The 72,089-nt window shown below is 42.7% G+C and overlaps 1 protein-coding gene across 1 annotated transcript; it reads right to left on the bottom strand.

Annotated features, from left to right (window-relative positions):
- Nucleotides 1-32,323: 32,323 nt before the first annotated feature.
- On the bottom strand, nt 32,324-64,411 carry LOC132884850 (uncharacterized). Its single transcript, XM_060918846.1, has 12 exons — nt 64,249-64,411; nt 63,371-63,550; nt 63,222-63,293; nt 63,014-63,142; nt 47,564-47,743; nt 47,415-47,486; nt 47,206-47,334; nt 44,271-44,411; nt 44,019-44,123; nt 41,867-41,906; nt 34,650-34,692; nt 32,324-34,559 (listed from the first exon to the last, which is right to left on the bottom strand). The coding sequence occupies exons 1-12, from the start codon at nt 64,255-64,257 to the stop codon at nt 33,830-33,832; spliced, it is 1,830 nt and encodes a 609-aa protein (XP_060774829.1). The 5' UTR covers nt 64,258-64,411; the 3' UTR covers nt 32,324-33,829.
- Between the last annotated feature and the right edge of the window lie 7,678 nt (nt 64,412-72,089).

The following is a 72,089-nucleotide window of genomic DNA, read 5'->3' as shown; positions in this document are numbered from 1 at the left end:
TGTACCCTGCCTCTCGCCCATAGTCAGCTGGGATAGGCTCCAGCTTGCCCGCAACCCTGCATAGGATAAGTGGTTATGTATAATGGATGGATTCTCAACCCACAGAATCGTCCATCGATCCATCCGTTATCCATAACCACTTATCCTGTGCAGGGTTGCGGGCAAGCTGTAGCTTATCCCAGCTGACTATGGGCAAGAGGCGGGGTACACCTTGGGCAAGTCACTAGGGTCATCGCAAATTCATCATAAATGGTGATTTTTCTTGACATACTGAGGTAAAGTTTGGTGTTCCACAAGGTTCTGTCTTGGGTTCACTGCTTTTTTCTTTGTATATGTTACCTCTGGGTGATATTATTTGTAAACATTGTATTAGTTTCCACTGTTATGCTGATGGCACAGTTGCATGTTTCTGCAAAACCTGATGAGAGACATCATCTTAATAGAATTAAGGAATGTGTAAAGGACATTAGACACTGGATGCTTGTTAATTTCCTTCTGCTTAACTCTGACAAGACTGAAGTACTTGTACTCGGACCACATGCAGCTAGATGTTTTCTGATTACACAGTAACTCTGGATGGCCTTTCTGTTTCTTCACGTACAGCAGTAAAAGATCTCAGGGTGATTATTGACCCCAGTCTTTCATTCGAAACTCACATTGATAACATCACCCGGATAGCTTTCTTTTATCTCAGAAATATTGCTAAGATAAGAAATTTAATGTTACTACATGACGCGGAAAAACTAGTTCATGCTTTCATTACCTCCAGGTTGGATTATTGTAATGCCTTACTGTCTGGATGTTCCAATAAGTGCATAAACAAACTCCAGTTAGTTCAAAATGCAGCAGCAAGAGTCCTTACTAGAACTAGAAAATATGACCACATCACCCGTCTTATCCACACTGCATTGGCTCCCAATCAAATTTCGTATTGATTATGAAATACTACTACTGACCTTTAAAGCACTGAGTGGTCTCGCACCACAGTACCTCAGTGAACTTCTGGTCCTCTATGACCCACCACGCCTACTTAGATCAAAAGATGCAGGCTATCTGCTGGTACCTCGTATAGTGAAGGCTACATCGGGGGCAGAGCCTTTTCTTACAAAGCCCCACAGTTATGGAACAGCCTTTCAAGTAATGTTCAGGAATCAGACACAGTCTCAGCGTTTAAGTCTAGGCTGAAAACATATCTGTTTACTCAAGCCTTTTGTTAATAGTATTTATGAGGTAAAGGTGTAGATCTGGAGGGTCCTCAGACATAGTGTTTTGGTAAACTGGGATGTATGGATGCTGTCAGTCCCCCACTCGCTTGCTCAGTCGAATTTGTTGACGGTGTAGTAGCTGGTTACTTTATGTCCCGGGGCTCCCTCATGCCTGTGTTACCTTCTGGCTCTCCACTTTTAGTTATGCTGTCATAGTTAGTTGCTGGAGTCCCTGCTTGTACTCAATGCAATATGTATACTGTTTCTATTTATTCAGGTGACATTGGGCATACCTAACAACCTGTGTTTTTTTTTCTCCCCCCCCAAATCTGTCCCTCTGAGTTACATGTCAGTCCTGGGATCGAGATGCTGACCTCTTCTACTCCTCAGACCTGCCTGATCCATCCTGGTGCCCTGGGTCTGGTTGGAATCTCATTGCATCACTCCTGTGGAGGGCAGTCCCATGTGGACAGTTGGGTGTTGCGCCTGGAGGATGCTCTGGACTCTTGCAGTGGTGCTTTTATGGCTGGGGACTGGCAGTTGACTTGCTGACTTTAGGACTGCAGTTGACTTGCTGACTTTAGGGCTGCGGTTGTCATGGACGGTTTTGCGCTTGAGTTTCCGTCGGTGGGGGGTTTATAGCATCAATGAAGCTGACTTTATGTTAGGACTGTTAATGCTATAATCATGTTGTCTGCAGTTGCCCAAATGAGGATGGGTTCCCTTTTGAGTCTGGTTCCTCTCGAGATTTCTTCCTCATGTCATCTGAGGGAGTTTTTCCTTGCCACCGTCGCCACAGACTTGCTCTTTGGGGATAGATTAGGGATAAAATTAGCTAATATTTTAAGTAGTTCAAATTCTGTAAAGCTGCTTTGCAACAATGTTTATTGTTAAAAGCGCTATACAAATAAACTTGACTTGACACTTGACGAAACAGATATGTTTTCAGCCTTGACTTAAACGCTGAGAACTCCACACTTGAACTTAAGAAGTCATGAACGACTTAGTGTTTAGGATTTTTAAAATGTTTATTAAGTGGAAAAGGTAGAGGCTAAAGTGTGTCTGTATAAGGAAAAGAAAAATGAAAGGAGGACAAGTATTAAAATGTTGCATAAAATGCTTCCCAGTCATCCTCTCTCTCTCTCTCTCTCTCTCTCTCTCACACACACACACACACTGCATTCTACAATGGTACAGAAACCTGACAACTGAGTACCAAGAGCCTCCATCGAAACCTCCTCACTCACCAAGATAATTAAGTCCCTTGCCAGCCTCCACCAGAAGCAACTTCAGGCTCTACTTGACCAGGAACAAAAACAGCACTTTGAAGCCATCACTAAGGAGGAGACAGAAGACCAATGGTGACTCCATATGATCCTGTAACCAAACGCTCCTCCAGCTGCAATGCTCATGAAGATTTTGGTAGTAGAGGTGAAATTAAATAATTTTAAATTTGCACATTTTACAATTTAATTGAGTTACTGTCTTCTGGCATTCAATGCATTTTAAAAAAAGAACTCTAACAGTAATCAAAAATAATTGTATCAAAGTTGAATATATGACAATTATATTCAAAAAGTAGAGTCACAGTAAACCTGTAATGAGTGTAAATTATGTTTGTTACTTTCCACCCCTGTAACTCAGGCCTGTGCACCATTTTTACTAGAGCGGCAGCTACAATTATCAACACCTTAACAATCTTTTGGTCATTGCAAAAGTAGAAAAGACTTTCAGTTCATAAACTGTGCATGAATAATTACTCAAACTTCCACTGGAAAAAAAAAAGTTGATTCCCGATTACTTAGCGCATCAGATCATATGACGCTGTTCCACAAGTATTGACACCTTTGTCCACAGTTATCAACACCCAGATGATTATTTATAAATAAATAAATAAATAAGTATGTGGTATTAAGTTAACAAAACAGTTTTTATTTAAAATTTGTTTTACATAGATTTATATTTAGTACAAAATATATTTTATATAAATATATCAACGTTGGCGCTTACTGTAGGTCGTAAGTCGACGACTACCTGTATTTATGTATTAAGATATATTGAGAGATGGGGAAAAGGGAATTATTAAGCAGATATCAATCAAACCAATAAATATTGCAGATCCTGCAAATCAGAAATACACACACACACACACACACACACACACACACACACACCATAGTGGCCTTGTTTACAATGCAAACACTAAGAAAAACAAGAAAAATGCCCTATTCCAGTCTCTACTGCATGGCCACTGGAGTTTTCAGATGAAAGAACATGTAAGAGTGGGAGTTATTACTCTTTTAACGTTACTGGTGTGAGCGCTTTCTAAGAAGGATGAAAAGACAAGTCAAAGTATGAAGCAGACAACATTAGCACTGTTAGCTAGATAGCTGTGCAATCAACTGGAACTGTTAACTAAGTTATTGATCTGAAATTTGTCTTCAGAGAAAATTTGATGGCGAACAAATTTGCCATTTCTTGAAAATGTTTGTTTCGTTTGTTCGTTCCACAAACTGAATTCTTTGGCAAACAAGAATATGGAGAAATTGAGAATTTCTTTTATTTGCTAGCCAGCTTGTTCTCTAACTACTCAAGAGTGCTTAATAGCATTCAATCTAAATGTAAATTTTCTATAGTATAAGCTATGCCCAGGTTGAGCTTGCGTGAAAATAGAGTCCCAAGTGCCACAGAATTCACTTTTTAACATTTACTTTTCATCATCTTTCTCTGCATTAGGGTGTTTAAGTTCCTTCCAGACTGAAAATGAAGAGGGTTCATATCCACTGTCAAACAGATGTTTCAGTGACATAATATATTATTACAAATACATAATGGCAGCTTCTGAATATTTTATGTACAACCCCGATTCCAAAAAAGTTGGGACAAAGTACAAATTGTAAATAAAAATGGAATGCAATAATTTACAAATCTCAAAAACTGATATTGTATTCACAATAGAACATAGACAACATATCAAATGTCGAAAGTGAGACATTTTGAAATCTCATGCCAAATATTGGCTCATTTGAAATTTCATGACTGCAACACATCTCAAAAAAGTTGGGACGGGGCAATAAGAGGCTGGAAAAGTTAAAGGTACAAAAAAGGAACAGCTGGAGGACCAAATTGCAACTCATTAGGTCAATTGGCAATAGGTCATTAACATGACTGGGTATAAAAAGAGCATCTTGGAGTGGCAGCGGCTCTCAGAAGTAAAGATGGGAAGAGGATCACCAATCCCCCTAATTCTGCGCCGACAAATAGTGGAGCAATTTCAGAAAGGAGTTTGACAGTGTAAAATTGCAAAGAGTTTGAACATATCATCATCTACAGTGCATAATATCAAAAGATTCAGAGAATCTGGAAGAATCTCTGTGCATAAGGGTCAAGGCCGAAAAACCATACTGGGTGCCCGTGATCTTCGGGGCCTTAGACGGCACTGCATCACATACAGGCATGCTTCTGTATTGGAAATCACAAAATGGGCTCAGGTCAGGAATATTTCCAGAGAACATTATCTGTGAACACAATTCACCGTGCCATCCGCCGTTGCCAGCTAAAACTCTATAGTTCAAAGAAGAAGCCGTATCTAAACATGATCCAGAAGCGCAGATGTCTTCTCTGGGCCAAGGCTCATTTAAAATGGACTGTGGCAAAGTGGAAAACTGTTCTGTGGTCAGACGAATCAAAATTAGAAGTTCTTTATGGAAATCAGGGACACCGTGTCATTCGGACTAAAGAGGAGAAGGACGACCCAAATTGTTATCAGCGCTCAGTTCAGAAGCCTGCATCTCTGATGGTATGGGGTTGCATTAGTGTGTGTGGCATGGGCAGCTTACACATCTGGAAAGACACCATCAATGCTGAAAGGTATATCCAGGTTCTAGAGCAACATATGCTCCCATCCAGATGACGTCTCTTTCAGGGAAGACCTTGCATTTTCCGAAGTGACAATGCCAAACCACATACTGCATCAATTACAGTACAGCATCATGGCTGTGTAGAAGAAGGGTCCGGGTACTGAACTGGCCAGCCTTCAGTCCAGATCTTTCACCCATAGAAAATATTTGGCACATCATAAAACAGAAGATATGACAAAAAAGACCTAAGGCAGTTGAGCAACTAGAATCCTACATTAGAAAAGAATGGGTTAACTTGTCTCCTCAGTCCCCAGACGTACTGTTGTAAAGAGAAAAGGGGATGTCTCACAGTGGTAAACATGGCCTTGTCCCAACTTTTTTGAGATGTGTTGTTGTCATGAAATTTAAAATCACCTAATTTTTCTCTTTAAATGATACATTTTCTCAGTTTAAACATATGATACTGTATGTCATCTATGTTCTATTCTGAATAAAATATGGAATTTTGAAACTTCCACACCATTGCATTCCGTTTTTATTTACAATTTGTACTTTGTCCCAACTTTTTTGGAATCGGGGTTGTAGATGTGGGAAATCTGAGAATAAAATGTTTCACCATGCCTGATTTAATATCATGGAAAGGTTACCCAGGGGTGAAGACTCTGTGCTTGTAAATGTAAATTTTAGGATTATCAAGAGCTTTTATTTGAGTAAGACCTCAACTGCTGATACTGTATTCAGTTCTTACATGCAGCTAAAATTGTACTAAATATGCCTACTGATTCAGCTTTACAAAGCTGTGAATAAATAAAACTGGTAAATAAGTAAATTTGTAACAGACACTGATCAGCCATTTAAAAAAAACCTGACGGGTTAAATGAATTACATTGATTATGTTGTTACAGTGTAGGCTCCAGCTTGCCTGGAGAACAGGATAAGCAGCTACAGATAATGGATGGATGGATGGATGGATGGATGGATGTTGTTACAGTGGCACCTGTCAAGGGGTTGGATATATTAGGCACCAAGAGAACAGTCAGGTCTTGAAGTTGATGTGTTGGAAGCAGAAAAAATGGGCAAGCATAAGGATCTGAGCGACTTTGACAAGGGCCAAATTGTGATGGTTAGATGACTGGGTCTGAGCATCTCCAAAATGGCACATCTTGTGGGTTGTTTACGATATGCAGTGGTTAGTACCTACCAAAAGTGGTCCAAGGAAGGACAGCCGGTGAACTGGTGACAGGGTCATGGGTGACTAAGTCTCACTGATTCACATGGGGCACAGAGGCTAGCCCATACGTTCCAATCCCACAGAAGAGCTAACTTAGCACAAACTGCTGAAAAAGTTAATGCTGGCTCAAACAGAAAAGTGTCAGCATGAACTTTTTCAAAAGTTTGTGCAACAGTAGCTCTTCTGTGGGATTGGAACATATGGGCTAGCCTTTGTGCCCCATGTGAATCAATGAGACTTCAACACCCATGACCCTGTCACTGGTTCACCGGTTGTCCTTCCTTGGACCACTTTTGGTAGGTACTAACCACTGCATACTGGTGTAGCAGGCCAAGTTAACCCCTGCCCAGATTAAATCTGGGTATAGTTTGGCCCAGGCCAGAGTATACCCTGGGGGATAAACTGTCCTAGGCCAAACTATACCCAAGGTGTAAAATAGCCTAGGCCAGACTATACCCCTCCAGGCCAGAATATACCCCTCTGTGTAAAGAGGATTTGATTGTATTTACATAGTATATCCATTTTTTAACCCGGAGGGAACCGAATGGGTTCCTGTTTCCAAGTGATTAAAGTTTTTTTTCATTTTGTGTACACGTCATCGTTTGTAAACTGAAATCTTTGTAAATTACAGTAAGAAAAGTCTATTTTTACTAGGGCCCTAGCTAGTGAGATAACTTATCCCGTAAGCTTCAATCTGCAGTCAACAACAGAACATACACTTTATCTTGAAAACAAGCATGATCATTTTGATGTTGTTATCAGTGTTTAACTTTGAGCATTTATATTGTAGCTAGAACTTGCCAGTCTTAGAAGTTGGAGTTTCAGTTCAGTATGAGTTTTAATATATTATGAATAGTCAAATTAATTGAACATTATGTTACAATTGCATTATAATGTTTTGGATATGTGCTTTTATTTTAATGTGTAAACACTATCTCACTGTTTCCTTTGAAATTTTCCAATCGACTTTAGCTTCCTTCCAGACAGCAGCTAAAAAAAGCCAGAACTAAGCACCTCTCTGACTTAATTAGTACACACTCCAACAGACCCAATATTCTGTTTAGCACTATTAACTCTTTTCTTAACCCTCCTAACTCTCCAGTTGCTGACGTATCCACTGAGACCTGTGAAAAATTTCTTAAGTTTTTCACTGATAAAATAGAGAACATCAGATCAGTGTTTACGCCCTCCTTATCAACTGCTCTACCTGTTCACTCTCGTGCACTAGCTATTTCTACTCTTAATCAATTTCAGCCCATCTCTCTCAGTGAATTGCGGGAACTAGTTTTACATATGAAACCCACTGGATCCCCGTATGATGCCATTCCTTCCTGTATCATAAAGGATGTTTTTGATGCTGTTGGGCCATCGATTCAGATAATTCTAAATTCATGTCTCACATCTGGTACTGTCCCTACTTTTTTTAAGCATGCAGTCGTCCAACCCCTGCTTAAAAAACCCAACCTCGATGCCCAATGTTTGCAAAATTATCGCCCCATCTCCAAGCTCCCTTTTTTTTCAAAAGTTCTAGAAAAAGCTATACTGTCACAGTTGATTCCTTTTCTGACCACCCGTAACATACTTGAACCTTTTCAGTCAGGATTCAGATCCCTTCACAGCACTGAAACAGCCCTGCTTAAAGTAACTAATGATCTGCTCCTCACTTTAGATTCTGGTGATAATGCCATTTTGGTTTTACTCGACCTTAGCGCTGCGTTTGACACTGTTGACCACAACATCCTCCTCAGCTGTCTAGACCAGCAGGTGGGCATCAGGGACACTGCTCTTCACTGGTTCAGGTCCTACCTTAAACATAGGACCTTCTCTGTTTCCATTGGCCATTTCTCCTCATCAACTGCCTCTGTCTCCTATGGGGTCCCCCAGGGGTCCATCTTGGGTCCCATGCTTTTCAGTTTCTACATGCTCCCACTTGGTGACATCATTAGAAAGCACAACATTTCTTTTCACCTTTATGCAGATGACTCTCAATTGTATTTGCCCTTAAAATCTAGGGACTCCATCCAATCTCTCCTTGTCTGTCTTGAAGACATCAGAAATTGGATGGCTAACAACTTCCTCCAGCTAAATGGTGACAAGACTGAAGTCATTATTTTTGGTCCCTCCAAGGCAAGATGCACTACAGTGAACGATTTAGGTCACCTCACTCCTCATGTCACACCCTCTGCTAAAAACCTGGGTGTCTTCCTTGACTCCGATCTCTGTTTTGACAAACAGATTAGCACTGTGGTCAAAAATAGTTTTTACCAACTCAGAGTGATTTCCCACCTCAAATCCTTCCTATCTCATAACGATCTTGAAATAGTCATCCATGCTTTTATCACATCATGATTGGATTACTGCAATTCCCTTTATCTTGGCCTCCCTCAAACCTCACTTAGACGTTTACAGCTGGTCCAAAACGCAGCTGCACGTCTTTTAACTGGCACCAGGAGACGTGAGCACATCACTCCCATTCTGGCCTCCTTGCACTGGCTCCCAGTCTTTTTCAGAATACAATTTAAAGTCTTATTATTTGTTTTTAAAGCACTCAGTGGGCTGGCCCCAGCCTACATCAATGACCTTTTACAGCCCCACTCAGTCCGAAGGTCTCTAAGATCCTCTAACACAGGGCTTCTTCATGTACCTCGCTCGCGGCTGAAGCAGAGAGGTGACAGAGCTTTTTCTGTTGCTGCTCCACGTCTCTGGAATCAGCTCCCACCGGACATCAGATCTGCTCCCTCCATCTCTGCCTTTAAATCTAGGCTAAAACCCCATCTCTACTCCTTGGCCTTTCCCTAACCATCAGCTTATTGTTATTGTTGTTATTATTATAGTTTTATTTTATTTATTTATTTTTTATTTTCTTTTGATAATTTGTCTTTTAATACTGACTCTGTACAGCACTTTGGTCAGTGTATGCTGTGTTTAAATCTCATCTCACCTCATTATCTCTAGCCGCTTTATCCTTCTACAGGGTCGCAGGCAAGCTGGAGCCTATCCCAGCTGACTACGGGCGAAAGGCGGGGTACACCCTGGACAAGTCGCCAGGTCATCACAGGGCTGACACATAGACACAGACAACCATTCACACTCACATTCACACCTACGGTCAATTTAGAGTCACCAGTTACAGGGATGTGATTTGGGGCTGGTGAAATTATCTGAAAATTTTAGCCGGGGGTCTGGGGGCCGCAGGCCCCCAGCTGGTCCAGGGCAGCACCCTGGTGGGGGGACAAGGGGGGAAGCCCTCCGAAGCTCCTGGGTTTTGGGGTTTTCTGACTTAAAAATTGTACTAAAATGGCAAGCAAACACACAAGAAAAAACTTGTCATGATTAACAAATTCAAGCCAATTTAATGGTCAACATGCAACTCTGACACACACACACACACACACACACACACACACACACACACACACACACACACACACACACACTCTCGCTCACTCTCTCTCTCACTCGCACGCGCACACACTCGCTCGCGCGCACACGCACTCTCTCTCTCGCGCACTCTCTCACTCGCACGCGCTCTTTCTCTCTCTCTCTCACTCGCGCGCTCTCTCTCTCTCTCACTCTCGCGCTCTCTCTCTCTCTTGCTCTCTCTCGCGCGTGCTCTCTCTCTCTCACTCGCGCACACTCTCACTCACACACACTCTCTCTCTCTCACACACTCTCTCACACACACTCACTCACACTCTCACTCACTCACACACACACCCCAAAGAACCAGCGCGGCAGGGCCCGCTAGCCCCGCACCTTAGGACGTAATTCGCCCCGAGGCGAGCCGCGGCGCTCCGCTTAGGTTTCGTTTCTATCCCGGGCTCCAGCCCGACTTTGGACGCTCGTAGCTCGGGCAGGGGAGGTCCCAGTATCCCCAAACTTGACAGCCAGAGACCTCTGCCCTCTCCCCAAAGAATGAAATCGCTGAACAAATATCTCACAGTCTCATGTCCAACGTCTGTAGCAACCTCTTTCTCCAACCATTCCCAGCGGAACTTGTTTTTCACTATTCTGTCGATTTCTTTAACTCGATTTGCATCTTTACGCTCGATCACGGAGGCTGCCATCTTTCAACTCTGTTTGAAGCGAGCTTACGTACAGCTATCTAACAAGCGCGTTTATTGGTTGTTACAGAGCGATGGGCCAATCACGTACCTCGTTTCATCTCAATGACGTAATTGCATAAATGATGTAATTACGTCAATGAGATGAAATGAGGTACATGATTGGCCCATCGCTCTGTAACAACCAATGAATGCGCTCGCTTCAAACAAAGAGTTGAAAGATGGCAGCCTCCGTGATCGAGGCGTAAAGATGCAAATCCGAGGCTGCCATCTTTCAAACAAAGTCGGAACGAATAGGATAAGAATGTGGATTTGAGGGAAAAATCGGAAACATTTTTTTTTTCAAGTTTTGAGGTGAAAAAAGCGGAATTCCGCGAATTCGAGGAAAAATCACATCCCTGCAGTTAACCTAACCTGCATGTCTTTGGACTGTGGGGGAAACCGGAGCACCCGGAGGAAACCCACGCGGACACGGGGAGAACATGCAAACTCCACACAGAAAGGCCCTCGCCGGCCACGGGGCTCGAACCCGGACCTTCTTGCTGTGAGGCGACAGCGCTAACCACTACACCACTGTGCCGCCCCCTCACTTAACTTACCTGACAAAACTGAATTCTCAATAAAATGTTGAAAAATTAAGTAATTCTTGTGTATATCCACTGGCGGCTCGTTAATAGGGGCGATTTGGGTGACGCACTCCCAAACAGGGAGGGAGATTTTTTTTATCTACTCCTACTACCATGGCAACAATAATGTCATTGTCCAATCAGGCTAAGGTCGCACCTGGTGTAGCCACGTCCTTTTGGGGCGATTTCTGTCAGGTTCAGATTTGCCCCAAAATCTCCCATTGACACTAATGGTACGTACGTTTTTTTCGAAAATCATGCTCCCAATGCATTTTCTATTAGGTTTTATGTGCTCGCACAAGCAGCGTGCTTATGTCATACGCCTGTTGCGCCGCGCAAGTGTTGCCAGATTGTGCATTTTGGCGGGTTTTGAACATAATTTTGGGCTGGAAAACGCAACTTGGCTAGCTGGCTGTGATGTAGCTCTTTTTTGCTACCCTTGCGTTCTCTTCCACCCTGGAAGTAGCACAGCAGACGGTACAGTGATATCTGATATTTGAATTTACTAGGCAAAAGTTGTTTTTTTGTGTGTGTTACCAATGGCAGTTTAACATTGCCATGTTTTTGTTTTACCAATGGCAGTTTAACATTGCCATGCTTGGAATATTTCAGTAACCTCAAGTTCTCTCTGGCTTGGTGTAAATTAAGCATATTTTCAGTTTTTATATATTGTACAGTATATGTGTTCATTGGAGCCAGCAGCACCTTACCTTTTTTCCAACTTGTTAAGCCAAGTTGCACTGACTACAAAACCTTGTGTAACCTTTTGTGTATATAGCTAAATAACTAAAGCCTTTTGTGTTCATTGACATGCTTGTAATACTTTAAATTTCCTTTGAAGGCATGGCTTTCTGGAGGAATTCTTGGGGAAAAAACTGCAGAATTTATTTAGAATTATTATTTGTTGTTAAAATGGTGCAATTCCATATAAAAAAAAACCCCACATAATTAAGCTGCACATGTTTGTTTAATGGTTCTGCTTTTCTTCATCTTTTTCAAAACTTAAACACTTGTTTTGAATTTATATCCTGCCACTTTAATTGCATTCTTTAGAATTGAAGAAATTAGAATATGTTTATAATTAAGAATTTGTGTCTACTTCTTATAGAATACTGGAATAATATGAGAAAATAAATGAGTAATGTAATATTAATTGATTGTGATGCCAGAGGTTTTGCTTTGAAGGCTTCACAATGAATCTTCCTTAGTTTTAGCCTGGCAAGCCAGACTAAATGTGAATATTTGTCACTCGTAGGCAAAAATATTTTTGGCCGCTAGGTGGGTGGGTCTAGTTTACTAGGCTACCTTAGTTTGCCACCTTTAACTTGTTTAGTGTTGCCACCTAGTGGAGAGAAGAGATATTGTCTATATTGATATCTGAATTTACCAGGCAAAAACAAGTTCGGCCAATTGATTTGCTACCTAGGTCAATTTACTTCAGTCCTGTGGACATTTACGGTCCGTGTAGACATAACAGGGGAAAACTGCCCCCCCTGAAAAAAAATTCAGAAGCCGCCACTGTGTATATCACTCAACACTACTGATATCATGGGGATATAATTTGGCCTGAGGGGTATGAATTGGCCTAGGCTATAATATACCTGGGGTATAATCTAGCCTAGGCTGCTTTAACTCCAGGTACAGTCCGGACTGGGGGTATACTACGGCCTGTTACACTGGGAACACCCCACAAGATGTGCCATTTTGGAAATGCTCAGACCAAGTCATCTCACCATCACAGTTTGGCCCTTGTCAAAGTCACTCAGATCCTTCCCCTTTCCCATTTTTCCTGCTTCCAACACATCAACTTTGAGAACTGACTGTTCTTTTGCTGCCTAATATATGCCATTGTAACAACATAATCAATGTAATTCACTTTACCTGTGAGTGTTTTTAATGTTATGGCTGATCGGTGTATGTTATATATGATGTATTATTATAATGTATTTAAACTTACGTTCCTCTGAGATCCACCAGTCCATGAATTCTTCATTGTCCTAAATTGTTGTTCCTTTTTCTATTAGGACTCCTAATAGAAAAAGGAAAAACAATCCTTAAACACTATAGATGTGTTACAGTTGACATTGATGTAATAGGAAATAACATTTGTGCATTATCATGGAAGTATACATTATTGACACTTTTTTCGAAGAAAGAAATTGTACCTGGATTGACCTTTGCCAAGTAAGTTGAGTGGTATGACATTATCCTATATATCATCATTATTAGAGACAGCTATTAATTAACTAATAGTGTTATCAACTTAACTTTTTCCCTCCCTGTTCTGCCCCTCCTCCCCCCTCTGCCCCCTGCCACAGATTCTTCTCGCACACCCCCCTTCAGCATCTGACATGTCATCCTCACAGTTCCCCCCCCCAACACACACACACACACACACACACACACACACACACACACACATACATCTCATTGTTCATTAACACACTGAACTCAGGAACCGCACATCTCACTTTACCTCGCCCATTTGCACTATTCCGCACTACCTCACCTTAACAGCTGCTAGTTTGTTTAGTCTGCTTATTTCATGTTTCATATTTACCTGCTGTACCTCAAGTGCCCTTGACTGTTTGGTTATTTGTACCAATTTTTGTGTGTGTGTGTGTGTGTGTGTGTGTGTGTGTGTGTGTTTAGTCTAGTTAATATCTAGAGTGTTTATACTGTTTATATTGTCTGTTTGAGTGTTTAGTCTGTCTTGTTGTTATCTAGTGTTTATACTGTTTATTTATACTGTTTATATTGTTTGAGTGTTTAGTCTAGTTCATATCTAGAGTGTTTTATACTGTTTATATTGTCTGAGTGTTTAGTCTGTCTTGTTCTTATCTAGTGTTTATACTGTTTATATTGTTTGAGTGTTTAGTCTGTCTAGTTCCTATCTAAAGTGTTTATACTGTTTATATTGGTTTTTTTTTAATTATTCTATTTTTATTTATTGCATTGCCAGTTTGCACCATGGGTCAGAGAGGACTGATATTTCATCTGTGCTGTATCTCGAGCATGTATATTTGACAATAAAGTTGACTTGACTTAAGGTCCATGAATTCTTTTTTTCCTCACAAAAAGGACATGGGAGGTTCCTAAGCACCTTAATAAAAAGAAAAGAAATGCTCCTTAAGAGAAGTAATGCTACTTTTTTTTTTTGCATTTTTGGAAGGATTCTCCAGTGTGAGCACTTTTTTTTCTTGGCTTCTTGCAGTAACTTGAAAAGCTGCATTTTCCTCCCAGGAGCCTTCAAGAAACAAATGACCACTTCTAATTGACTTTGGTGAAAAAGTGTATCAAATTAATGAATGTAAATGTATATATTGAGAAGAAAAACATGTCAGTCTGTATTACCTGCACAGTGAGCTCTTCTTCTTCACTTTGTTGATCGGAATCAAGAACAGAACTGGAAGACACCATGCCAGGTAGGAGTTGGCCACCTGATTTGATAATCCTCTTGATTATGGCTTGGTCTGATGATGGCTTCTTATCCAGATCCATGGGCTGTCACAGTAATAAGCATAGAATCAACCATGACACGCAGTTTTGAGGAACACAGAGAAAATATTGCTGCCATTTAACTTTTAGTTCAGATTTTTGTCCTTATATTTTGGACTTGTTTCAGTACTTATTTCTAGGTAGAAACTTATTGAAAGTGTGTCAAATGAATATATTTATGTACAGACATGCGCAAGAAAACCACACAAGCCAATGTGACCACTACCTGTACATTGAACTCCACTTATTTTGGTGAAATTATAACTTGGCTGAACACTGACATAGTAATGAGTGTGAGCTTGGTATAGTTGTATCAGGCACAGCAGCAGCATTACTGAGGTTTTTTTAAACACTGCTGGGTTGAAAAACAGTCCACATACCAAAGATTTACACCCAAAACCAGTGCAAATCAGTGTGGTCAAAAAAATTGAGTGACTTTGACAAGGGCCAAATTGTGATGGCTAGATGGATTGGGTCAGAGCATCTCCAAAATAGCGGGTCTTGTGGGGTGTTCCCAGTATGAAGTGGTTAGTACCTACCAAAAGTGGTCCAAGGAAGAAACTAGTGAACTGGCAACAGGGTCATGAGTGCCAAAAACTCACTGATGCATGTGGGGAACGAAGACTAGCCCATGTGGGCCGATCCCACAGAATAGCTACTGCAGCACAAATTGCTGAAAACGTTAATGCTGACTATGATGGAAAGATGTCAGAAAACACAGTGCATCAAAGATTGCTGCATATGGGGCTATGTAGCTGGAGAACAGTCAGAGTGCCCGTTACTGACCCCTGTCCACCACTGAACGTGCCTACAATGGGCATATGAGCATTGTAATTGGACCATGGAGCAGTGGAAGAAGGTGGCCTAGTAATTTTTTTTTTTACATCATGTGGATGACCAGGTGCATGTACAGTGGTGCTTGAAAGTTTGTGAACCCTTTAGAATTGTCTATATTTCTGCATAAATATGATCTAAAACATCATCAGATTTTCACACAAGTCCTAAAAGTAGATAAAGAGAACCCAGTTAAACAAATGAGACAAAAATATTATACTTGGTCATTTATTTATTGAGGAAAATGATCCAATATTACATCTCTATGAGTGGAAAAAGTATGTGAACCTCTAGGATTAGCAGTTAATTTGAAGGTGAAATTAGAGTCAGGTGTTTTCAATCAATGGGATGACAATCAGGTGTGAGTGGGCACCCTGTTTTACAACCCCGATTCCAAGAAAATGGGACAAAGTACAAAGTACAACAACACATCTCAAAAAAGTTGGGACAAGGCCATGTTTCCACTGTGAGACATCCCCTTTTCTCTTTACAACAGTCTGTAAATGTCTGGGGACTGAGGAGACAAGTTGCTCAAGTTTAGGGATAGGAATGTTAACCCATTCTTGTCTAATGTAGGATTCTAGCTGCTCAACTGTCTTAGGTCTTTTTTGTCATATCTTCCGTGTTGTGATGTGCCAAATGTTTTCTATGGGTGAAAGATCTGGACTGAAGGCTGGCCAGTTCAGTACCCGGACCCTTCTTCTACGCAGCCATGATGCTGTACTGTAATTGATGCAGTATGTGGTTTGGCATTGTCACTTAGGAAAATGCAAGGTCTTCCCTGAAAGAGACGTCATCTGGATGGGAGCATATGTTGCTCTAGAACCTGGATATACCTTTCAGCATTGATGGTGTCTTTCCAGATGTGTAAGCTGCCCATGCCACACGCACTAATGCAACCCCATACCATCAGAGATGCAGGCTTCTGAACTGAGCGCTGATGATAACTCGGGTCGTCCTTCTCCTCTTTAGTCCGAATGACACGGCATCCCTGATTTCCATAAAGAACTTCAAATTTTGATTTATCTGACCACAAAACAGTTTTCCACTTTGCCACAGTCCATTTTAAATGAGCCTTGGCCCAGAGAAGACGTCTGCGCTTCTGGATCATGTTTAGATACGGCTTCATCTTTGAACTATAGAGTTTTAGCTGGCAACGGCGGATGGCACGGTGAATTGTGTTCACAGATAATGTTCTCTGGAAATATTCCTGAGCCAGTGACGTGCGGTCAGGGGCGGCAGGTGAGGCAGGGCCTCACCGGTCATCATCCAGCCATCATGAGATGTAATGAATGTAAATAATGATAATAAAGATTTGTCCAATCATCTGTGCTATATATGCCATTTCTGTATGATTCAAATAATTTAAATCATTTTTGCGATCAAAATCGCCGTATTTGCCTATTTCCTATTCAATTGCAGCGAATATGCAGCGACGTGAGGCAGCACCAAGCCGTGCCTCATGTCAGATTGCGCAATCTTTTGTTAACTGGGTTGAGCGCGTGCCTTTTGCTTACTCTGTGTATGCTACCAACGTAATGCTGTATTAAAATGTTTTTTATACATTGTAGACATGTGTATAATATGTCCTCACTTTCCTTATAATATGTAATGTTTTCTACGTATGTGTATCACTTATTTAGTGTTAACAATTTGACATAAAGCCGCACTGAAAAGACATGAGGTGAGGCAGGCAGTAGCTCTGCCACAGTGCAGAGGGCGTACGTGAGCTCAGCTATTCTTGTTTGGTGGTTGCTTCTTCTCTACGTCATCACATAAAGTTTAATTTGGACTGTTGCTGGCTTGTTCCGATTGACTGCAACAAATTAATGGAGGATGTAATAGCTCAACTGAAAGGTTTCTCAAAGATGGACTTTCAAGGAAAACGGGACGTGATAAAGAATGGACGGCCGATGCCGGAGCTAAAGGAATTACTTCAAAGGACTGGGCAGAAGATAACCTGATCGTTTCAAAGTGAGTGGTACAACCGAAAAGATTGGCTGTGTGGCTGTGCTACAAGAAACCACCTTTTCTGTTATCCCTGTCTCTTGTTCTCAACCAGTGACAATGTCTGGACTAACATGGGATTTTGTAACTTAAAAAACCTACCAAGAAGCCTCCTGAAACATGAATGCTCAGCTACTCACATTCAAAGCCAAATTGCTTTAAAAACTTTTGGTTCTGTCTGTGGCATCCGCCGTGGTGCTGTGTGGTTTGTTCTGTGTATGGTACCCGCTGTGTGGCCTGTGTGGTCCGCCGTGGTGTTTTTTGGAGGTAGGCTACTGAACCGCCATTCATTTTTCATTCTTCCTTGGCCGAATATGTACCTTCAAATGTACCTTATGTAAAGAATGCTGCTATGAGATATGAAACTAATCGGTATTTGGCAAATATTTTGGTGCATATTTGAAAATCTGATTTTGAAAAAGTCAGTGCCTCACTAGCCACAAACCTCACCACATGTCACTGTCCTGAGCCCATTTTGTGATTTCCAATACAGAAGCGTGCCTGTATGTGATGCAGTGCTGTCTAAGGGCCCGAAGATCATGGGCACCCAGTATGGTTTTCTGGCCTTGACCTTTACGCACAGAGATTCTTCCAGATTCTCTGAATCTTTTGATGATATTATGCACCGTAGATGATGATATGTTCAAACTCTTTGCAATTTTACACTGTCAAACTCCTTTCTGATATTGCTCCACTATTTGTCGGCGCAGAATTAGGGGGATTGGTGATCCTCTTCCCATCTTTACTTCTGAGAGCCGCTGCCACTCCAAGATGCTCTTTTTATACCCAGTCATGTTAATGACCTATTGCCAATTGACCTAATGAGTTGCAATTTGGTCCTCCAGCTGTTCCTTTTTTGTACCTTTAACTTTTCCAGCCTCTTATTGCCCCTGTCCCAACTTTTTTGAGACGTATTGCTGTCATGAAATTTCAAATGAGCCAATATTTGGCATGAAATTTCAAAATGTCTCACTTTCGACATTTGATATGTTGTCTATGTTCTATTGTGAATACAATATCAGTTTTTGAGATTTGTAAATTATTGCATTCCATTTTTATTTACAATTTGTACTTTGTCCCAACTTTTTTGAAATCGGGGTTGTACTTGAAGAACAGGGATCTATCAAAGTCTGAGCTTCACAACACATGTTTGTGGAAGTGTATCATGGCACAAACAAAGGAGATTTCTGAGGACCTCAGAAAAAGCGTTGTTGATGCTCATCAGGCTGGAAAAGGTTACAAAACCATCTCTAAAGAGTTTGGACTCCACCAATCCACAGTCAGACAGATTGTGTACAAATGGAGGAAATTCAAGACCATTGTTACCCTCCCCAGGAGTGGTCGCCCAACAAAGATCACTCCAAGAGCAAGGCATGTAATAGTCGGTGAGGTCACAAAGGACCCCAGGGTAACTTCTAAGCAACTGAAGACCTTGCTCACATTGGCTAATGTTAATGTTCATAAGTCCACCATCAAGAGAACACTGAACAACAATGGTGTGCATGGCAGGGTTGCAAGGAGAAAGCCACTACTCTCTAAAAAGAACATTGCTGCTCGTCTGCAGTTTGCTAAAGATCACGTGGACAAGCCAGAAGGCTATTAGAAAAATGTTTTGTGGACAGATGAGACCAAAATAGAATTTTTTGGCTTAAATGAGAAGCATTATGTTTGGAGAAAGGAAAACGCTGCATTCCAGCATAAGAACCTTATCCCATCTGTGAAACATGGTGGTGGTACACGGGCGATTGCTCTAATGGCCCTTTTCCACTACCCTTTTTCAGCTCACTTCAGCTCGCTTCAGCTCACTTCAGCCCGACACGGCTCGCGTTTCGACTACCAAAAACCAGCACGACTCAGCTCGTTTCAGCCCTGCTTAGCCCCTAAAACTCGCACCGTTTTGGAGTGGGGCTGAAGCGAGCCAAGCCGAGCTGAGTGAGGCTGGGGGCGTGAGCAGACACTCCCCTGTGCACTGATTGGTGAGGAGGAGTGTCCTCACATGCCCACACACGCCCCGCGAGCGCGCTGGGATCTGTAAACACCGCAAACCCGGAAGAAGAATAATTACGAATTACGAGAATTTCTGAAGCCTTATGCGCCTCGCCTCATCTATACGCTCTTGCCAGTATCTGTTGGCGTTGTCGGTGACAACAAGCCACAGCACCAAGACCAGCAACACTAACGACTCCATGTCCTCCATGTTTATTGTTTACTCTCCGGGTCGTGAGACTACCGCTTAAAAGCTCACTGAATCAGTGACATACAGAGCATCATGGACGAGTTCGCGGAGCGCAAGGCTCGTCGTATGCCCTTCAAATAATGCGCGCAGTAGGCTATTGATGTTTTATTATGAGCCATGTACAGTATGTCACCTGTTTTTTTGTTTCTGAGTTACATGTTCGTTTGAAGGACTTAATGTACAAAATAACATAGTTGCACCCCGTAGTGTTGAAATTGGTAAACACAGTGCATTCAGTGAGGTTTGCACTGCCCTCCTTTTATTTCTGACTCTTCCTGTCACCGTTGCAACCTCTGAGCGCTCATTCGTATGCCCTTCAAATAATGTGCGCAGTATAGGCTATTGATGTTTTATTATGAGCCATGTACAGTATCCTAATGTTTTTTGTTTCTGAGTTACATGTTCGTTTGAAGGACTTGATGTACTAAATAACATAGTTGCACTCCGTAGTGTTGAAATTGGTAAACACAGTGCATTCAGTGAGGTTTGCACCGCCCTCCTTTTATTTCTGACTCTTCCTGTCACCGTTGCAACCTCTGAGCGCTCATTCGTATGCCCTTCAAATAATGTGTGCAGTATAGGCTATTGATGTTTTATTATGAGCCATGTACAGTATCCTAATGTTTTTTGTTTCTGAGTTACATGTTCGTTTGAAGGACTTGATGTACTAAATAACATAGTTGCACCCGGTAGTGTTGAAATTGGTAAACACCGCAGTTGCGGACATTTTGTAGCCTAAAATGATGTTATGATAAGCTTTAATAAAGGGCCCGGTCATTTGCCCCGCCCCCGGCCCGGCTCTGACTTGTTCCGCCACTGTCACTGATGTCACTGTTTGCGCTGCTTAACGACATCACGTGACGTCCACCCACTTTCGCTAACTCCACCCAATGTGTCCACCCACTTCCAGCCAGCACGGTTCAGCGCGGTTGTAGTCGAAATGCAACTCCAACAGCCCCGCTCAGCTCGACTCGGCACGGCACGGCTCAGCCGCGTTTGTAGTGGAAAAGCGGCATAAGACAACGAGGGAGGCTCAGCCTCCTCTAAAAATGCCCTTATAACTTTAATGTGTGTGTGAGTTTCTCCCCCTCGTGACAGCGCGATGCAGCGCAGCCTCAGTGGGCTTCAATGGCATTTGGGAGCTATGCGCTTTTCAATCTCAAAATGCAAGATGATTATTGGACAAATACTGCGAAAATGCCCACCTACGGACTCCCAGCCTCAGTGGACTTCAACGGCATTTGGGAGCTCTGCGCTTTTCAATCTCAAAATGCAAGACGATTATTGGACAAATACTGCGAAAACGCCCGCCTACGGACTCCGAGCCTCACATGGGAGGGACATGGCAGTTTCCGCGAGGAGACTGGTGATTGGTGAAAGCGGCCGGATATTTTCTTTGATTGACAGCTCGTTTCAACTATAGACAGGCAGCGGTGAATTTCAGTTCAGTCCCATGCGGATTCGCAAGTGCTGTGGTGTATTGTAAGAGATCAGCTTACATTTCGATTTCATTCATTACATACGGTTTCTACCAGCTTTTTTAGTTTGTATATATTTTCATTGTAAATAAAGTGTAAATATAGTGTTGTCAAGTTTGCTATCTTAGTTCCAGAAATTTCGTTTATTTGAGTGACTGAACTTGAACTTGAGGGGGCTAGTCAGCTAGCAAGAAAGCTGCGCACGGATGCCAAGCATTGCTGATTTAATTTTGGCGAAGCCATTTGCCAGTCTTCCTTTCGAGGAAAAAATTAAAGAGGAGGGTAGACCAACGCCTCAAACTGACTTGGTGAAAAAGGTAGGGAATAATACTCGTTCCTTTCAGCTCTCCTGGTACGAGAAAGTGAATTGGCTAACAGCAAGTGACCCACATCAACAACAGTAAATAGGCTACTTTAGTAATATGTCATGGATGGACCAAAAATATAGAATCTATTTAAAATGTTTATGCTGAGTATATTATATTGGAATATATATTTTTCTGGATATGAATTAAACACAGCTACAATTTGGAAAACATTTTTAAACAAAAACACAGCCGAGAACATTTCACACTACAGACCTGGATTAAAAGTGAAGGGTTATCAAAATTGTCAATAAAACATTTCTCAGTCAAAATAAGTAAAATATAGGGAAAGTGTCATTGAATGAAATGTGTGGCACCCAGCTCTACTGCTGAGGTTCCTGACAAAGAGCTGCTTTCAATAATGATCAATTTTTAAACAACATGCCACAATTTTAAAATATAAAATGTTAAAATATACCCCCCCCCCCCCACCCACCCATCATGTATATTGGACAGTAGGCTAATGGGCCAAAAGAACCTGTTATTTCACAGTTTGTGACCCTGCCAACAATCAGCCAGATCAGAGGCAAGAGTATGGGCAAAATTGATGTTTTTTCTTTTAAAATCTGGAAATATCGTAACCGACCAGCCTCCCCTGTTTGAAAGACTACCAGCCACCACTGTGGTGGTAGTATCATGGTTTGGGCCTGTTTTGCTGCATCTGCACCAGGACGGCTTGCCATCATTGATGGAACAAAGAATTCTGAATTATACCAGCAAATTCTAAAGGAAAATGTCAGGATATCTGTCCATGAACTGAATCTCAAGAGAAGGTGGGTCATGCAGCAAGACAACGACCCTAAGCACACAAGTCGTTCTACCAAAGAATGGTTAAAGAAGAATAAAGTTAATGTTCTGGAATGGCCAAGTCAAAGTCCTGACCTTTCACAAACTTTCAAGCACCACTGTATGTTGCTTACCTGGGTCAGAGATGGCACCAGGATGCACTAAGGGAAGAAGGCAAGCTGGTGGAGGCAGTGTGATGCTCTGGGGGCAATGTTCTGCTGGGAATTTCATGTGGATGCTACTTTGACATACAGTGGTGCTTGAAAGTATGTGAACCCATTAGAATTTTCTATATTTCTGTATAAATATGACCTAAAACATCATCAGATTTTCACACAAGTCCTAAAAGTAGATAAAGAGAACCCAGTTAAACAAATGAGACAAAAATATTATACTTGGTCATTTATTTATTGAGGAAAATGATCCAATATTACATATTTGTGAGTGGCAAAAGTATGTGTGTTATATGCCTAATATTAATATATGGAGCAGACACACGACTTGGGTTTCCGGTTTTCAACCATAACTTTACTGAACTGATAAAATTTGCAACACCGCCACCTTGAGGCGTCTACATGAACTGCATCATGGTAATGACTTATTTCTACATATCATGACATCTCCCTTTTTTGTTTTATATATATATATATATATATATATATATATATATATATACACACACATATATGGGCGGCACGGTGGTGTAGTGGTTAGCGCTGTCGCCTCACAGCAAGAAGGTCCGGGTTTGAGCCCCGTGGCTGACGAGGGCCTTTCTGTGTGGAGTTTGCATGTTCTCCCCGTGTCCGCGTGGGTTTCCTCCGGGTGCTCCGGTTTCCCCCACAGTCCAAAGACATATATATATATATATATATATATATATATATATATATAAATTCTTAATGGTTATTTGTTATTTGTAAGCAATTAACATTAAAATTTGTGAACAAATTTTTTTCTTTTCTTTGTTGCTCTTTTTTTCCCTTTTCTTGTCTTTTGCTTTTTTTTTTTTTTTTAGTTTCAGTCTCATCTCCATGCTATTCCTCAAGAAGGCGTCTTGGCTTGGAGATGATGCGTCCAGTCCTTGTTCTTGCTGGGGAACTTGGAGGCCCTGTAGGACTGGCTTTTCTTGGTGTTCCGCTTTGTATATCCATGTCACATTTTCCCGGTGTGTTGTCACTCACATTTTGCTGTTTCACATTTTGATTGTCCATGTTTTTGGGTGTGTTGTTTGGATTGTCAATGTCAATGGGTGTGTTGTTTTTTCCTCTTGATTGCACCAGAAACTTTCTGTTCCTTCTGTACACCTGGCCATCAGGTGTCTGAACGACATATGACCTTGGTTGTTCTGAAAGTCCTGTTACCTGGGCTGGATTCCATGTGCCCTGTTGCCAAATCCAGACATTATCTCCAATCTGAAGTTTCTGAAGTGCTCTAGTTCCTCGATTGAAGTATTCTTTCTGTTTCCGTTGTTTTTTTTCAAGTGTTTGCTGCACTGTGTTGGGGACAGTTTGTGGTTTCAACATTTGTGGTGTTGTTGGAAGTCTGGTTCTCACACGTCTACCCATCAACAGCTGGGCTGGCGACACTCCAATGTCCTCCATAGATGTGCTTCTCAGATTCAGCAACGACAGATATGGATCTTTCCCATCGGCTTTAGCCTTTTTCAGCATTTGTTTTACAGTCTGTACTCCCCTTTCAGCCATTCCGTTTGATTGTGAGTGGTGAGGGCTTGTCGTCTTATGAGAAAACTCCCACTCTTTTGCAAAGGTTTGGAATTCACGAGAGCTGAACTGTGGCCTGTTATCTGAAATCACTGTTTCAGGAATTCCATGTCTTGCGAACTGTGACTTGAGATGAGTGATAACTGTTGCACTTCTTGTGTCTGACTTCAGCCACTCTACCTCAATAAACTTGGAATAGTAATCAACTAAGAGGAGATACTCCTGCTGGTCAAAGGTGAATAGGTCAACACCTATCTTCTGCCAGGGCCTTTCGGGAACACTATGTGGATGTAATGGCTCTTTGGACTGTTCTCTCTGATGGGTCATGCACACATCGCAGCTGTTCACCATGTCTGTGATACTTTGTGACATCCCTGGCCAGAAGAGTAGTTCTCTCGCTCGGTGTCTGCAGCTTTCAATGCCTAAGTGACTTTCATGAATGCGCCGTAGCATTTCAGCTCTCATTGCTGCAGGAACGATGAGTCGCTCTCCTTTGAACAGGATTCCCTCCACTGCTGAAATTTCTTCTCTGTAGTTCCAATACGGTTGTATTTCTTTTGTGGCTTGTTGTTTTGTTTCTGGCCATCCGTTCAGAACTGTCTCTGTCAGTGTTCTCAGTGTTGTGTCTTTCTTTGTTTCATTTTTGAATTCTTCTAATTTCTCATTTGACACAGGTAAGTTGGAAATCACCATGTGTACCTGAGCTTCTATGTCTTTATCAGGTGAACCGGTCTCAGGTAAGTATGCTCTGGATAATGTGTCAGCTATGTACATTTCTGCACCTGGCTTGTACTGTACCTTGACTTGGTATTTCTGCAGTCTCATGAAGAGTCTCTGTATTCTTGCTGGAGCACTGCTCAACGGCTTCTTCATTATCGCTTCAAGCGGTTTGTGGTCTGATTCCACATTCACTTCTCTGCCATACACGTACTGGTGGAAACGTTCTGCTCCGAACACAATTGCCAACATCTCTTTCTCAATTTGCACGTAGCGCTGTTCTGTTTCTGTTAATGCACGTGGTGCATAAGCAACTGGCTTGTCTTCTTGTAATAAAACTGCACCCAGTCCACTTTTTGACGCATCGACTGACAATGTTACTGGAAGCTTGACGTCGTAGTACCTGAGCAGAGGAGCTTCAGTGAGCATTGTTTTCAATTTGTTGAATGCGTTCTGATGCTCACCTTCCCACTGCCATGCAACATCATCTCTGGTAAGCTCACGTAATGGCTCTGTGTGTTGTGACATGTTTGGGATAAACTTTGCAAGGTAAGTGACCATGCCTAGAAAGCGCTCCACATCTTTTTTGCATTCTAGTGTTGCCATTTTCTTCACTGCCTCAATTTTGCTCTGATCTGGTTTTAAACCATCCTTTGAGAAGATGTGACCCAGGTATTTAATTTCATCCAGGCCCACTTTGCATTTTTCTTTGTTCAATTTTAAGTTTTTGGCTCTTGCTCTCTCGAGCACTTGTCTGAGTCTGTGGTCATGTTGTTCTTTTGTCTCCCCCCAGACTAACAGATCATCTATGTAGGTCTCAACACCTTCAATGCCTTCAAACAGCTGTCTCACTGTCCTGTGAAAGACTTCTGGAGCCGAATTAATTCCAAAAGCCAGACGGAGGAATCTGTAACGGCCAAAAGGAGTGTTGAACATACATAGGCGAGAGCTGGCGTCATCCAGTTTAAGTTGCCAGAATCCTGAACTTGCGTCAAGTACAGTGAAATGTTTGGCTTTCGACAGTCTGCTGGTTATTTCTTCAACAGTTGGTAACTGGTAGTGCTCTCTCATTACTGCTCTGTTGAGATCACGTAGATCTAGGCAGATTCGCAGTTGTCCATTGGACTTTTCCACAATCACGATTGGATTTACCCACTGTGTCGGCTCTTCGATTTTCATAATCACTTTCATTTTTTCCATTCTGTTCAATTCTGCTTTGAGTTTTTCTCTTAAGGTGACTGGAACTTTCCTAGATGGGTGAATTTTTGGTGTCACACTATCATCAATGCGGATTGTGTGTTCTCCTTCCGGACAGCCTATGCCCTCAAACACATCAGCATACTCTTTTAGGATGTCCATTTCTCCACTTTTATTTAGTGTCATCACTCTCTTGATGAGGCCCATCTCTTCGCATGCCTGAATTCCCAGTATTGGCTTGGCTTCTGATTTGACAACAATGAACTCCAACACAAAGCTTTTCTTTTTGTATTTCACCATCCAGTTGCACTTTCCTTTCACTGCTATTTTGTTTCCAGTGTATGTTGACAGCTTCACATTTGTAGGTTTAATCATATTCCTTTTGCCTAGTCTTTGTAGCAAACTGTAAGGAATTACATTGGCTTGAGCACCAGTATTGAGTTTGAATTTGACTGCTTTGCGGTCCAGTTGCAGCTCTACAGTCTATTCATCTGCTTGTGAGTGTGTCTTTGCATGCACAGCTCCAACGAACAGACTGGCTTGTTGATCCGCGTCGTCATCATCAACTGCATGCACGCTTTTCTATCGGCACATTTTGGCAAAGTGGTTAATTTTATCACAATTCTTACATTGTTTTCCAAAAGCAGGGCATTGACGTGATCCATGCTCAGTTCCACATCGTTTGCAATTAAACGTGCTTGCTTTGTCTTTGTCATTCGGTTTCGTTTTGCTTTTGTTGTCTTTTTTGCGTGTCTGCTTTTGTTTCACTGCATCTACGTGTTTGCCTCCCTGTGCTTGTGCACCGTAATCCTCGTCTTGCATTTTCTTAATTTGAGCTTTAGTAGTTTCCGCAGCGAGACAAAGCTGAATTGTTTCTTTGAGTGCGACATCACCTTCTCGTAGCAACTTCTCTCTCATTGCATCAGATGTGATTCCACACACTATGTGATCTCTGATTAGGGATTCTTGCAATAGTCCAAACTCACATGATTTAGCCCTTAGCTTTAACTCAGTGACGTACTGGCTAATCGACATATACTCTTGCACACACGTGAAAAACTTGTACCGTTCATAGGTTTTTTTCTTTGGGTTACAGTAGTCTTTGAATTTCTCCATTATTTTTGTCAGCTTAAGTTCATCACCGAACTCCTCAAACATGAAGGTATTGTACACTTCAACTGCTTCCTTGCCAGCTACATGGAGAAATAGAGATGACTGTACCTCAGATGGCTTGCTAGCACCTCCAGTCGCAGCTAAATACAGCTCAAACCTTTGCCGAAATCTCCAATTTTCTGACAGGTTTCCATGCTGCAAATCAAGTCCATCTGGTGGCTTGAGTCCTTCCATGCTTGCGACACTCTTGTTTTCTGATTAATTTACTTCTGACACCATGTTATACGCCTAATATTAATATATGGAGCAGACACATGACTCGGGTTTCCGGTTTTCAACCATAACTTTACTGAACTGATCAAACTTGCAACACCGCCGCCTTGAGGCGTCTACATGAACTGCATCATGGTAGTGACTTATTTCTACATATCATGACATGTGAACCTTTGCTTTCAGTATCTGGTGTGACCCCCTTGTGCAGCAATAACTGCAACTAAACATTTCTGGTAACTGTTGATCAGTCCTACACACTGGCTTGGAGGAATTTTAGCCCATTCCTCCATACAGAACAGCTTCAACTCTGGGATGTTGGTGGGTTTCCTCACATGAACTGCTCGCTTCAGGTCCTTCCACAACATTTCAATTGGATTAAGGTCAGGACTTTGACTTGGCCATTCCAAAACATTAACTTCATTATTCTTTAACCATTCTTTGGTAGAATGATTTGTATGCTTATGGTCGTTGTCTTGCTTCATGACCCACCTTCTTTTGAGATTCAGTTCATGGACAGATGTCCTGACATTTTCCTTTAGAATTCACTGGTATAATTCAGAATTCATTGTTCCATCAATGATGGCAAGCCGTCCTGGCCCAGATGCAGCAAAACAGGCCCAAACCATGATACTACCACCACCATGTTTCATAGATGGGATAAGGTTCTTATGCTGGAATGCAGTGTTTTCCTTTCTCCAAACATAACACTTCTCATTTAAACCAAAAAGTTCTATTTTGGTCTCATCCGTCCACAAAACATTTTTTAGAGAGCAGTGGCTTTCTCCTTGCAACCCTGCCATGCACACCATTGTTGTTCAGTGTTCTCCTGATGGTGGACTCATGAACATTAACATTAGCCAATGTGAGAGAGGCCTTCGGTTGCTTAGAAGTTACCCTGGGGTCCTTTGGAACCTCGCCGACTATTACATGCCTTGCTCTTGGAGTGGTCTTTGTTGGTCGACCACTCCTGGGGAGGGTAACAATGGTCTTGAATTTCCTCCATTTGTACACGATCTGTCTGACTGTGGATTGGTGGAGTCCAAACTCTTTAGAGATGGTTTTGTAACTTTTTCCAGCCTGATGAGCATCAACAATGCTTTTTCTGAGGTCCTCAGAAATCTCCTTTGTTCGTGCCATGATACACTTCCACAAACATGTGTTGTGAAGATCAGACTTTGATAGATCCATATTCCTGAAATAAAACAGGGTGCCCACTCACAACTGATTGTCATCCCATTGATTGAAAACACCTGACTCTAATTTCACCTTCAAATTAACTGCTAATCCTAGAGGTTCACATACTTTTGCCACTCACAGATATGTAATATTGGATCATTTTCCTCAATAAATAAATGACCATGTACAATATTTTTGTTTCATTTGTTTAACTGGGTTCTCTTTATCTACTTTTAGAACTTGTGTGAAAATCTGATGATGTTTTAGGTCATATTTATGCAGAAATATAGAAAATTCTTAAGGGTTCACAAACTTTCAAGCTCCACTGTATACATCCTAACTCAACATTGTTGCAGACTAACTACACCCCATTCATGGCAATATTTTCTTTAATGGCAGTGGCCTCTTTCCACAAGATAATACACCCTGCCACACTGCAAAAATTTTTCAGGAATGGTTTGAGGAGCATGACAAAAAGTTCAACATGTTAACTTGGCCTCTAAATTCCCCAGATATCAATCCAATCGAGCATTTGTGAAATGTGCTGGACAAACTAGTCTAATCCATGGAGGCCCTACCTCGCAACTTACAGAACTTAAAGGATCTGCTGCCAGTTTACAACAGCACACCTTCAGAGGTCTTGTGCAGTGTATGCCTCGACAGACCAGAGCTGTTTTGACAGCACAATGGGGACCTCTACAATATTAGGCATACAGTTTTAATGTAATGGCTGATTTGTGTACGAATTATTTGGCTGTTACTGTGTACGCTTCGTTATTTCCTCATGCACTAATAATAAAAGCATGTATTAATTCATCATTATGAAAGTGTATTTGCCTTTTTCATGCCTACCTTGGTTCAAATTTTTATGCAGTTTTAGTGTTTTATGCAAGAAAATAATTTTTGTGTCACACTCTACCCTACATGTCAACTCACAATGATTACTGAGCTGACACTACAAAAATGCTCAGTAGATAAACTAGGCAGTAAATAAAAATAAAATGAAAAACGAGTTCAAACCAGTATGCCATTCAGTATTATTAACATTGCTTACAAGATAGTTGAGCAATATGTCATTAGTACTTCAGACAAAAGTTTGAATGTGTTGATTATTAAACAAAATTGTCATTCTTCCCTTTGAAATTTTATAGTTGTAATGTTGTTAACAATGTGAACAAAGACCTACACCAGATGCCGTCAAGTCCGAATGGTAGTTACAAACTGAGAGTGTTGTGAGAAACTGCAAATGAATATGATACGTTGCTAGTCTGAAAACAAAACAGTTCTTTACACCTGTTGCAATGTGGAATCCCCAGTTAGCGCTCCTTTAAATAGCTAGTACTTAACAAAAGTATGCATTCATCAAACAAGTTCATCTAGTCGGGTCTGATAAGTAAGGACTTAAACATAACAGGGTGTGCTCCTCTCATCATCTCTAGCCGCTTTATCCTGTTCTACAGGGTCGCAGGCAAGCTGGAGCCTATCCCAGCTGACTACAGGCGAAAGGTGAGGTACACCCTGGACAAATGCCGGCCATGGGGCTCGAACCCGGAGCTTCTTGCTGTGAGGCAACAGCACTAAGCACTACACCACCGTGCCGCCAGGTGTGCTCTTATAGAAAGTAATTAATGAAGTGGAGATGTATTTTATTCCTCTTAAACCACAACAATCTTTTTTATTTATTCAAGTATATCATGTTGTATGGTGGTGTAGTGCTTAGCGCTGTCGCCTCACAGCAAGAAGGTCCGGGTTCGAGCCCCGTGGCCGGCGAGGGCCTTTCTGTGTGGAGTTTGCATGGTGTCTGCGTGGGTTTCCTCTGGGTACTCCGGTTTCCCCCACAGTCCAAAGACATGCAGGTTAGGTTAACTGGTGACTCTAAATTGACCGTAGGTGTGAGTGTGAATGGTTGTCTGTGTCTATGTGTCAGCCCTTTGATGACCTGGCAACTTGTCCAGGGTGTACCCCGCCTTTTGCCCGTAGTCAGCTGGGATAGGCTCCAGCTTGCCTGTGACCCTGTAGAACAGGATAAAGCGGCTAGAGATAATGAGATGAGGTAGGTGGAAATGGGATTCATGACAGTTCTCCTCACCAGCAGAGGCCACCCTTTTGCCTCTTACTTCTGAGTCGCTTCCTTGATTAGTCTACGCTGAGAAAATTAATGTTAAACATTTGTTTAAATAAATAATTTATTATTATATTCATGAGATTGTTATTTATTCCTCCTCAGAGGAAGAACACATGGAACATGTTGGACAAGGCATTGGAAAAACTCCTCAAGGATAGTTTGTATGTCAATGTAGAGAAATTTGAATTCCACCAAGTCATGATTTTATGGTTCTAAATGAAGGCATTTCACGATCTCAAGTCCAGGTTCACAAGTGTCAACATCCTGATCCTTCCCTTCCATTTATAGTAGCAGTAGATGCTCCTGAATGTGGCAAAGATGCCATATTATTGCAACATCATGGAAACCAATCCCAACTCCACCCTCATGCATGGAGGATGTAGGAAGAATGCAATGAAGCAATGAATCTAGAATTATGGAGACATTGGTTGAACTGTTGAGAACACCCTTTCCAAGTCCTCACTGATCACTGAAATTTTAAATGTCAATTCAGCTGAGAGATTTAACTCTTGCAAAGACAGATAGTCTTATTCTTCAGCTGCTTCATGTTTACCCTCACCTATAGACCAGGAACGAAGATCAAAGCCATTGCAGTCTCTAGACTCTATTAGGTTGAAGTGTTACCCACTTTCGATCAACCCATTCTGCCTTCCAGTTGCACTGTGGCCCCTTGCTTAGACTTAGTTCCTCCTGCTCCCAGTGGAGCATTGGACAGCAGCAGAAGTCCTCCATTTATCTCGGTCGCTTGCCAGGATCTTTGCCTCTGCTCAGCTGATTCCCATCCCCTCCAGGTCCCTAAGTACTGTGTTTCTCCAGGTGGTCACTGGTCTTCCTCTCTACCTCTTTCCACCCACTGACACCTACTCAACTGATGTCTTTGGATGTCGTCTCTCATCAAGTCTGAGGACATGCCCAAGCATCCACCCATAGAACTGTCACTCACTCAGTGTTTTTTTTTGTTTTTCACACCAGTCTGTGAAAACTCTACAGACTGTTGTGTGTGAGAACCCCAGGAGATCAGCAGTTTCTGAAATACTCAAACCAGTCCATCTGGCTCAAACCAACACCCATGCCACAGTGAAAGTCACTCTTTGAGATCACAGTTTTTCCCATTCTGATGTTTGAACATTGTGAACATTAACTGGAGCTCTTGATTTGTATCTGCATGATTTTATGCATTGTGGATTGGCTGATTAGAGAACTGCATAAAACAGCAGATGTATGGGTGTCCCTAATATATTCACCTTTTTTGGACAGTGTTTTCAACTGTGTGCTGATTTGTTATTAAAATTTCTAAATGTGGATCCTCACTTTGCCTCTGAGCCTCCATTTTTGCATTGAACTTAATGCTGTGGATTGTCCACAAAACAGGTCCTGTTATTGCTTACATTATATCAACTATTTTCATCTTCATTCTTTTCATTTCATTTACGTTTTTTTTTTAAATTTCACAATGTAAAGCATTTTGAATTGCATTTTAAATGCAAGGAAGGTGCTTTATAAATAAAGTTTATTATTATAGATAATAATATTAGGCATATCAGGTGAAAATTCAAATTCAATCCAAATTGCTTGAAACTGCTCTCACTGAATTCAGAATTGATTGCTAAACATCATACTTTTTACAGAATTAAAATAAGTTTATCTGTTCTTGAAATATTACAAATCAAAGACTGAAGAAATGGCTTAATTTTTAGAAAACTAACATAATATTATGTATTAGGAAAATGGTCCAAAATGGGCCTCATTAGCGAATGAGATCAAATGTTTTTTCTTAATAACTTTTTTATTTTTCAAGATATTTACATGGAAATTGGCAAGTACATAGATGGTTGTAAACTGAATACAAAGTTTGAAAAAAATTAGTAAAAACAAATTATGCAAATTGGTATTTAATTAGTGTTAATTATGCTAATTAGGTAAAATGTTAAATCGGGACACTCTCTTCTTCAAAATTTCACCAAATGGCTTTAGTTGTGCACTGTCAAGCTGATCTTAGCTCTCATTTATACTGTACATCACAAAAAAGGAGAAATCAATGTTCATTATAAAATAAACATAAATAAGCTTTGACTGTCATTCAAATCTACCATTCTCTATAAAAAAAGTAATAAAAGAATATTTCTAATAACCTCTTTGTGCTCTGTAGGCCTTTGTATTTCTACGTAGGACCTAATCATGTTTATATGAAAGAATATAAATAATTATTTCGACTAATAGTCACAGCTTTCAAGGCTAACCTCGAAAAAACTGTGTGAGCCACATCCAATAGACAATTCCATTTAATTGAATTGAAATTGACACTCATGTTTCTGACTTCCAGTTTTTTAAAACATCATTCCAACCACTAAGATCTCAATATTTTTTCATCAAAACAACTATAATTATATTCTAAAATAGTTATTTATTTACATGAATCAGTTTGATTTGAAAAAATAAGTAGGTAAAGCTTTGAAAACTCACTTCAAAGTCTCCCGTGAAGTATAACATCAAAACTAGCTGACGGAAAATTTTGCTGAATACTTCATCAGAAACAGTAAGAGCGAGAGAACATCCGTATAAGTTATCTGATTGATATTCACGAGTAATCCAGTTGGAAACCAATCAGAAGAGAGAGAGTCTGACCACTTTCCTGTGACTCAAAAAGCATTGGCAGTTTCCTGACATCCCGCTAGCAGAGAGTGCACTGTATTGTACCAACTTCAACCTGCCGTTACTCCCAAAGTACTGAACAGATCTTAATAAGATAAATTTCTTTGGAAAGCAGAAATTAAAAGCTTTTTAAAGATAGCATTCACGATAGAAAACATTCAAGAGTTAAGCAGTGACAGATTTGGAAACTCAGATGAGCGTCTGCATGGATAATTTTCAGAGCATGGCCAGCGAGCATCTGATATGCCTAATAATATAATTGCAGACTTGATTGTTACAAAGTACTGACATGGGAGACTTCTTCCAAAAATACTCAACAAGTGCAATTTGAGAGAAAACAACCATATCAATAAATTGCACACTTTTTAATCCATTTATATGGCACGTCTGCAACATAACATAACATAACATAACATAACATAACATAACATAACATAACATAACATAACATAACATAACATAACACACCCCTGTTGAACATCTTCTAACCAATCAGAATCAGCCATTCAACAGACCTGTAGTATAAAATGTGATGTATCATCAGTCGATGGGCATCATTTAACTTCAGTGTTATTATTCTAGATAGGTGAAGAAAGTTTAAGTGAAAGGGTCTATTATTTTCTATTATATACATTTATATTATAAAACCTGACATACAAAACTGATTATTTTAATCCAACATCATCATCTACTGAGAGAAACAGTTTTTTAATCTGTGTCAGTTGATCAACACATTCTTTGAGTTTGTCAGCCACCTCATGGACTTTCTGTGCAAGCTGGCTTTTAGAGTTCTTCTTAACTTGATTGTCTTCCTCACTGCAATAGATATCCAAAGCCTGCAGGATGCCAAAACATTCATTACTGACATCTATGAAGTTTATGTTTTCCATTTCTTGAGCAACTCTGGCTATTTTCTCCAAATGAGTACCCATTTCCTTCAGCTTCGAGTCATCCTTCTTTCTGAGGTGTTCCATTCCAATATTAATGAACCTCAGGCACGCTAGAATATCTTCTATCTGTGTGTTGTAGTTGTTTATGATTTTCTCCACCTTGTCCTTGAACTGAGTCCCTTTCTTTTTTTTGGTGAAGGACGCTGATGCCCCTGTGACCCCTCCGGCAGCAGCAATTCCAATACCGACACCAGTTGCCACCAATGAGGCTCCCAAGGTCATTGGGGCGAGAGCAAGTCCTGCTGCAATAGCAACACCACCAACCACGCCTGTGGTGCCTCCTGTGAGCTTGGCAATCCGAGCCTTCTTACCAGACTTGACAATACTCTCTGCAGTGCAGTGGAGCTCCGTGATGCAGTTCAGCAGGTCTGTGTAACGTTGGACTAAAAGCAGCTCATACAAACGCATCGCCGTTTTTACCCTTTGTGCCACTGAGATCAGTGGTCTGCAGGGGAGAGAAGACAAACAGCATCAGGTCACTATTCTATGCTCTGCTATAATGCACTTATTTTTTAAATTAAATAATCATGCATACTTTTTTTCCTCTTCTTGATCGTCCACTGGTAGATTCTTTGACCCTAAAGAAAAACAAACTGGTCTGACTTTTACTCCATTTACACCTAATCTTTACAAAGTCAAAGTAAAAAAAAATGAAAGAGTCCAACCAGTATGCAGTGGATGAGGAATATATGACTTGACCCTTTCTGTTGATATAATTTCATTTTATTTTATTTATAGCACCACCTAGTGGTACAATGAATTAGCACTATGACCATGCACCAGGGAGAAATAATAATAATAATCTCATCTCATCTCATTATCTCTAGCCGCTTTATCCTTCTACAGGGTCGCAGGCAAGCTGGAGCCTATCCCAGCTGACTACAGGCGAAAGGCGGGGTACATCCTGGACAAGTCGCCAGGTCATCACAGGGCTGACACATAGACACAGACAACCATTCACACTCACATTCACACCTACGGTCAATTTAGAGTCACCAGTTAACCTAACCTGCATGTCTTTGGACTGTGGGGGAAACCGGAGCACCCGGAGGAAACCCACGCGGACACGGGGAGAACATGCAAACTCCGCACAGAAAGGCCCTCGCCGGCCACGGGGATCGAACCCGGACCTTCTTGCTGTGAGGCGACAGCGCTAACCACTACACCACCGTGCCGCCATAATAATAATAATTATTATTATCATTAGGGCGGCACGGTGGTGTAGTGGTTAGCGCTGTCGCCTCACAGCAAGAAGGTTCTGGGCTCGAGCCCCGTGGCCGGCGAGGGCCTTTCTGTGCGGAGTTTGCATGTTCTCCCCGTGTCCGCGTGGGTTTCCTCCGGGTGCTTCGGTTTCCCCCACAGTCCAAAGGCATGCAGGTTAGGTTAACTGGTGACTCTAAAATGACCGTAGGTGTGAATGGTTGTCTGTGTCTATGTGTCAGCCCTGTGATGACCTGGCGACTTGTCCAGGGTGTACCCTGCCTTTCGTCCGTAGTCAGCTGGGATAGGCTCCAGCTTGCCTGCGACCCTGTAGAACAGGATAAAGCAGCTAGAGATAATGAGATGAGATTATTATTATTACTACGACTACTACTACTACCTGGGGCATGGTCATAGTGCTAATTCATTGTACCACTAGGTGGTGCTATAAATAATAATAATAATTATTATTATTACTTTCACTCTTGGTGCTTGGGCCCCTAATAACCAACAAATACCTAGTGCTCTTGAAGTACTAAGATTTATATTATTTATATTATACAAGGGAGTAACTTTGATTTTGACACTGGTGGGGACACAAAAGTGATCCAAGGCAGAGCTTCCGAAAGGTGTTTTTTTTTTCCATTAGCAATCATAATTTCATGTCATGCAGATCTTATAGGTTAACGAGGGCAGCCGTGGCCTAATGGTTAGGGAGTTGGTCTTTGGATCCCAGGGTTGTAAATATTGTTGTTGTTTTTTTTTAATTCAATATCTGTATTGTCTGACATGGGGGGGGGGGGGGGGGGGGGGGTCTCAAAATTCACTGACTGCCTTATTGAGACACTCATAAATAGGTGCTACTGGTGGCATTTTCTATTCTGTAATTAAGCTCAAATTTAGTTAAAATGATATTTGGATATATAATTTAGTGATTGCCTATTATAACATGATTATGATTACATTAGTATTGCATTTGTAGTATACCCCCATTTTTTTGTCTTTTTGTTGCACCTCCATTTTCCATATTATGTCTTTTTGTTGCCTGTTTCTGTGTTCGTAACGTGTGTTATGATTTTCACTGCAGATGTGCTTGTGATTTCTTTTATGATCATGCTGCAGTTACCAATATTCGTCTGTAGGTGGCAGTAAAGGACCATGGATTTGTTGTATCTAGCCTAGCCAAGTAGTAGTAGTAGAAAGAGGTCTCTGTAAAATGGTGAACGCAGCAGACTCAGCAGCTGTCACACTGTTGATTCTGAAATGCAAGTCGCACATCTGCATGGCCATGCAGTAGCCTACATCTGACTACTTACATTCTGTAAAACCATTAGGTCTATAAATTTAACATTCATTCATCGAGGATATTATCTAACACCAAGTTACATTGCTCCAGCATTCCTTTTCTCTGCAGCAGCCTAGCTCTGATGCGTCCTGTCACGTTGCTAAACCTGCCTAAGGAGCCGCAGCAATACTTTTATGAAGGGTTTCCATACATCAAAAGGATTTTGTTGAGTTTTTAAAGCTCGACGGAAACCCTGCACTTACATTCTTGACTTTGAAGAAGAATGAACGAATGTCTCTTTTCTTGGGAGGGGGGCCGTCATCCACGATACTCAAGTCAGCATGCGAGTCGTAGGGCAAGCATGCATGGACATCGAAGTCCAGCTCAATCTGTAGGCTGACGGAGAGTGGGGGGTGCGTGGGATAGGTCAGGTGTGTACGTGTGAGATACGGGGGGTTGATGGGCGGGTAGTCACGGCTGCTATGGGAAGTGTGCTGCTTTTACAGCAGATGGAGTGACAGCTGGGATAGCCAACCATGTAAGTTAGCGAGAAACAGGTAGCTAATCAGAGAATGATATCTACGTTAGCATAGACATATAAACATAGACGCCGCCTTCTGCATAGAATCATACGTCATCCTCGCCGCCATATTGGATGTGGCAAAGTGGAGATTCTTCAACCGTCTCTGGTATAGCGTCTAGACAGTAGCCGAGAATAAAGATGCCTCATTCATGTGCTGCGTTTAACTGTACCAACAGGTTTACCATCCAAACGAGATCACATGGGATTACCTTTCACAGGTGAGACTGGAAAAATACTTTTCATTGTATTTGGTCATTATAACGTAATTTTACGAACAGATTTTTCTGACTTTGTGGCTAATATGAAGTCTCGCGTATAATAGCCGCTCGGTGAAACCTGTCTCCAAACAACGAAGTATTTCCTTCATAACTACGCTGATTGTTGTTAGTTGCTTAGCTAACTTTTCACATACTATGTAGGTTTCCCAAAAATAAAGACATGAAAAAGCAGTGTGAGACAGCTGTGCGACAGGAAGGGTTTTCTGCTACTCTGTCATCCATGCTCTGCAGTGAACACTTCAGAACGGAGGATTTTGACAGAACAGGTCAGACAGTCAGGATCAGAGATGGAGCTGTTCCTTCAGTCTTCAGTTTCCCAGCTCATCTCTACCGGGTACGTGTATAGTTATAAGTAGTGAGAATTAGATAATACAGTGCCACACTATGATGAACGTTTTTGAACGTATGATGAATGTTTTTAACCTTTCTGAATGTGAAGGAATCAGTGATGTATTTTGTTTTGGTATGACGTTAGAACCTGGCCGAACTCAGTTTGGCGGTCATTCAGCTCACTTTATTCAACGAGAGTAGGTCTGTGTGGTGACTCAATAAATAAAACAGTAAATTTTTATTTTCATTCACTATTTCCAGTTTTTCCACTATTTCCATCATTTATCATATTCAGTCTTGTAGGTTGGTTATTGTGGCCTCAGGTTTTGGTAGCTTGCTACGGTATGCTGACTGATTAGCTTACCTGAGCTATCTATCGTGTATCTGTCGCTAGTTTGCAGTGTACAGGGTATTTCGCACACTATTTATAACCATCACATTAAAAGTTATATATGTTGTTTTGATGCCTGTTTGTTTCCCAGATATATACGTGTGTGTCTTAATGGGTGAATAAAAGGCATCGAGTTAAATATTATTGTAGAAAGGGGCTTTATGAAGTTCAGTCCATTTACTTGCATTGGTTTACGGGGAAGATTTGCCACATCCAATATGGCGGACACTCTGACGTATCCCAGCAATGGGCCACCAGCTTAATGCGGCGTCTATGTTTATATGTCTATGTACGTTAGAAGGGGGATTATTAGCAGTGTCATACATTTAACCCTTTGTGTGCCATATAATCATTGCTCAGGTTAGGACATCGGTTTTATTGATCGTGATTACACAGTAGCGGCTGAATATTGGTAGGGACACGTCCCTAGCGTCCCTACCCAAAATTACGCCCTAGATATTATATATTGATATAATAATCTAAGAATATTTATTCACACTATGTTAAAATGGTTTAGTTCTTACTTTGGTAGTCTGGCTGAGTCCAAATTTTTACATACACCAAGGCTGACGACAATCAAACTCAATTTTCCACAATTCATTTCATTTTAACATACACTCACTGGACACTTTATTAGGAACACTATACAACATTCCTTTGAGATTCTGATCTGTGTTGACATGATTGCATCATGCGTATCATGCAATTCCTGCAGACATTTCAGTTGCAATTTTAAGCTTCAAATCTCCTGTTCTCCCACATCCCAAAGGCATTTTATTGGCTTGTTAGGACTTGGGACTGTCTTGGCCTCTAGAGGCCGCTGTTATTTCTTTGTCTTGTTATGTTTGTTTTGACATCTAGAGGCCGCTATTATTTCTTTGTCTTGTTATGTTTGTTTTGACTGCTAGAGGCCGCTATTGTTTCTGTGTTTTGTGTTTGTTTTGACAGCCTTTGTTTTCATGTGCCTTTTGCCCCACCTGTTCTTTATTTTCTGCCCCGCCTAGTTTCTTAATTACCATGGGTATATATACTTCCTTAGTTCGGTCTCTAGTCACTGAGTCTTTGTGCTGTTCATGGCTAGTAACCTCTGTTCCATGTACCTTGCCTATGTCTTTGTGTTTTTTGGTATTTTGCTTTCTTGTGGACTTTTTGGACTTTGTATTTGCCATTTTTGGATCTTCTGAGCGTTTGGATGTTTGCCTCTTCTTTTCTGGTTTTTGGATTTTTTGACTTTGAACTTTTGGATGTTTTATTTTCCCTTGTATCTTCTGAGCGTTTGGATTTTACTTTTGTTATTTTTTGCTTTGGATTTTTGAACTTCTGAGTGTTGACAATAAACTGTTTTGTACTCTACTTTCGCCTCACTCCTCTGCACTTGAGTCATTCCCCTGGTGGCCTAGTGGGGGTTTGCTGGATTACTACACCAGCCACCTGGGTTAGATTCCTGGCAAAACCCTAACATGGCTTCAGATCTGTTGACTGGGAAGAACACTGAGCTCACTGTCATGTTTATCAAACCAGTTTGAGACGACTTTTGCTTTGTGACATGGTGCATTATGCTAGAAGTTGCCACTAGAAGATGGGATGAAGGGCTGCACATCGTCAGCAACAAGACTTAAATTGGTTGTGACATTCAAGCGATGATTCTTTGGTATTAATGAGCCCAAAGTGTGCAAAAAAAAAAAAAACATTCCCCACACCATTACACCACCCCCACCAGCCTGGACTGGTGACACAAGGCAGGTTGGGTCCATGGATTCATCCTGTTGATGCCAAATTCTGATTCTACCATCTGTGAGCCTCTGCCAAAATCAAGATTCATTAGACAAGGCTACATTTTTCCAGTCTTCAGCTGTCCGGTTTTGATGAGCCTGTGCTCACTGCATCCTCAGCTTTCTGTTCTTGGCTGACAGAAGTGGAACCTGACATAGTCTTCTGCTGTTGTTGCTCATTCACTTCAATGTTTGATGTACTGTGCATTCTGAGATGCTCACCACAATTGTACAGAGTGGTTATCTGAGTTACTGTAGCCTTTCTGTCAGCTCAAATTAGTCTGACCAATCTCTATTGACTTCTCCATCAACAAGGCGTTTCTGTCCACAGAACTACTGCTCACTGGATATTTTTACTTTTTGCACCATTCTGAGTAAACCCTAGAGACTTGTGTGTGAAAATCCCAGGAGGTCAGTGGTTATAGAAATACTCAAACCAGTCTGTCTGGCAACAACAATTATGCCATGGTCAAAATCACTAGGATCACATTTTTTTCTCCAATCTGATAGAACATTACCTAATGCTGCTAGTCCAAATGTGCATGATGTTATGCCTTAAGGCCTCTGCATGCTCTTGTGACAAGGCTTTCGCAGATAGCTTTTCGCAGACAGTTGTAATTTATCGTTGAGCAGGGAGTAATAGGTGTGCGCGATGTTATTCACTGCCACAACGCAAGGGGGCGCGAAGTCGCGAAATCGCTAGGAGTAGTTGGTGGGTGTGGTTAGTGGAGTGTTTATCCTCCGGTTACTTATAATGACTAGAACTGGAGTCGTGTAGATGTACGTACTTCCTCACTTCCTCGATCAACCACTCTTCGTGCTGCTCCATCTTCGCTCGTGTTTTTAAAAATGGCGGTCATGAAAACAAAACAAACCGGGAAAGTAGGGAAGTGGAAGTGCGTGTACAGCAGATGTAGAGTGGACCAATCGGAGCCCTCTTGTCTGCGACGCTGTCTGCGGTGGTCACAATTTTTGGGAGGTGCGCGCAGAGCGTCTGTGAAAGGGGGGCTTCGCAGACTCCATCTGCGACGCCATCTGCGAGGACTGGGTTGTCATCATAAATTGGCCTTTACACTGCTGCAACATGATTGGCTGATTAGATTGCTACATGAATAAATAGGTGTACAGGTCTTCCTAATTGAGGCAGACATGGCCTAAAAGCTAGAGAAGCAGCCTTAGGCCCAAAGGGTCACTGGTTCGATTCCCTGGCTGAAGTGCCCTTGAGCAAGGGACCTAACCCCCAACTGCTCCCTTGGTGTTGTAGCATAGCTGCCTACTGCTCTGGGTATGTACGGTATGTGTGCTCATTGCTCACTTGTGTGTGTGAGCATGTGTTCACTGCTTCAGATGGGTTAAATTCAGAGGAGGAATTTCACTGTGCTTGAGTGTACATGTGGCAAAATAATATTAATAATAAGTGATAATAATTAAGTCAATTCAGGCATCTAATCTGTTACCACAGGATGCAACTTCAAGATAATAGCTTGGAGACAGATTAGATTTTCAGTAGGTCAAAAGTTTACAAACACTTTGTTGATGCTTGGTGGTATTGGCTTTTAATTGCTTGAACCTGAATCAAATATTTGATGGACAAGTCTGGTGGAATTTTTGCCCATTCCTCCAGATAAACCGAACCCTTGGTTCTCCGTACATAGTCCTGATCCTGAGCTAAATCTAGATGCAGCCATCTTTTCAATTCAACCAGTGGAAAATAATAACAACTCAGGAAAATGGCTGTCAAACTTTAAGAGCTGATTTGCATATATTCAGTAATGTTTTCAATCTGCTTCACCAGAGTATAAATTTAAAAAAAACAGTTCTTACCAATAAATATAAAAACCCAGATATTATTGCTGAGTATGAGCTGTTAGTGTGGAGTATGAAGCTTTATTGAGGACCGGTGACTCACTCACCTCCTATGCTTCTCCACCACACTAACAAAATGTCCAGCTCCTGAAGAAAAGAAAGATGTTGCTTAGTAACACTTATAGAATCAAAACAAGTACAACACTTGATCAGATTTTAATTCTTCCTCCAACAAATATGGTACGAAACAAAACTGAAAAGTACGAATATTTTATCTCATCTCATCTCATTATCTCTAGCCGCTTTATCCTGTTCTACAGGGTCGCAGGCAAGCTGGAGCCTATCCCAGCTGACTACGGGCGAAAGGCGGGGTACACCCTGGACAAGTCGCCAGGTCATCACAGGGCTGACACATAGACACAGACAACCATTCACATTCACACCTACGGTCAATTTAGAGTCACCAGTTAACCTAACCTGCATGTCTTTGGACTGTGGGGGAAACCAGAGCACCTGGAGGAAACCCACGCGGACACGGGGAGGACATGCAAACTCCGCACAGAAAGGCCCTCGCCGGCCACGGGGCTCGAACCCGGACCTTCTTGCTGTGAGGCGACAGCGCTAACCACTACACTACCGTGCCGCCCATTATTATTATTATTATTATTTTTAAAATTGAGTCTCTGTTACTGATCTAAAAAAAAGTACATGAATACAGAATGGGGCGGCATGATGGTGTAGTGGTTAGCGCTGTCGCCTCACAGCAAGAAGGTCCTGGGTTCGAGCCCCGTGGCTGGCGAGGGCCTTTCTGTGTGGAGTTTGCATGTTCTCCCCGTGTCCGCGTGGGTTTCCTCTGGGTCCTCCGGTTTCCCCCACAGTCCAAAGACATGCAGGTTAGGTTAACTGGTGACTCTAAATTGACCGTAGGTGTGAATGTGAGTGTGAATGGTTGTCTGTGTCTATGTGTCAGCCCTGTGATGACCTGGCGACTTGTCCAGGGTGTACACTGCCTTTCGCCCGTAGTCAGCTGGGATAGGCTCCAGCTTGCCTGCGACCCTGTAGAACAGGATAAAGCAGCTAGAGATAATGAGATGAGATGAGAATACAGAATGTTCAAAGTCGATTCAAGCTCAAAACATATCTCATCCCTTCAGGCTTGTAGTACTTGAGTCCGACTTGTGCCCTAATTTTAAGGACTCGTGACTTGACTTGGACTTGAGCACTGATGACTTGGACTTGGACTCGTGCATTAACTGCATTCGGACTCGTAAACTGGAGACGAGGACTCTGAATTTTTCATTATTTTTTGTAACTGCCATAATAATTTGGCGAAAGATATTTATATCTACATTAATTTGTATACTAATTTCGTGCAAGAGAATGCACATTCACCTGTTCATACGTCATGTTCAGGAACAAACTAACGTTAATGGCGCTAAAATGCCTGGAGAGAAGCCCCTAGGATTGTCCACTTTGTTTCTACAGACTTCTCGTGTAGTGGGAAAAAATGCACTGCTGTGTGTTCCATATGTAGAAGAACTATCGAGGAGACGACGGGGACAACCTCGAACTTCAGTCGTCATTTGGTAAGATTCCACCCAGAGAAGGAAGTGACACGCTATGTTCATTGCTCTGTTGATAGCGGGGCTTGCTTGCTGACTGATGAACTCGCTAGTGTTAACCCTCTTATGTTATTTACCCTGTTGATAGTGGGCGGGGCTTGCTGAGCAATGAACAAGCTTTTTATCTGTAGCCTATTAACTAAAATGGGGCAGTCAAGCAGTAACATTAGTCCAACACAGTAGCAGAGACGCTTTCACATAAAGGCAGCAACAGCCACCATCAAATGGTGCAGTTGGAGTCTTGTTCTCGGACTCGACCTGGATCAATAGTGGACTTGACTCAAAAATTTTCTTTAATGACTTGGACTCGGACTTGAAAACTGGAGACTTGAGACTGGATTCGGACTTGAAGTTTAGTGACTCGACTCCAACACTGCATCCATTCACATCCCATGTTGCTAGTTGAAAGTTGTAACATCAAGCACCAGTGTGAAACAAAATCACTTTGATTTCATGTCTTACGTATCGCCATAAATTACTCACTAAAAACTAACTATTGTTTCCATTCAGCCCTTTTAGCTGCTGATCTGGATCTTTCATAGGAATATTATGTAGCTGGTCCTTGAAATACCAAATGCATCTTTAGATCATCTTTTTCTTGAGTCTGATATCAAGTCTATATAATGATCTATTTTACCTTTGTATTGCTGTCTCTGTCCACACCAGACCATTCATTCAATGAGCAGAAAGTAGCACGATGGCCTTTTCTTGCTCGGCTTAAACGTCTCACTCCATCTTCATCCTGTGGGTTTCATGCAAATCTCATTCCATACAGAATTCTATCCTTAGTATGTAAATATTTTCACTGCTGCTTTGAAGGTAGAAGAAACATGCAAATCAAGTAGCTTTGCATGCCTTTAAAAAAAAATCTGGAATTCATGTTCATTACCAGAACATCATCGATGCTTTCGTACAAATGTTCAGCAGGTGAGTAAGAGAGGGACTGGCAGAGCAAGGTTTTTTTTGGTTGTGTCACTAAAGGGCGAAGTGGAACAACAGGAGGAGGGGCATTTCCTGGTGTGGTATGATTCTACAAATGGGTAAGAACAGACAAAATATAATAGTATAAATATTTTTTGCAGTGTTAACGGTATATTTACACTGCTCAGTTTAAAACCGAACCTTGAATAAAAACCTGCCTAAGACTTTTGCACAGTACTATCTATCTATCTATCTATCTATCTATCTATCTATCTATCTATCTATCTATCTATCTATCTATCTATCTATCTATCTATCTATCTATAAAATGTATTGCAAGTCGGATTTTGATTTACAGAAATCTGGAGTGTGCACAGGTATTCACCCCCTTTTATATGAAACCCCTAAATAAGAGCTGGTCCAACCAATTCACTTCGTAAGTCACATAATTAGTTGATTAAGATCCACCTGTGTGCACTCAAAGTGTCACATGATCTGTCACATGATGTCTGTATAAATCAACCTGTTCTGGAAGGACCCTGACTCTGCAACACTACTAAGCAAGCAACACAAAAACCAAGGAGAGAAACCCAGCTAGACTGCTGTTCATTGACTACAGCTCAGCGTTTAACACCATAATCCCCTCCAGGCTGGTCCAAAAACTGTGTGATCTCAGCCTGCACCCCTCATTGTGCCGGTGGATCCCCAGCTTCCTTACAGGCAGACCACAGGTGGTATGTGTAGGCCGCCACACTTCATCTCCCCTCACCCTCAACACTGGTTCCCCCAGGGATGCATTCTGAGCCCTTTGCTGTACTCCCTGTACACTCATGACTGTATGGCCACTTCAGACTCCAACACCATCATTAAGTTTGCTGATGATACAGTTGTAGTGGGCCTCATCTCCAATAACGATGAGTTTGCCTACCGGACCGAGATTAAATATCTCGTGGACTGGAGTGAGGAGAACAACCTCACACTCAACACCAGTAAAATGAAGGAGCTGATAGTGGACTTCAGTAGGAAGCAGCAGAGCGGCCTCCAACCCATCTGCATCAACGGGGCCCAGGTAGATAGAGTGGACAATTTCAAATACCTGGGTGTCCACATCTCACAGGACCTCTCTTGGTCCTGTCATACCAACAGTCTGGTTAAGAAAGGCCGCCAGCGCCTCTACTTCTTAAGGAGACTGAAGGACTTCAAACTCCCACTCAAGGTACAAAGGAACTTTTACTCCTGCACTATTGAGAGTGTCCTGAGTGAGAGCATCACTAACTGGATGGGAAGCACCACCAGGAGAGATCAGCTGGCTCTCAGGAGGGTGGTTCGCTCTGCTGAGAGAATCATCAGGACCACCCTCCCTAACCTACAAGACATTTATTCCAACCGCTGCAGGGACAGAGCCAGGAAGATCGCCAGCGACCCCAGCCACCCAAATAATAGACTGTTCTCCCTGCTGCCTTCAGGGAGATGCTACTGACAGCTGAAGGCCAACACTGAGAGAATGAGGAGGAGCTTCTTCCCTCAGGCCATCAGACTGTTGAACTGTTCACATTGATAACAAGGTACACTACTATGCACTACTGCACTTTGGACTCTAAGGACTCGTAACCTCACAATCATCACATATCTGCCACGCTTCCACTCATTATTATAGTTTTTTTTGTTTTCTTTTGTTTTTCTTTTCTTCCTCCCTTCCCCTTTATTGCTATAGTTTTTAATTTATCTTATCTATATACTTTTACACTCGCAATGACCTAAGGTACATAAGAATTTCACTGAAATTACTTGTAATTATATGTGACCAATAAAACTTGAACTTGAAGGAGCACTCCAAACAGGTCAGAGACAAAGTTGTGGAGAAGTATAGATCAAGGTTGGGTTATAAAAAATATCCCAAATTTTGAATATCCCACTGAGCACCATTAAATCCATTATAACAAAATGGAAAGAATATGGCACCACTACAAACCTGACAAGAGAAGGCCGTCCACCAAAACTCACAGACCAGGCAAGGAGGGCATTAATCAGAGATGCCTTAAAGACACCAAAGATAACACTGAAGGACCTACAAAGATCCACAGCGGAGATGGGAGTATCTGTCCATAGGACCACTTTAAGCCGTACACTCCACAGAGTGGGGCTTTATGGAAAAGTGGCCAGAAAAAAAGCCATTGCTGAAGAAAACACATTTGGAGTTTGCCCAACAGCATGTGGCAGACTCCCCAAATATATGGAGAAAGATTCTCTGGTCAGATGAGACTAAAACTGATCTTTTTGGCCATTGTGGGAAACGCCATGTGTGGCATAAACCCAACACCCTGAGAACACCATTCCTGCAGTGAAGCATGTTAGTGGCAGCATCATGCTGTGGGGAAATTTTTCATCTGCAGGAATAGGAAAGCTTGTCAGGACTGAAGGAAAGATGGATGGCACTAAATACAGGGCAATTCTGGAGGAAAACCTGTTTGAGTCAGCCAGAGGTTTGAGACTGGGATGAAGGCTCACGTTCCAGCAGGACAATGACCCTAAACATACTGCTAAAGCTACACTGGAGTGGTTTAAAGGGAAACATTTAAATGTCTTGGAATGGTCTAATCAAAGCATTCCATTCCAGATTTCTGTTTTTTTTTCATCTTAATTATTGCTTGTGTCACAATAAAACAGCAATTTTCACCTTCAAAATGGTAGGCATGCTGTGTAAATTAAATGGTGCTAACCCTCCAAAAATCCATTTTAATTCCAGCTTGTAATGCGACAAAACCTGACAAACACCAAGGGGAATGAATACTTTTGCAAGATCCTGTATGTACCTAGATGCCATTCCTCATAGGAATCAAGCAGTTGGACATTACATAACACAATAAGCCATCATCTAATTATCAACCACCATTCCAGCTTACTGTGACACGTCTCTCACTGGGAAGAACATCAACATATATTCGACTGTCCACTGTTGTCTCATCATTCACGTCATGGAAAGAGGTTTCTGGAAATCTGATGTCTGACATCTCAACATATCCATTTAAATCCTACAAAAAAGGTCAAAAGATTAAAATGTAAAATATGGCAGAAAGAATGCACATGAGAGTGCTGTTAGTGAAAGACCCACCTGTGTCTCTGTAGTCTGAGAGAGGGAAAGTCTCTTCAGTACTGGAGGTGGTGGCCTGGCAGGAGCTACACCCTACTGACAAAAGTGCATTCAAGTTATAAAAACTTTGTCCAAAATTGAAACTTGTTCTGCACTGTGAAACTCAGTACCTTAGCAGGAGGCTTGTCAGACAACACCTCGATAGATGGAGCAGTGTTTTGGCTCTTCGGTGATAGATTACATGTTTCAGCTTGTACTTCTTCTGTGTGAGTGAGCCGTCGTAAAGTTTGCAACTTTGAGGGGTCAGGAGGTGGTGGACGGGTTGGATTTTTTGGCTTGGGACTTGCTTCCTGAAAATACACATTTAAGCAGATTATTACTATATATAGTATTATATACAGTACCAGTCAAAAGTTTGGACTCCCTTACTCATTGTTTGTTTGTTTGTTTGTTTGTTTGTTTGTTTGTTTGTTTTTTGTATTTTGAATATTTTCTAGATTGTAGAACAATACTGAAGACATCAAAACTATGAAATAACATATGGAACATATATGGAGTTATGTGTAAACAAAAAAGTGTTAAAATATATTTCATATTTTAGATTCTTCAAAGTATCCAGTGTTTACCTTAATAATGCTTTGCACATGATTGGCATTATCTTAACCCGCTTCATGAGGTAGTCACCTGGAATGCTTTTCAATTAACATGTAGGTGTAATAGGCTTATTAAATCAGTCTCATGTAAAAAGGGATCAGTCTCATAAATTCATTAATCATTAATTCAAGTGTCTAATAGTTTATAGCTAAACTATTAAAATCAATGGAATAACTTAGTGGAGATGTTGCTATAGTTTAGTGAGTATTGTAGCTCTAATGTAATACATTTACTCTAGATCTATAACATTCATATAACAACCAAATAGGCAAAGGCAATTAGAATACTTGTTTGGCAGAGGTTGGCACTCAGTGAATGTTGTAGCAATAGACAGGACACAGTTTATTCCAAAGATACCATTAATTGAAATAGCTGACATGAATTAGCAAGCTAATACTGATCAGATATAGCAACAATAGCAGCCAAGGAATAATTCAATATAAATGGTGATACAATGTATACAAATAAGAATCAGTAGTATATATAATGATAACTATGGCACTAATGGTGATCAGAAGTAATAAGCTATATGCAAGTGTTACAGTGTAGGGGCAAGTGGATGTTAAAATGTGAAGGGGGAGTCACGTGTTTATGTGTGTCTGTGTGTGTATGAGTATGTGTGTGAAAGTGTGTTTGTGTGAGTATGTGAATGGAATGTGCGAGCCTTGTGCTAGGCCTCGCCTAAAAAGGGATGGGCAACAAGGAGAGCGCACGAGAGAGAGAGAGAGAGAGAGAGAGAGAGAGAGAGAGAAAGGATCTGTAGTTTAAAAACTAGTCTCGGCTAGGCCTTAAACCCAACTTCTACTCAACCCTTAGCTACTCCTGAAATCCCAATGTTGAGGGGTGTAGTGCAACGGAGGGAGTTAAAAAGAGAGAGAGAGAGAGAGAGAGAGAGAGCATGCATGATCTAACTAAATACAGATAGTAAACTGTGGCAGCGGGGGCGTGGTCAAGCGTTGGTCTGTGAATGAAGGGCGGAGTCAGGAAAGGTAAGTGGCAGAATCACTGCACCTGACTTAAATTAACCTGTGTTTGTGTGTCTTCCCCAGTGACCGCGCCCTATAAAAGGAGAGAGAGCTGAGAAAGGGAGCTCTCCCCAACCTGGACACTTGTGTGTGTGTGTGTGTGTGTGTGTGTGTGTGTGTGTGTGTGTGTGGGCGAGTAAAGTAAGCTGCTGAAAAGCACAAATAAAAGTTTTTGTAACACCCAGTTCTGGCCTGCCGTGCTTCTGTGCTCCACCTGCCTTCAACGATTCTTACAATGGTACCGAAACCCGGGACAGAGTACAGAAGAGAACAGCCTCATGGAGTCCTCCCCCTTCAAGGACCTGGTCAATGCCCTCGCCACGGCCCAACAGAGCCAGCACCAGGCGCTGGTCGCCCTCCAGAAGGAGCAGGAACAACGGTTTGAAACCCTGGTGCTGGCGCAGTAGGAAGATCGCCAGGCATTCCGGCACCTGTTCGCATCAGTGGGGTCCACCATCACCACCACTGCAGACCCTCCCCACCTCACCCTAACAAAGATGGGTCCGCAGGATGACCCCGAAGCCTTCCTCACTCTTTTTGAGCAGGCAGCGGAGGTGTGGGGTTGGTCGGTGGAACAGCATGTGGTGCGCCTCCTCCCCCTGCTAATGGTGAGGTGCAGCTGGCGGCGCTACAGCTCCCTGCTGACAGCCGGCTGGTCTATGCTGACCTCCGCAGGGCTGTCCTCCAACACGTGGGGCGCACCCCAGAGCAGCAACGGCAGCGCTTCTGCGCGCTGCACCTGGAGGACATCAGCTGGCCATTCACATTTGGCCAGCAACTCTGGGATGCCTGCTGGCGGTGGCTGAGGGCCGACAATCGTGACACCAAGGGAATCATCGACCTGGTGGCGCTGGAGCAATTCATCGCCCAACTTCCGGAAGGAACAACGGAGTGGGTCCAGTGCCATCGCCCGGCATCGCTGGATCAGGCCATCGTGCTGGCGGAGGACCATATGGCGGCTGTTCTAATGGCAGGACAGCGTGTCTCCTCTTCTCCCCTCTTTTCTCTCTCTCTCCCCTTCTGTTCCTCGTCCTCGCCCCATTCCCCCACCGCAGAGGCGGGGGCTGGCTCCACCCCAGCCGGCCCGCTGCACCCGTGATGCCCTACCGTTTCCTACTTCCGTGTCTGTGTCTTCCCCCCTCAGGTGAGTCAGCTCCAAAACACTGGTGCAGAGAGAGAGCCTGGGCCGGTATGCTGGTGCTGCAGGGAGCCAGGGCACCTCCAGCATCAGTGCTCGGCAATGGAGGTGGGTGCGGTGGTCCAGATCCCTGACGTGCCAGGGATCACCCTCGATTGGCCCACAGCATATCGCATACTGGTGAGTATCCAAGGGGATACTTATCAGGCTTTGGTGGTCTCCGGCTGTAATCAGACCTCAATCCACCAAAGCCTGGTGCAAGACAAGGCATTGGGGAGAGCACAATTGGTAAAGGTGTTGTGTGTGCACGGGGATGTTCACAACTACCCTTTAGTGTCGGTCCACATTCTATTTCAAGGGGAGAAATCTAGAGTAAAGGCAGCGGTTAATCCTCGCCTTACCCACTTGATAATTTGGGGGACTGATTGGCCGGGATTTAGGGAATTAATGGCACATTTAGTGAAGAGTGGGGCCTGCCATAATTTAGCGGGGGGAGGTCCCGGTGTGGCATTGGTGGGAGCAGCTGTCACAGAGCTGTCTACGTCATCACTGCGTCAGAGTGAGGAGCAGCAGGCTCCTCCTCCCTCTCTCGGGGAATCCCTCGCAGATTTCCCGTTGGAGCAGTCGTGAGACGAAACTCTGCGGCATGCGTTTGACCAAGTGAGAGTAATCGATGGTCAAACACTCCAGCCAAACGCCACCCCGTCCTTCCCCTATTTTTCCATTATTAAGGATAGGCTATAGCGAGTGACGCAGGACACTCAGACTAAGGAACCGATAACACAGCTTTTAATCCCAAAGAGCCGCTCGGAATTTATATTCCCGGTGGTTCACTTTAATCCCATGGCCAGACACTTGGGGCAGGATAAGACACTAGCCCGAATAATGGCCCGGTTCTATTGGCCAGGGATTCGTGGTGATGTCCGTAGATGGTGTACAGTGTGGTGCGAATGCCAGTTAGTAAATCCCGCGGCTATTCCAAAAGCGCCTTTGCGCCCTCTGCCATTAATCGAGACCCCGTTCGAAAGAATTGGGGTGGATCTCGTCGGGCCATTAGATCAGTCAACACGAGGATATCACTTTATTTTAGTTCTGGTGGACTATGCAACGCGATATCCGGAAGCAGTGCCTCTTTGCAATATCTCAGCACGTAGTATTGCAGAAACGCTCTTCCACGTCATCTCCCGAGTCAGAATCCCCAAAGAGATTCTGACTGATCAAGGCACTACATTTATGTCACACACACTGCGCGAACTGTATGGGTTACTGGGAATTAAGCGTATCCCCACCAGCGTTTCTCACCCACAAACGGATGGCTTAGTCGAATGGTTCAACCGCACCCTCAAGAACATAATTCAGAAAATTGTAAGCTAGGACGCACGCAACTGGGATAAATGGCTCGAGCCCCTGTTATCCCCAGTGTGAGAGGTCCCACAAGCCTCCACAGGGTTCTCCCCATTTTAATTATTATACGGGCATAAGCCACGTGGCATTCTAGATGTGCTGTGTGAAAATTGGGAGGAGGGACCTTCAACAAGTAAAAGTGAAATTCAATACATTATCGACCTTTGCGCCAAACTCGACACACTCACGCACCTAACCCAGGAGAATTTGCGGCAGGCCCAAGAACGTCAAGTCCGTCTGTATGACAGGGGCACGTGCCTTAGGGAATTCACACCGGGAGATAAAGTACTCGTGTTGTTGCCCACATCAAGCTCAAAATTGATTGCCAGGTGGCAAGGACCCTTTGAGGTCACACACCCACCTCATAGAACACCACATTGAGACGCCCCTGGGGGTAGTAGTGCGCAGCCGCCCTTACAGACTTCCCGAACACAAAAAAAGGTGGTTCAGGAAGAACTTGAGGCCATGCTTGAAATGGGCATAGTTGAGGATTCCTACAGTGACTGGAGCAGCCCAGTGATCTTGGTTCCCAAGGCCGACGGGTCGGTCCAGTTCTGTGTGGACTATAGAAAAGTCAACACGGTGTCTAAATTCGATGCGTACCCAATGCCTCGTATTGACGAGTTGCTCGATTGACTAGGCATGGCTCGTTTTTATTTGACACTGGATTTGACAAAGGGATATTGGCAGATCCCATTGACTCTGCTATCCTGAGAGAAAACGGCCTTATCCACATCATTTGGCTTACACCAGTTCGTCACACTTCCTTTTGGGCTGTTTGGGGCACCCGCTACGTTCAAGCGGCTTATGGATAGGGTCATAAGCCTGTGGTCATGGATAGGGTCATAAGCCTATGGTAATTTCATAGGGTCATTATGAAATGTGAGGGGGACATGTCCCCTTCACCTTCAATCATGGGCATTGCCACCATTGAAGGTGAAGGGGACGTGTCCCCCTCACATTTCATAATTCTTCGTTTGGACCCCCCCACATTTAACATAAAATATTAGTTCACCCATCACCATTTCTATTGCTTCGTGAAAGAATCTGTTCCACTTGATTGATAAGAGAATACACATCCCACTGAAAATCCACTCCGGGTTTTCCGGGCGTTCCCTACAACAACTCATCGCGTGAGAGTGAATCTCAGCACGAGCAGAGACATGTTGGTGCAGCTGCTCGAAAACGGAGGAGGTGACATCAGCCACATTGCCACCTCACAATGTCTAGCTTTTGCTAACACCTTATTCTTTTGTTATATGCCCTCAAAATGAACCCTAGGCCACATTAAATTAATGTTCAACTAAACAATGAAATAAGCTTAGCCTACTGGGGTATTCTTGGTTGATGATGAATTGTTTGCAGTATTTGCTCCCTCCCCAGACACAATGGACATAAGGACATTCTTTACAAAGAAGTGGAAAGTCAGTCAAAATTTCCCCACAGGACAGGGTTTTTTGTTCCAATGGAAATGTTAGTGCAGTTAGCTGGCTAGTCAATGTTAGGAGATGTATCAGCTAGCTTAATGTTAGCTATCATTTAATTCAAACCCAGTAGGCCTGCCTTACTGTAATGAGGTCAAGTCTGCTCTGACGATATTTATTGATTCCCTGCTGTGATCTGAAGAACTTGTTTTGTCTGGTCTTTGCCAGTTTTCTGGAAAGTAACATGGGAAATCAGTGTATGGGGAAGGAATAGTAGAAAGGAAAGCAATGGAGAGAGATGGATGTTATTCCAGGTGGATTGTAAAGGAAAGGGGGATAAAAGTTATGAAGTGGTAGAAATTGTGGTGGCACCAATGTAAGAAGGAGTTATATCTATAAATCTATTTGTTATACTAATCTGTAAATGTTACTGTAGTACCACCATTGCATGTAGGTTGACAAAACTGCACTTGTTCATTGTGTGAAGTTATCTTTTATGTCACTGTTGCTTGACACAGTGTAATTTTGTGTTATGAAGACTGCATGATGCCATGTCATTTTTGTTGAGTATCACTAAATCGGAAAAAAGTAAAATGCACCCACTAAAGTCACTGTTGGTGGTTAACAAAATTGCACCTGTTCATTGTGTGAAGTTATTTTTTGTGTCACCGTTGCTTGACACAGTGTGATTTTGTGTTATGAAGTTTGCATGATGCCATGTTATGCCTGTTCATTGTGTGAAATTCTGAATATTCTTATTTTTAAACATACAGTTGAGTGTCACTATTGCTTGGCCCAGTGGCATGTTGTGTTACATCTAAAACTAAATAAGAAAGAAAATACAAACTAAAAAGTAAAATGCACCCATAAAGTCATTGTTGGTGATAAATTGTGTCACATTCATCTCATTATCTTAGGCAGAGCAGTAGGTTTAAAAACAGGCAAATGAATATATGGACTAGTTGAATGAGGACGTATTGTTGAGTCTCTAAAATAGTCATTGAATTAAGTGACTTTTGTAGATAAAATTAGGTGTTTAACAACCTGTTAAAAGTACACCAGAATGCAGGAAATGGCATCTCATTAATTAAAAATTAATGTCCCCCCCCCCCACACACACACACATTAAAAATGCTTCTGACACCCCTGGTGTGTTCAATGCTGCACAGTGAAAGGGAGAAGATGGTTCATAAATTATTACAATGGCTACGGCATGGCAATCCATCTCTACAAATAGGTGTGCCTCGCCAAAAGGCAATTCATTTAATTCCTTATTAATGTGTTTTAAACCATCAAGCAGTCAATAATAAATGATAAGAAACAGTAAATAGCCCTATTCCTCAACTGTCGTAATCCATATTATGTCAAGACCCACTCAACTAAGTAAAGACAAATGACATCCATCACTACTTAAAGACATGAAGTGTTGTTTGAGAAATAAAAGTTTAGTTAGAAGGCGTGTCCAAACTTTTGACTGATGCTTTAGCTGTGGTACAACAGTTTTGTACGAGAAATAGTGCTTGAAGCGCAAATTACACACCGTAAACATTGTACTGTGAGTCATCTTGGAGACATCTCCAAACTGTTCCCACAAAGTTGGAAACATGCAATTGGATGGAATATTTTTGTATGCTGTCACAATAAGATTTCCTTTCACTGAACTAAGAGGCCCAAACCTGTTCAGGCATGACAATGTCTTTGTGCACAAAACAAGCTCCATTAAAACATGGTTCGCCAAGGCTGATGTGGAAGATCTTGAGTGGTCCGTACAAAGACCTGACCTCAACCCCACTGAATAGCTTTGGAATAAACTGTAACACTGATTACAACTTCACTAATGTTCTTGTGGTTGAATGAGTACAAATCCTTATAGCCACACTCCAAAATCTAGAGGAGAGCCTTTCCAGAAAAGTGGTGGTTATTCAAACAGTCAAGTGAACTGAACAAGAAGACATGGTCCTCATGATCCCCTGCCACAAGCATTTTATGAAGACCACTTAACACTTACACCCTTATAAGCCCATTGCTTTAATATTGACTTATGATGTCATAAGTGTTATGATACCTTTTTTTCAGTAGTATGAGCACGAAAAGTTTCATTGCTGTAGCTTATGTAGCTTCTGAGACAACTTGTCCAGATTGAAACGGACAGATGGATGGATGGACGGACTCCACTCTTATATCCCCCTGCACACTTCGTGGTGGGGGAATAACCAGATTGAGTCCACTTGTACAAAGTCTAATAACATAAATCAAGGGCCATAATTCTGAAAATAATAATTTCTCGTAAATGATTTTCAAACTCGGGCGGCACGGCGGTGTAGTGGTTAGCACTGTCACCTCACAACAAGAAGGTTCTGGGTTCGAGCCCAGTGGCTGACGGGGGCCTTTCTATGTGGAGTTTGCATGTTCTCCCCGTGTCTGCGTGGGTTTCCTCCGGGTGCACCGATTTCCCCCACAGTCCAAAGACATGCAGCTTAGGTTAATTGGTGGCTCTAAATTGACCGCAGGTGTGAATGTGAGTGTGAATGGTTGTATGTCTCTATGTGTCGGCCCTGTGATGACCTAGTGACTTGTCCAGGGTGTACCCTGCCTCTTGCCCATAGTCAGCTGGGATAGGCTCCAGTTTGCCTGCGACCCTGCACAGGATAAGCGGTTATGGATAACGGATGGATGGATTTTCAAACTTGACTTAGATCATAATAGTAATATGAGCACGCAAAGTTTCATTGATGTAGTCTTTGAGAAAACTTGTCCAGATTGAAACAGACAGACTCCATTCCTATAGCCCCCTGTGCACTTAGATACGTAGATAGATAGATTCTTTGTCATTGCACATTACTGTCCAACGAAACACTGTTTGAGGGCTCAGATCACAGCAGCGTATAAAAATAAATAAATAAATAATATACATAACCTTTTAAAAAGCAGCATATTGGCATATAAGCAGCAGTATAAATTGCAGTATGTAATTATTCAACACAGCAAATTCCCCAGTGTTGAATTAACATCCAGAGTGTTTATATTGGTCCAATTGGACCAATATAAACACTCTGGATGTTAATTCAACACTGAGGAATTTGCTGTGAATGTAGCCAAACACAGTAAGGTGCAGAGTGTGAGTCCAAGTCTGGATCAGGCCTCCAGCAGAGCTTTATGACCCTAAGCCTGCCAGAGGGAAGGGTCATTGTGGTTTTGGGGCACTCTGATGTTTTTGGTTTTGGTGGAAGTCTCAACATGGAACCTGATATAGTCCATTACTATGGAAGCATATTGTTCATTTCATGGCGGGGGATAATAAGGAATGGGTATGAGTGGTCAGGTGTCCACATACTTTTGGACGTATAGTGTATAAGCAGCCATTCCATCAACAGCCTGTGTTTTTTTCTTGCTCTTGATGTTTATAAGCCAAAAACCACACCGACTTTTCAAGTTCAAGTCAACTTTATTGTCAATAATGCCATATGTGCAGGACATACAGAGAATTGAAATTGCGTTTCCCTCTTATCCGCGGTGCAAACAGTAATAAACATGAAATATAAAATATAGGTACAAGATATAAACTTTAAAAAAAAGGGGGGGGGGGGGGGTATTTACACACACAAGCTAAAGCTATCGAAGAAAAGACAGTGACAATCCAGAAAGTGCAAATGTGGCAGTGTGAACAGAATTAACGGTATAAATTTAAATGTGACGAATGACAATATAAACAGAATAAACAATGTAAACGGGAACAGCAGTCTGACAGTATAGTAGGGCAATATAGCACGATATAAACAGAATTATCAGTATAAATATAAATAAATAAATATGGCAGTATGAGCAGAATTTTCAGTGTAAGTATAAATATGGCAGATATGACAGTATAAACAGTGTAGCAGTGAAGTCTATCAAAGATAAAAGCTGTATAAAGTGTAAACAGTGTTGTAAATAGTTTTTATATAGTGCAATTAACTAAAAAATACCCCATAAATAAATAAATATGGCAGTATGAGCGGAATTTTCAGTGTAAGTATAAATATGGCAGATATGTAAAAAGTGTCAACAGTGTTGTAAACAGTTTTTATATAGTGCAATTAACTAAAAAAAAAACAGTGTAGACAGTATTGTAAACAGTTTTTACATTGTGCAATTGAATTTTGTTACAGTTCGTTAAAGTGGCTGGTGACATTTGGTTTATGTATTAAGGGAAGGGGGTACTGGCCTGGGAGGGAGTTCAGCATCCTGACCGCTTGGTGGATGAAGCTGTCTCTCAGTCTACAGGTTCTCGCCCGGAGGCTTCTCATTCTCCTCGCAGGAGGCTGAAGAAGTGGTGGTTGGGATGGGTAGAGTCGCCCGCAATGCTGAGTGCTCTGTGAGCCAGGCGTGTGTTGTAAATATCCTGAAGGGAGGGTAGGGGGACACCGATGATCATCTCAGCTGCTCTCACTATGCACTGCAGGGTCTTCCGGCAGGATGCAGTACAGCTGCCATACCACACAGTGATGCAGCTGGTCAGGATGCTCTCGATGGGTCCGTGGTAGAAGGTCTGCATGATAGGGACTGGTGCTCTAGCTCTTTTCAGTCTGTGGAGGAAGTAGAGGCGTTGCTGAGCTTTCCTGGCCAGCGATGCAGTATTGCTGCTCCAGGAGAGATCCTCGGTGAGGTACACACCCAGGAACTTGGTGCTGCTCACTCTCTCCACAGTGGCACCATTGATGGTCAGTGGAGGATGCTGGGTGGAGGCTCTCTGGAAGTCGACAACCATCTCCTTTGTCTTCTCCACATTAAGACAGAGATTGTTGTCTCTGCACCATGCGGCCAGTTGGCTCACCTCTTCCCTGTAGTATGACTCATCATTGTTGTTAATGAGTCCCACCACAGTCGTGTCATCTGCAAACTTGATGAAGAGGTTGCTGTTGTGTGTTGGTGTGCAGTCGTGGGTCAGCAGGGTGAAGAGAAGGGGGCTGAGCACACATCCTTGGGGGGCCCCTGTGTTCAGTATGATGGTGCTAGACGTGTTGCTGCCGACTCGGACTGCCTGTGGTATTCCGGTCAGGAAGTCCAGCAACCAGTTGCAGAGGGAGGTGTTTAGTCCTAGACAGTCCAGTTTCTGTATCAGCTGCTGGGGGATGATTGTGTTAAATGCTGAACTAAAGTCTAAGAACAGCATCCGCATGTAAGAGTCCTTAGTGTCCAGGTGACTGAGAGCTGAGTGGAGAGCGGTGGAGATTGCATCATCAGTGGACCGATTGGCCCGATATGCAAATTGGTACGGGTCCATGGAGGGAGGGAGGATGGATGGATTTGATGTGCTGCATGACTAACCGCTCGAAGCACTTCATAATGATGGGGGTCAGTGCCACAGGGTGGTAGTCATTGAAGCAGGATGGAGAGGCCTTCTTTGGAACAGAGATGATGGTGGTGCTCTTGAAGCAGGTGGGGACAACAGCTTGGCTCAGGGAGGTGTTGAAGATGTCTGTGAGCACTTCTGTGAGCTACTCTGCACAGTCCTTTAGCACACGACCTGAAATGTTGTCAGGTCCAACAGCTTTGCGGGTGTTGATCCTGGAGAGGGATCTCCTCACACTGGCTGGAGACAGGGACAGCACCTAATCATCCGGAAGGGGTGGTGTCTTCTGTGCAGGCATGCTGTTGTCGGCTTCAAACCATCCAAAGAAGTTGTTTAGACTGTTCAGCAGAGTGATGTCCTTGTCACAGGTCTGTGGTTGAGGTTTATATTCCGTGATGGTCTGTATCCCCTGCCACAGGCTCCCTGTGTCTCTGCTGTCAGTGAAATGATGGGCTCTCCTGCTGCTGTACTGCTTCTTTGCTAGTTTGATGCCACGGGACAAGTTGGCTCTTGCTGATCTCAGACCAGCCTCATCACCTGCTCTGAAAGCAGCATTCTGGGCTTTCAGTAACTGATAGACTCCCCCCCCCCCCATCAGCCATGGTTTCTGGTTGGCCCGTACTGTGATGGTCTTATGCCGCTTTTCCACTACTAATGCGGCTGAGTTGCGCTGAGCCGTGCCGTGCTGAGTTGGGCTGAGCGGGGCTGTTGGAGTTGCATTTCGACTACAACCGCGCTGAACCGTGCTGGCTGGAAGTGGGTGGACACATTGGGTGGAGTTAGCGAAAGTGGGTGGATGTCACGTGATGTCGTTAGGCGGCGCAAACAGTGACATCAGTGATCTTTTAAGTGGTAGTCTCACGACCCGGATAGTAAACAATAAACATGGAGGACATGGAGTCATTAGTGTTGCTGGTCTTGGTGCTGTGGCTTGTTGTCACCGACAACGCCAACAGATACTGGCAAGAGCGTATAGATGAGGCGAGGCGCATAAGGCTTCAGAAATTCTCGTAATTCGTAATTCTTCTTCTTCCGGGTTTACGGTGTTTACAGATCCCAGCGTGCTTGCACGGCGTGCGAGGACACTCCTCCTCACCAATCAGTGCACAGGGGAGTGCCTCCTCACGCCCCTAGCCCCACTCAGCTCAGTTTGGCTCGCTTCAGCCCTACTCCAAAACCGTGCAAGTTTTGGGTGCTAAGCAGGGCTGAAGCGAGCTGAGTCGTGCTGCTCTAAGGTAGTCGAAACGCAAGCCGTGTCGGGCTGAAGTGAGCTGAAGCGAGCTGAAGTGAGCTGAAAAAGGGTAGTGGAAAAGGGCCATTAGTGTCCGTGACATCATCAGTGCATTTACTAATGTAGGCTGTAACAGTGTCTGCATACTCCTGGATGTTGATCTGGTGGCTGTAAGTGGCTGCCTGCTTAAACATGTTCCAGTCTGTGATGTTAAAGCAGTCCTGAAGTGCTGAGGAAGCACCCTCTGGCCACACCCATACCTGCTTCTGAACTGGTCTGGTGACTTTGACCTTTGGCCTGTATGCTGGCATTAGCATAACAGTGATGTGATCTGAAGCACCGAGATGGGGGAGGGGTGAAGCCATGCTCTTCTCATGCCCCTTTTCCACCAAATCAGTTCCAGGGCTGGTTCAGAGCCAGTGCTTAGTTTGTAACCAGGTTTTCTGTTTCCACTGACAAAGAACTGGCTCTGTGGCCAGAAAAACTGGTTCCAGGTGAGCACCAACTCTTTGCTGGGCCAGAGGAAAGAACCGCTTACGTCAGCCGGGGGGCAGAGTTGTTAAGACCAACAACAATAGCAAGACCGTGAAAGGTCGCCATTTTTAAGTGACGAGAAGTAGCAGCTGTACAAGCACGAAGTCATCCATTATTGTTGTTGTTGTTGCTGCTTCTTCTTTGTGTTGTTGTTGCTTCAATGTTCGTGCCAAAGTTTATGCAAACGCAGCGACGTAACTGACGTATACAGCAACGTAACTGATGTATACAGCGACATAATGACGTGGCTCCCCTTAGCACCCCGAGCTATGGAAAAGCAAACTGGTTCTCAGCTGGCTCGCAAGTTGAACGAGTTGTGAACCAGCACCAGCACTGGCCCCAAACCAGCCCTGGAACTGATTTGGTGGAAAAGGGGTATCAGTGTTGTGTAAACCTGGTCCAGTGTGTTGTTTCCCCGTGTTGCAAAGTCAATGTGTTGATGTAACTGAGGAAACACTGTTTTGAGATTTGCATGGTTGAAATCTCCAGCTATGATGAGAAGTCCCTCTGGATTGGCTGTCTGTTGGCCGCTGATGGCGCAGTACAGTTCACTCAGTGCCTTGTCCCTATCGTTGTTGTTGCAGCTGGGAGGAATGTAAACTGCAACAAGGAGGATGGCAGAAAACTCCCTCAGTAGATAGAAGGGCCGGCACTTGATGATCATAAACTCCACAAGAGGTGAACAGTGTCTGCAAACTACCACAGTGTCCTGACACCAAGCATCCCTGATGTAAACACAGACCCCGCCACCGCGGGTCTTACCTCCTTCAATGAGGGCTCTGTCTGCTCGATAGCATGACGGAGTCCGGTATGCTGTCGTTGAGCCACGTTTCCGTGAACACAAAAACACAGCACTCTCTCACAGCCTGCTGGGTCGCTCTCAAAAGGTGAATATAGTCCAGTTTGTTATCCAAGGAGCGTACATTGGCGAGTACAATGGACGGTATAGCCGGCTTGTGTGGATTAGCCATTAGCCTGGCCCGGATACCCCCATGCTTTCCCCGCTTCTGCCTCCTCTCGCACCACTTACGGCGCTTCCTCTGCGGGTGTGCAGCAGTAGTGGGGGTCGATGTCAAAGTGGGCCGCCGGAGTAGGCCGAGGTCATGTAGCTTCTTAGCGTGTGCTGGGTTTAACTTGCAGAAAAAAGTGTTGCCAATGTCAAAAAGAGTCCCACGGCTGTATGTGCACCTCGGGACAGACAAACGCGATGAAAACATACAATCACTCGAGCACACCGACAAAGACAAACATGTAAACACCACATTATCTGGACAGAGAGGGGCTGCTGCCTCCGCACACGCCACCATCTTGGTATCTGTGGCTCTGACTGTTACAAAGTGCTATCACTAGAAACTTCTTCCAAAAATGTTCAATAAATGTCTCCTTAAAGAAAACATCACCATATCAACAGTTACACACATTTGAGAAAAAAATATTTTATGTGGAGCACTTCTATACACATCCCTGTGTAAGTGGACCTCAAAGCCAAAATAACGTATTCGCACATCAGGATAACGTATTCGCACATTCACACCTCAGGGCAATTTAGTCAACAATCACTCTGTTGGCATGGAACCTTGAAAACCGGAGGAAATTCCATACAAACAGTAATCTGAGCTGAACTCGGGACCCTGGAGCTGTGAAATAACAATGTTTAAAGTGCATATCACGGTTAAATTCAGAAGCAAGATCAATGTAATTCTCCTATTTTATATTAAACTTTGGTCAAATATCTGTCACATTTTGCATTTTGTGCATTTTTTTTACCTTGCGCAATACCAGAAAAATTCAGTTGAAATCAAGCCATTTGAGGTGAATTCATCCGCCTCTGAAAAAACTTGGCATTTGGATTTACCAGCAAACATTGATTTTCATGACATCACGTGCGGGATGCCTCCTTCTGAATCCTACATCAGCGCTGGTTTGTTAATGAGAAAACGACCTGGTGGTTTTCTGCAAATTTCTTCAACGTTATCACGTAATTATTAAAATGATTAACCGATGTATTGTAGGAGGGTGTAGCAACACCAATCTTGATGGGATTAGTACTCATCGTTTTCCAAAAGACTGGACAATGAGAGAAATGGGAGCGCTTCATGCGAGGCACCCGGGAAAATTGGCTACATGCTACAGACTACAGCATTATTTGCGGTGCTCACTTCACAAGGCCCGACGACTTTGAGAACTATTTGGAGTGGGAAATGGGCTTCGCGAGGCAACTTGATCTGAAAATAGACACAGTTCCATCTGTCAGAATGTCCAAAGCAACACCGTCTCCATCTGTGTCAGCGTCACCAAAGGAGGCAGTCATGTTCGTCTCCCCTGACAGAAGGCGAAGTGCCGCATCCACTGAGGCCCTCGAATCCGAGGACCAAACAGTGCTGAGAAAAAGACCAAGAAAATCGGCAATTCACAAGTTGACTGTTGCCAGGGTAAGAAATAATTCTGACATCTCATTATATTCTTCATCCAAAGGTGAAGTAACATTGCACTCAGTTGACAATTCCATATTTCAATGCAAAATTGCTAGCTGCTAAACTTGGTCTACACAGGCTATGCACTGAAACCGTGCAAGCTCTCGCAGCCTGCTGGTGGTTCCACAGGTAACGTCATGAATCTGGCTCCAGACTCCCTTGGGATTTTTCCAGATGCGTTTTGTCATTTTATTTTTTTCTGCTGCAGACAGATGGCCTTGTGCAAAATTACCCTTCTGGATGAGTGTGTAAAGGGACATACTTTCATATAGGAAAAAAAAAACAAAATTGGTCCAGGATATGCACTTTAACCAGTGAGCCACCCATCAACCATTTTCACGATACCAAAAAAGAAGGTAATAAAAAAGCCATCATCTCGTCATCAACAATCATCCTCAGCTTACTGTGACACTTCTCTCAGTGGGAAGAACTTCGATGTATGTTGGACTGTCCACTGTTGTCTCATCATTCCTGTCATGGCAAGAGGTTTCTGTATCTCTGATGTCTGATGTCTTGGCGTGTCCATTTAAATCCTACAAAAAGTTCAAAAATTTAAAATGCAAAATATGGCGGAGAGAACACACATGAGAACGCTATGAGTGAAAGACTCACTTGTGTCTTTGTGGGCTGAGAGAGGTAAGGTCTCTTCAGTACTGGAGGTGGTGGCCTGGCAGGAGCTACACCCTACTGACAAAAGTGCATTCAAGTTCTGAAAACTTTGTCCAAAATTGAAAATTGTTCTGCACTGTGAAACTCAGTACCTTTGCAGGAGGCTTGTCAGACAACACCTCTATGTATGTATCAATGTTTTGGCTCTCCGGTGATAGATTACATGTTTCAGCTTGTACTTCTTCTGTGTGGGTGAGCCGTCGTAAAGTTTGTAACCTTGAGGGGTCAGGAGGTGGTGGGCGGGTTGGATTTTTAGGCTTGGGACTTGCTTCCTGAAAATACACATTTAAGTAGATTGTTATCATATTCTACACACACACACACACACACACACACACACACACACACACACACACACACCGATCAGCCATAAAATTAAAAACCACTGACAGGTAAAGTGAATAATATTGATTATCTCATTACAGTGGCACCTGTCAAGGGGTGGGATACATTAGGCAGCAAGAGAACAATCAGTTCTTGAAGTTGATGTTTTGGAAGCAGGAAAAATGGGCAAGCGTAAGGATCTGAGCGACTTTGACAAGGGCCAAATTGTGATGGTTAGATGACTGGGTCTGAGCATCTCCAAAATGGCACATCTTGTGGGGTGTTCCCGGTATGGAGTGGTTAGTACCTACCAAAAGTGGTCCATGGAAGGACAACCGGTGAACCAGTGACAGGGTCATGGGTGTCGAAGGCTCATTGATTCGTATGGGGCATGAAGGCTAGCCCATATGGTCCAATCCCACAGAAGAATTACTGTAGCACAAACTGCTGAAAAAATTAACGCCGACACCTTTCTGTTTTAGCCAGCGTTATCTTTTTCAACAGAGAGAGCTGTGGTACAACACTTTTATACAGGAAATAGTGCCTGAAGTGCAAGTTATACACCCTAAACATGAGTCATCTCTTCAATACAGAATAATGAAAATAATAATAATAATAATAATGAAAAAAACCCCAAAATACTCACTTGCGACATTCCTTCCTTCCGAATGTCACTTTACCCCCCGTTAATACCGTTCTTCCTATTATGTTATCACATATCAGAGAGAGCAGTGCAGTTTTGTATTTCGTACCTCTCTTCATCTAAGCATATTGCTCACTGCCACGCTTCCCCAAAGACACACACACAACTTTTCACATTACATTGCCAAACCTGTTTGTCAGCCTACATAACACATACTGTGCATGGCAATCATGCTTAGGCTGGCAAATCACGCAACTATCCGAACCAGACCTGTGTTCATATACGAATTGTAACACACCCTTATTGGCCTTCCTTCATTTCTCTCAACTTATTACAAACAATTTCCTGTTGTTTAATAGTTCATGAGACTCTAGAGAGCCCTTTACAAGCCCAAGGGAGTAAATCAACATGACACATGACTTCAGAAGTAGAACTTAACCACAGAGTATTGCAATCTGATGTTGTTGTTGTTGTTGTTGTTGTTGTTTTAATTTTGTGGTCAATTGCAAATAATTGCAGTCATAACAGTAAATGAACAAGGGCACAATAAAAACAGTATTACGAGGCACAGTTCCTGTTCCTGTTTTCAAATCGTTTGCCAGGAATTTCTTGCCTGCACTGGCATTTAAATTATACCCTTTTTTTTCTGGTTTCATCAATAATTTGGCACTATCATTTCATTTTGTTGTATTTTTAACTTTCCCTACAGAGCCCCTAAAGTCCCATAATGTGATATGTGCGAACAAGATAATTTACGATAAATTCATATGCATCTTTAATGACTTCAGATGTGCACCATATAGTGGACAGAACTATGGAGACCCTACAGTCCTGTAAGGTTTTGTTTTATCTTGTGCACACAAGTTATTATCTTATTATAATATAGCTATTATTTTATCTTGTTCAGTGAGTTGAGTGCAAGATGTTTAGTCATTCTTCTACAGTTGTTAATAGTAGCTTTATTTGTGATGAGTGCTCTGACAAAGAAGACTGCAGCATTAACAAGAGTGAAAGCTGCACATTTTCTGTAGGGGAAAGTCTGCATACCGGTACCTTTGGCGGAGTTAGCAATCCTCCAAATCTGCCATTCAAGCCCTCACAGTGGGGCAAATGAGTGAAGGCTTAATGGCATAATCACAAAGTCAAAATTCGCATTAAGCCTCGCCGATGGCAGCACATGTCTAACAGGTTTGCTCTTTTCAGTGAAGCACCTGCTAAGAAACCTGAAAGAGCTCTGGTTATAGGAGATTATCTTAAGGCATGTGATTTTAGCAGGGCTTTGAACCAGAATTTTTTTCCTATTGGTTCGTTCTGAACAGAAACGGAATTTTAACGTTTCCGGTTTTGGGTTCCACCATTAAATAGACGTTCCCGAACCGGTTAGAACAAAAAAATTTCATTCCCGGAACGGTTAATTACGTTCCCTGTCAGCTGTTTAACAAATGGCTATAAAATTATGTCTCTGTCTCATCCAGCATAAGCCAAATGTAGGCTAATTCTATTACAACCTTCATTAAATGAGACAAGAAATAATTCAAAACAATTATTATTTCAAATGTTGGCGATTTGGATTCTCAGTATGTCTTCCCATCTACACAAACAGAAAAAGTGCCAAAAATGAAAGAGAATTCGTTTAGTGTGTTACCAAAGGCTAGTCAGGCCCTATGCATTGATAGGCTAACAGAGGTTAACGTCATTTAATGTTCGCAAGCCTCTCATTAACGTGGACAAATATATTGATATCGTGTTTGAAATTGATGTTTTTGAATAACGATAGACTGCAATATTTACCTCTTATTTAAGATGTGGAGACGTGATAGTAGTCCACCCTCCCGCTCTCTCCATTCAGTCAGTGAACGTCATACAGGAAGTGAACCCCAGCGGGTCATAGAAACTTGCGCAGGAGAAGAATGACTTTTTTATTTGTAGGCTATGGAAACTTTGAGGAACGAAATAAAAACCGGTATTAACCGGTTACCATTATTTTTAATAAGCGTTTCTGTTCCGGAACATAAAAAATAAAGTTTCTGGTTTCGTTTCTGTTCCATGTGAAATAGAAAAAGTTCCCGGTTTTCGTTTTCGTTCCTTGAACCAGTTCAAAGCCCTGGATATTAGTTTTACATTTTACATAGTTTTACATTATTAGTGATACATTTAGGGACACCAGCAGCTTTAGTCAAGTTTATACCAGAAGCCAGGACACTGGACATAGCAGGTAATCTTACTTTCTGAAGAAAGCATAGGTTTTCAAAAGTAGTTTTTCATGTAGGAACTAATGATACATGTCTTCATCAGTCAGAGATTTCTAAAAGTCACATTGTAGAGGTGTGTAAATTATTGAAGCCAATGTCCGATGCAGTGATACGCTCTGGCCCCATTCCAATGCAGCGTCATGATGTACTGTAGCTTACAACAGGTTATGGTAGCTGAAGTGCTGGATGTCTTGGTGGTGCTCCAAAATCAATGGGGTCTTTGGAAATAATTGGAGTAGTTTTGAGGGCAAGGCTGGTCTGTTAGGGCAGGATGGTATCCATCCCACACAGGAAGGTGCTGTTTGCATTTCTTGCAGCATAGCTCATAGTCTCAGAACACATCTAATAAATCAATAACAATCCAGAGCCAAGGCCAGGGAGCAGACAAGCAGGCTAAACTGACCGTCTGCTGGTTGCACTGTCATCACTCAGATTCCACTAGAATCGCGATTCAGTAAGGGTTATTCAGAATATAATAGGACCCACTCATATTGGTGGTCACAGTCTTGATCGAATACTAACATTTAGATTAAATATAGAAAATATAGTCACTTTCCACCAGTGGCGGCTGCTGGTTTTTAAAACAGGGGAAGCCCATTTTACCCATTCATCGTAAAACCTGTAGGCCGGATATCAAAGCATAGAAAAGTGTGCCCCATTAGCACAGTGAACTAGACAACCCTACCTAGTGGCAGAAAGTATTTTTGCTTGTACATTTCATGTTATAGTCTGGCTTGCCAGGCTAGTGCCTCATATCCTTAATCAAAAATATCAAACATCCAAAAATCACTGGCTATTCAACGAAGAGCCTTGAACATCATACCCTGATATGCAACACAGAGTCTTTAACACAACACCCAGCTGTGCAACACATCCTTGAACATCTTCTGCAACACAGTCTGGAAATTCATAACCAGGTAGGCTATGCAACACACAGAACCTTGAATATTATACCCAGGTATAACCTATAATACAGAGCCCACCATTCTCTTAACATTACTGAACAATATACACACTTCAGATTCATGAACATGAACACTATTTATACACAAATTCTGCCCTCCACTCCTTTTCCAGAAACTGGTCTGTGACCCTGTCATACCAGCTGGTTGTGCTTTCCAGAGACTTCACCAATTTCTGTTAGCAGCTAGCACTGCAGATCCCAATAAGGCTCAAGCTAGCCTACAACCAGATTGAACTACAAATGAAATAAACGAGTGAATTCACAAATGATCAAACTGATAGAATGGATGAAAGTTAACAGAGCACAACGAGTAATATTTACATTTATTTACAGAGTAATGTACAGAGACATCAATGAGAAGAACCGTTTATATGAAAAGAAATTCGGACAGCACTTTGGCACACGACTACACTTTCTCGACATCCGCTAGGGACTGACTGATCATACTTCCATGTTCCTTGCCGAAGTACCGCCCTCCTCATGTCTTTCAAACACTACCTCCAATAATCCTTTATCAGCCCGGCTTCTTGTCCCTCCCACTGTCTCGTTTAGTCCCAGAGAAGCCCGGCTTCCCTGGAAGTGACGATTTTGTTGATTTTAACCAATAACAACTAGCCGAAATTGGCTGTTCAGAGCCGTTTCGTAGACTGCGACGGATACCCGGCTGCCAGTCAGTGTTGCCAGATACTGCTGACGTTTTCCATCCCAAAATATATTCAAAACCCGCCAAAATGCACTTAAAACCGCCCAATCTGGCAACACTGCTGCCAGTCCATAGAGCCCATTGAAATAAGAAAGGTTACAGCCTGGCAGTAAAGGTGATTCTCATAGCGAACTGCAAGTTCGTCAGACATCACTCAAATAAGTTACAGGATAGTTATGAACATAAATACAATCTTGGGCATATATTATGTTATGCAAGTTATTGTTTTAATGAGAATTCAACATCGTAGACGCCGCAGTTTGGGGAGAGAATTTTAGGGGAAGCTCGGCTTCCCTTGTTGTCTCTGAGAAATCGCCCCTGCTTTCCACAATCTGAAACTATCTCACGTCATTATCTTATCTCATTTAAAATATGTCTTAACTATTCACCTTGCATTGCTACCATGTCAAACATACATTCACATCAGTTCTTACACACAGTTTTATCAGTCACCTCACAGAGTTATCTCGCCTGACCCCACAGAACTTGATCAGCTAACTGATGCTTCAAGGCAATGTTCCAATACATGCTCGATAATATGGCTTTACTTAAGAAATAATTAGAGAGAAAAAAAAACCTAGCACCCTGGGATAACAATCATGCATGCACCTTAAAACAGACCAAAGCAGACAAAATTGGTAGTATTCCAATTAGCATGGAAGGGGAGTCTCCTGAACTATAGAAAAGCTCTTAATACTGCTAGATCAACATACCTCTCCAGAAGATCCAATAACTAGGAATAAGAGCAGCATAGAAAGATGCATTGCAATGACTTTTTCAATAGCAAGATTGAAAAGATCAGGCAAAAAAAAAAAATCAGAGTATAAATTTAAAGCCAGACAATTTGATGACTAACCCTGCAGATAACAATACAACTATATCAGATCAGCAATTAGAATGTTCTGTTCTCCTTCAAGAGACCAAATTAATTTCACTAATTTCTCATCAAACTTATCAACTTGCGTACTACATCCCTTACCTACATGTTTCTTCAAACAGATAATACCAGAATCAATTGAACCTCTTCCAAAAAATAATCAGTTCTTTCCTTATCACTGGCTATGTACCTAAATTCTTTAAATGAGCAGTTATCAAACCACTGACTAAAAGACCCAACCTTGACCCCTGTCAGCTGTCCAACTATAGGCTAATATCAAACCTCCTCTTTATCTCCAAGATCACAGAAAATATTGTTGCACAGCAATTATGCTCATATCTACATAGGTAAAACATTCATGACGTATCAATCAGGACTTAGGCCTCATCATAACACAGAGACAGCACTGGTTAAAGTGATAAATGACCTACCACTGGCAGGGTGATTAGGGTTGTGTCTCCTTCCCTGTGGTTACATTAGTGCAACTGTTTGTTTGTTTGTTTTATTTTATTAGGATCCCCATTAGCTGCAGCAAAACTGCAGCTATTCTTCCTGGGGTCTGACACATAGTATACAATACATTACAACAGACATCTCATCTCATCTCATTATCTCTAGCCGCTTTATCCTTCTACAGGGTCGCAGGCAAGCTGGAGCCTATCCCAGCTGACTATGGGCGAAAAGGTGGGGTACACCCTGGACAAGTCGCCAGGTCATCACAGGGCTGACACATAGACACAGACAACCATTCACACTCACATTCACACCTACGGTCAATTTAGAGTCACCAGTTAACCTAACCTGCATGTCTTTGGACTGTGGGGGAAACCAGAGCACCCGGAGGAAACCCACGCGGACACGGGGAGAACATGCAAACTCCACACAGAAAGGCCCTCGCCGGCCCCGGGGCTCGAACCCAGGACCTTCTTGCTGTGAGGCGACAGCGCTAACCACTACACCACCGTGCCGCCTACAACAGACATTACAACAGAAAATTAAAAACAGACGAATAAAGGTACCATAATAGAAAAAGAAATGAAACTAACAAAATTATACCACAAAATATACTTTTAATTACTGATAATACATTCAATACAATGCATGTCCAGACATTCTACAACTAGCATCAAAGTGTAGGGACAGTCCCGTCCCATCTAAGAACTACAAATCCCATCAACTAACTTCTGCGATGGCCTACGTCGCGGGATCACCTACGTCACTTCCTCCATGACGCTATAAGTGACTCAGTAAACTTCCGTTCTGCCTCTTTGGTGCTGTGGACTCTGCGTGTACAGACATAAAGAGAAAGCCTCTCATCGGACCGTCCAAAATCACGACTTCTGCCTGGCAATAAAGAAGATCCAGCGCGCTTTCGTGTTTTCCGCTGGCCACGGTAAAAATACTACTTAAGTGTGCCGTTTCACTCAGTTTGAGTTACAACCGGTTTTTATTTGTTCATTATAAGTAACGTTACGACTGCAGCCCAAAGCAGTTTAATTAAAAGTTAGAAGCGACTGGATTCCTTCTGACTTAATCGCTGTGCACATTGTTTGATCAGAGACTTTTCTTCATGAACGACAAAGCTTCGGACCAAGAATTCTCTGCGCTTTCACGAAAGCGACCCACGTGCTCCTGTGAACTCCAGAAATTTCGGAACATCTCTGCATTCCTACATAGGAGCAAAATACTGGAAGTAAGACTGGCATTTTGGGCAAAACTAGTCTTAGGAATTAGCTTTATGAAGTAGTGTGAATTTAAACTCAGGAACTGTTTAATTGTGCACACTGATCTTGTGTTCTACATTGTTCTCTCAGTTGTTTTTTATAGATAGGTGCTGCATGCTTCTTTCTCTATCCTTCCTAACACCTTTAATTTCATTATTACACATATTTTGACCTCATCAAGATTTCAGTGGATTTAGTAATGTTATGAGCTAGTGGAATTAGCTTGTCTCGTCTTCTTCCGCTTATCCGGGACCGGGTCGCGGAGGCAGCAGTCTAAGCATGGAAGCCCAAACTTCCCTTTCCCCAGACACCTCGGCTAGCTCCTCGGGAAGAACACCAAGGCGTTCCCAGGCCAGCCGAGAGACATAGTCCCTCCAGTGTGTCCTGGGTCTTCCCCGGGACCTCTTCCCGGGGGGACATGCCTGGAACACCTCCCCAGGGAGGCGTCCAGGAGGCATCCGAAAAAGATGCCCGAGCCACCTCAGCTGATTCCTCTCGATGTGGAGGAGCAGCGGCTCTACTCCGAGCTCCTCCCGAGTGACTGTGCTTCTCACCCTATCTCTAAGGGAGTGCCCAGCCACCCTGTGAAGGAAACTAATTTCGGCCGCTTGTATCCGCGATCTTGTTCTTTCGGTCATTACCCAAAGCTCATGACCATAGGTGAGAGTCGGAACGTAGATCGACCGGTAAATTGAGAGCTTCGCCTTTTGGCTCAGCTCCTTCTTCACCACGACGGACCGGTAAAGCGACCGCATCACTGTGGAGGCTGCACCGATCCGCCTGTCAATCTCACGCTCCATCCTTCCCTCACTCGTGAACAAGATCCCGAGATACTTAAACTCCTCCACTTGAGGCAGGACTTCTCCACCAACCTGGAGAGGGCAAGCCACCCTTTTCCGGTCGAGAACCATGGCCTCGGACTTGGAGGTGCTGATTCTCATCCCAGCCGCTTCACACTCGACTGCAAACCGCCCCAGTGCATGCTGAAGGTCCTGGTTTGAAGAAGCCAACAGGACAACATCATCCGCAAAAAGCAGAGATGAAATCCTGTGGTTCCCAAACAGGATTCCTTCCGGCCCCTGGCTGCGCCTAGAAATTCTGTCCATAAAAATTATGAACAGAACCGATGACAAAGGGCAGCCCTGCCGGAGTCCAACATGCACTGGGAACAGGTCTGACTTACTGCCGGCAATGCGAATCAGACTCCTGCTCCGTTCGTACAGGGACCGGACAGCCCTTAGCAAAGAGCCCCGAACCCCATACTCCCGAAGCACCCCCCACAGAATACCACGGGGGACACGGTCGAATGCCTTCTCCAGATCCA

The sequence above is a fragment of the Neoarius graeffei genome, chromosome 4, assembly GCF_027579695.1.
Source record: "Neoarius graeffei isolate fNeoGra1 chromosome 4, fNeoGra1.pri, whole genome shotgun sequence".
Taxonomy (NCBI): domain Eukaryota; kingdom Metazoa; phylum Chordata; class Actinopteri; order Siluriformes; family Ariidae; genus Neoarius; species Neoarius graeffei.
Note: the sequence above shows the minus strand (reverse complement) of the source record. Positions and strands in the feature narration are given on the sequence as shown.

Coding starts and splice junctions, on each gene's coding strand:
- LOC132884850 (XM_060918846.1), bottom strand. Junction 44,124..44,270: donor AAAGCATCGATGATGTTCTG/GTAATGAACATG, acceptor TGAAACCCACAG/GATGAAGATGGAGTGAGACG. Junction 41,907..44,018: donor ACAGAGACAGCAATACAAAG/GTAAAATAGATC, acceptor TCTTTTCTTCAG/GAGCTGGACATTTTGTTAGT.